Source organism: Panthera uncia (assembly GCF_023721935.1).
Source record: "Panthera uncia isolate 11264 chromosome C1 unlocalized genomic scaffold, Puncia_PCG_1.0 HiC_scaffold_4, whole genome shotgun sequence".
Classification (NCBI taxonomy): Eukaryota; Metazoa; Chordata; class Mammalia; order Carnivora; family Felidae; genus Panthera; species Panthera uncia.
The window spans coordinates 24786297-24849807 of NW_026057585.1; the positions used below are offsets into that span (position 1 = coordinate 24786297).

The 63511-nt window shown below is 39.4% G+C and overlaps 2 long non-coding RNA genes across 2 annotated transcripts in view; both read right to left on the reverse strand.

Moving 5' to 3' along the window:
- Positions 1-3020, reverse strand: part of LOC125912375 (uncharacterized) — a 9149-nt gene extending 6129 nt beyond the window's left edge. The window contains exon 1 of the long non-coding RNA XR_007454689.1: positions 2617-3020. This is a non-coding gene — a long non-coding RNA (uncharacterized LOC125912375). The remainder of the gene's footprint in view (positions 1-2616) is intronic.
- A 22019-nt stretch (positions 3021-25039) lies between these two features.
- LOC125912376 (uncharacterized) lies at positions 25040-52025 on the reverse strand. Its single transcript, XR_007454690.1, has 7 exons — positions 51794-52025; positions 48393-48562; positions 40493-40615; positions 36962-37088; positions 33613-33703; positions 32977-33040; positions 25040-25167 (listed from the first exon to the last, which is right to left on the reverse strand). It is a non-coding gene; the product is annotated as an uncharacterized LOC125912376 (long non-coding RNA).
- Positions 52026-63511: the final 11486 nt, after the last annotated feature.

Consider the following 63511-nt stretch of genomic DNA (forward strand, 5'->3'; position numbering starts at 1 on the left):
GTAACATTGCTTCTCCCACCACGGTCCCAGGGACTAGGGCTGGTTCCTCCTGGGTTTCCAAAAGTAGGGGGCCTCTTCTGTTTCTGGGGCCAGAGTTCTCCCAATCCAGTCCCCCAAGGGTGGTACCTCACAAAGTTGAAGGGCAGGGAGGACTGAGATGTGGGAGTGAAGTTGCCTCCACAGTAGGCCCAGAAAATGAGACATCGAGCCAACGGGGATTATTCTCAAGCCATAAGATCCATTGGAATTTGTCTTGCTGGATCTTGGACTTGCTTGGGACCTGTCACCCCTTTCTTCTTTCCAACGTCTCCCTTTGGAACAGCAATATATATTTTCTGCTTATCCCACCGTTGTATTTTGGAAGCACACAACTTGTCTGATTTCACAGGCTCACAGCTGGAGAGGAATTCTGCCTCAGGATGAATCATACCACACGTCTCAGCCATATCTGTCTTAGATGATATTTACACGAGACAGTGGACTTTAGACTTTCAAGTTGATGCTGGATTAAGTTTCAACACTGGGGGCTGTTGGGAGGGAATGAATGTATTTTGTATGTGAGAAGGACAAGGATTTGGCGGCGGGGGGGGGGGGGGGGGGGGCAACCGCACAATGCTATGGACTGAATTGTTAGAAACTAACATAGCTACCATCCCACACCCAAGGCTTCCTGAGCCAACTCATACCCACATCCCAGAGCTTGTGTGAAACCGGGCCAGTCTGTCACATCAAGAGTGTAGCAGAAATTCTGTTGGTGACATTAGGGTTCTAATTTTTTCCAAAGGAGCATTTTCAATTGCAAATCTGTCCATTCACCTCTGAACCCTTGTTTCGTATTGAACTCAACGAAATTTCAGTGTAATAAGATCTTATTTTTAGCCATAATCATTATATTTATTTTTACAACTCAGCTTTTTTTCCCAACATAGGAAATATTCTGGATCATAGATCATCTTCTAGATTTCCAAACTAAAGATAAAAAAAATGAGTTAAAGGAAATTTTATCATAAGTACAACCTTAATGGAATTTGCACTTCTGACCTTTGAAATATGAATCCAAAATTTGACCTATCAGACTACACTATTATTTCGTATTCTCCATAGGCCTGTCTACACACTGAAATCGGTTCTCAGATTGCTCTTTCAGAGAGTTCTCCAAGGTCAACAAAACCTGAGATTACAAATAAAAAATTAATTTAAGAAATCAAATAACAAGTATCACTAGGGTCAGGACAGAGTCTTCCTTCAGTGGTCAGGTCCATACCCAGGGCAAATGGCAGGCAAAGCAGCCTTACTATACTAGTAATACAGTTGTGTGTGTCTTTGTGTGCGTGTTGGTGTGTGTTTGAAAGAAGAGAGAAGGAGAGAAAGAAAGAGCGGGGGCAGAGAAAGAAAAGACTGAAAGAGAGAGGGAAGATTTCAGTTTACCAGAAAATTGCACTATCAATACAGCACTCTTTATTTTTTTATTTTATTTTATTTTTGTTTGAGACAGAGAGAAAGAGAGCAGGGGATAGGGGGACAGACAGAGACAGAGAGAGACAGAGACAGAGAGAGAATCTCAAGCAGGCTTCACACTCACTCCCACGACCCTGGGACTATGACGTGAGCCAAAATCAGGAGTTGGACGCTCAACCGCCTGAGCCACCCAGGAGCCCCAGTAAGGCACTCTTTGGAATAAGATGACATTTGCAAGGTTGCAAGAGCAGAAAATATGGATATGTAATACTGGAGAACAGGATGCCACAGACTTTTATTTCTAGTTGGACAGTACAAATTTTGCAGTTTGGGGATGTGGCTGGGCTCTCTCACTTCAGTAATCTGCCTTCCTTCAAAAAGAACAAGTTAACCCTATTTTTATTGTTCTATATGATGTTTCTATCAGAAAAAAATTCCAAAATTAAAACGTAAATGAAGACCAGGTCAAGCAGAAAGAAACTCTTTAAGAAGGGGAAAAAAATCACCACTAACTGCATGACAGCCTTCACTAACAATGGCTCGCTCCCACTGCTGAGTGTTTGCTGGGTTCTCCTGTTCCCAAACCATAATCTAGCTCACTAGTGCTCATTTTCAGTTAGGAGTGTCTCCTCATTCTTTTTTTTTATGTTTTTTTAATGTTTTATTCATTTTTGAGACAGAGAGAGACAGAGTGTGAGCAGGGGAGGGGCAGAGAGAGAGCGAGACACAGAATCCAAGCAGGCTCTGGGCTCTGAGCTGTCAGCACAGAGCCCAACGCGGAGCTCAAACTCACAAACCGTGAGATCATGACCTGAGCCGAAGTCGGACGCTCAGCCGACTGAGCCACCCAGGCGCTCCTGTCCTCATTCTTATGTATTATTATTCGTGAAAACTAAAATGATAAGTGAAGCTTATGCTTCTCAAATCAGTTTAGGGCTTCACTTATAAACGTGTTCAAATAGGTGAATTAACCCATAAAAACCAGTTTGGTTTTTTGTGGGTTGTTTTGTTTTGTTTTGTTTAAATAAATACATCACTAAAGATCTTCATTCAGTACATAATTGAAGCCCAAATGTGAAATTATTTTTATGACGGTTTTCTATAATGATGGGTCACAGATAGAAAAAAATAAAAAATTAAATTAAATTAAAAACCTACAAATGAGGTGTAGGTGCAGAGAGAAATGATGAACGGGGTCTCCTTGGATCACCTCCAGACACAGGGCCACAGCAGGGACAGCAGGTCACTAACGCTGGTCAGGATCTCCAGCTGACCTCAATGGCTGAAATAAGTTGAATGTCAGCCTACCTTGTGGGAAACATCAGAGAGAAGACATATTTGTTATTAGGGTTTACAGTTTGGTATTGAAGATTTACAGTATCTTGAATCATATGCCAATTTCACTTCCAGTACTTTGACTCAGCATCACATTCTTACCATCCCTGTCTTTCAAAGGTTCAACATTATGCTATTGGTTCTAGTATCACTCAGTTCTTTACTTATATTTTCCTTGTAATTCTAAAGTGGTGATATTTTGAAGATTTAGGGAATAGATAGCACGGTGGCTTTGAGATCAATCACATCAGGCTCTGGGTCCTAGCTCTGCCGTCTACTAGTGATGTGGCCTCAAGGCTAATATTTCCCTCTATAAGTTTCAGTTCACTTACCTGAAAAGATGATGGGTAATAAAAGCCATTGTTATGAGGTTTCAATCCATAACAAAGTGGGAATATGCCAGCAATCTCTCCTCCGAAGGTGGCTGTTTTTCTGCCAGCTCTTTCGATGTTGGTGTTACTCAAGCTTCAGTGTCAGACCTTCTCTTCTTCCTCTGTGTTGACTCCTGATGGGGATGGTGATTACAATGCACTTTATTTTTTTCACCCACTGTCCCTTCAACTTTCCTCTGTGTCACTAGTTCTTTCCCTGCCATTGGTTGACTTTCCAGTTATTCTCTTGTTACTCTTAGCCAACAAAAAGTCCCAAAGTTAATGAAATAGAAAAACTCAGCCATATTGGTAATTAACTTGTCTCATATTGTCTGCTATTGGATGCTTTAAGCTCAGTTTGGACTTTGGGTTTTTCACCTCTCTTCCCTGAGAGTGCAGTCTGAAAGCAAAAAGAAGCCGTGGTCAGCCTCTTCTCTCTTCCTTCAGGTGGTCCTTCTACTTCTCCATTATGTTGCTACCAGGTCCACAGAGAAGCATGCGGAAAGCAGGAGAGCTCCAAACTGGCTGGCATTGTGTGTTGGCATGTAGTGACAGGCTCTCTGTGTAAAGTTTAGTCAGGGGCACCTGGGTGGCTCAGTTGGTTAAGCGTCCAACTCTTGGTTTTAGCTGAAGTCACGATCTCAAGGTTCATGAGATCAAACCCTGCATCAGGCTCTGTGCTGAGCATGGAGACTGCTTGGAATTCTCTCTCTCCCTCTCTCTCTACCCCTCCCCTGCTCATGCTCTCTCTCTCTCAAAATAATAAATAAATAAACATTCAAGTTTAGTTTAGGCAGATGTTTACAGATCCCAACAGACAGCCAGAACCCAACATATCCCAAACCAATCTCATTGCCTTGTCCCCACCAGATGCTCCTTTTAACAGTTGTGGGTTTTTTTTTGTCTGTTTTGTTTTCTTCTTTTGCCTTGTGCCACCAACCATCAGTTGAGTAATCCGATAAATCTAGAGTCATTCATGTCTTCTCTCTGTACCTCATCTCATACCAAATTAGTCACCACTTTTTCTGTTTAGTGTATTTACTGACAGCCTCTCCAATGTATTTCCTCTTCAGCAGCCTCACCACCACTGTCCTGTTTAGGATCTGGGCATCTCTTCTCTGGGTTATCCTCATGGAGTCACAGCTGGTCATCCATCACTTACCAGACATCACAACGATGGCATCTTTTTATTTTGCTTTAATGTCTTTCTTGTTATAAAATGATCTTCATAATGTTATGCTGATCCTGCCATGCTCCTGCTCAAAATCCTGCCATAACTCTCTCTTGCCAAAAGGACCATCCAGATTCATTTATCTGCCTTTTAAGACTCTTTAGTTCACACTCCTACCTACTTTCCCACTTATTTTACCTCATTGTAGCCTGATTCTCAAGAAGCCTCTGATAAACCACATTTCCCCAACCTTGGAAGATTGTTCTCACTTCTGTGTCTTTGTATATGCTGTTCCTGTTGCCTAGGTTACACTTCCCTTGCTTCTACACTTGGAAAATTCATATCATCTCCTCCAAAAAGATACAGCTCACTTCCTCACCAAGCCATGTTAGTTTGTGGCTGTTCTTTGCCCCTACTGCACTTTCTTCCTAATTCTCTGATAGAAACTAGTTAATTTCTGTTGATACCTTTCTCCTCCATTAGACGGTGGGGTTCTTGATTTGGGGAACAACAAAAAAAATCAAGAAAACTTGATAAATTAGTGAATATACCTATGAGCTGAACAGTTGGAAATTAACAAAGCAGAAAGAATGCATAAGGTGAGGAGGCTGGATTTTTAAATATGAATTTTCTCTTAAGATAAACAGAATAAGACTTTGTTCAATCATGAGCTATTTTTTGCAGAAAGGACTTTCTGTTCTCAATTCCTAATCAAAATGTCTTTTTTTTACATACTTCTATGTATGATCCTTGGGCTGGAGAATGGAGTGTTCTGTATAGAACACTATATATCTTTCTGCTAACTTGGGGGGAAAGGGAAGGAAGAATTGTACATATCGATATGCAATTATGCTGTGATGCTGCAGTGTAAGATGTTGGAGGGCAGAAATCGTACTTTATTCATGCTGCACCCCACACAAAGCTCTTGGTTCACTGGAGATGCCTGATATTTTAAGTACAAGCAAATCATTTGTCCCCCCAAATAAACTCATACATGCTACACCCATTTTCAAACTTAGAGTTCAAGGACATGGATCAGATAAATCTAAGAGTTAAAAAAAAAACTTTCTGAAAGAAATGGGTCTTAAGGTGAACAGTGAAACTACATTCACTGGGTGCACGAATCAGAATAGGTTGGCTGTGGCGCTCTCTGTCTCCTGAAGTTTTCTTCCAAGAGAGCATGTAGGGGAGTGTGGAGGAGGATGAGAAGGTTGGGAATGGTGGGGAGGTGGGCAGGCTCATTTTTGCCATGGAATATACAAAGCAGGAAGTAAAATGGATGCCCCTCTGAGTACCAGAATTTCTGGACCACAGAGACTGTCCCCCAACATTATGATATTCCTATCCTTTGGATTTACCCATCTTGTTTTGTAGAATCATATTTCCCACCAAACTCCTAACTCCATGCACACTAAATCCTTTAGCAATGTGGTACTCAAGAGGTTAACATGATGGGCAAAGTGGCCTTCATTCCTCCCAGGAGGGCATCTTGGCTTTGCTCAGCTAATGTTCTACATTCTGCTAATGTGAATGACAACTGCGGAATTTCCGATGCCCAGAAAGGAAAAGAATATCATCAAACATTCCAGCATCTCCCAATTCTCCCTCCTACCTCACTGAGCCTAACGCTGTATAAATGGCCTCATTTTTAACAGAAGTATGACAAACACAACAATAGCATCATTTTACAGCAGCACTAAAGCACATTTTTAAAATGCATTCCATTTCAAAGCTGCTCTAATCTAAGCCTTTTGGAGTCGTTATTCTCGTTTTCTTCAGAAGCAGCCTGTGTTTCTGAACGCCACCAGGAGAGCTGAGGAATGTGGATAGCATCTGCCAGGGACGAGGGGCTGCCTCCCAAGTCTTTAGTGATTCACAGGTTGTAAATGCACTCACTTGATTGTGTGGCTGTACATTTACACCAGGAGTTTATAAATGGGCATTTGCAACTTACAAATGGCTAGCGGTTAATATCACTCCCTAATACAGTCACAAATGCCAACATCAGATTCTCTACCATATCAGTGTTGATAGGTATAATTCAGATTTTTTTTCTTAGTGCTTCCTTTTATCTAGGAGGTACGAAGTAAACATCGTTTTGCTTACTTTTACTTTTCTCAAAATCAATCTTAAATAAATCCTTCAGTTACAAATGTGTATTTTCAGACTATTTTGAATTACCTTGAAACACTTCTCATCTAATGGACATATTTACTTTACAGAACATGCAGTTTGCTATCGATTTTGTATGCGATTTGGTCAAGCTGACAGCTACAAGCAAAATGCTACAGAGGAGTTGCTTATGGTTGTCCTTATGACCAAATATCTACTCTGTACAGCCTGAAGTATCATGAGGATTATAGCCCTAACTGCCAGTTTCTGTTTTTAAAATATCTCAGGGCAAAAGGACAAGCTGACCTAATCAGGAGGTCATTTGAATAGATTTTATAGTGCAAAGCACAGCTAATGCCTGGTTGACATTCCAACCCAGAAAATTTTTTTCATCTGTGATTAATGGACTTGACATCCATTTTCCCTTTGCTTTTGCTAACCATGTAGTCCAGGATTTATTGTTAAATACCACTGAGATCACAGGAATCTAAACTCTTATGGCTGTGAAAATATTGTGCCAGAGGCCACAGTTTCTCCAAAGAGTTTGTTTGGATCATACTAAGAAATATAAAATGTTTCATGGTCTTGGTCCATTGACTGTCACAATTTCTCCAGTGTAAGATACTTTTTTTTTTTAATGGAAAATGGATTGCATGAGTTAGTAAACCCATAGGTGGTGAGATTTTTAACTAACTTTTAAAAGGGTAGCAAAACAAAGAGGGAATGAAATGGAGGAAGAGGATATCCATCTGGTCCCATAAATGGTTGACCCTTCCATTTGCTCTGCTTGTACAAAACATTCCGGTAGTTGGAAATGAGAAGGGTAAGAATTGGAAAACCCAAAGCATCTTTCTCTCATTTCACTGATTTAAATGATTCAGAATTTTGCTTGCATAGACATGAGACATATCCTCCTAGTTAATCCACTATCAGGACATAACGTTAAACTCTTAAAGGATTCTCCTCTCCTTTCTAATCATTAAATAGTCTTCTGGTGCACAAACTAAGAGCATCTGCCATTCGTATCTCTGAAGAGGACACAAGGTACTGCCATCAAGCCTTCGTGGTTAAGCTATTAGGTGAGAAACCCTGGCCTACGTGACCTTGGGCAGGTTATTCAACCCAATCTCAGATTCCCCACATGTAAAACAGGAATAGTTATAATACTTCCTTCATAGGGTTATTGAAAATATTTTTAAAATTTTTTTAAGTTTATTCATGTTTGAGAGAGAGAGAGACAGAAAGAGTGTGAGCAGGGGAAGGGCAGAGAGACAGAGACACAGAATCCAAAGGAGGCTCCAGGCTTCGAGCTGTCAGGACAGAGCCCGACGTGGGGCTCGAACTCACTAACTGCGAGATCATGACCTGAGCTGAAGTCGGATGCTCAACCAACTGAACCACTGAGGCGCCCCGAAAATATTTTTAAAAAGCAATGCACAAAAGGTCTGAGCACCTGATTAAAAATAGAATCTCAACAAGTATTAGCTATTATTTTAATCAAGTAACTGAAATAGTTAATTGCTTTTAAAAAGTGAGTAACATATTTTTGTTCACAAGCCACATTAGACCTAAATTGGATTTACCAAATCTGTCCTTTAATACAAGCCACAAATGATCATGTGATGTGCATATAAAAACAAATTCCCAGTGAGTGGAGAAAAATGGCAACCCTCGTATCCTCGGTTCTTAGAGGATAATGACAATTTCAACATTTTTGCTCATTTGCTATACTTTATAAGTGGAGTAGATGTCCTGGGTGAAGCCTAAATACACGTTAATGGTGACAGCAAGGAAGAACAATGGACCAATACATGTAGCAGGGTTCAGGTGATTGTTTTATTATGAAAGGAAATCAACTGTTACTCAATTAAACCACCATGTGTGAGTTACAGGTGTCACTACATGAATGTGTTGACTGACTAGGGCTCTGCTGTGAAATGAAACATTTGAAATTTAAGCATACTTTTGGAACAATACACACATTTTCATTCACTTGTGAATTTTAATGCTTTTGTGAAAGCATAACATCTTACTTAGAGCATATAAATGATTGGTTTCAAAATGAGACCTGTAAACACAATGTGGGTTCATTAATTGTTCATTATTCCTGCCTGCTGCAAACATTAGCCCTGTGACTGGGCTCTGGCTGCCGCATACATAACACACACGCTGCATTTTAGTCCTTCTCTCTTCTGTCCTGGGCTAAGACAGTGCAGAATGAGCACCACTAGCGATTCCTAATGGAGGCTCTAATTCCTACGTAGAAGCAAACAGTCAGAAATTAAATCAATTCAGTCTAAAAACATACAGTGGCAATGCCATTTCACAAGGGATGCTGTTTAAACAGTTAACTCTGAGTGAACTCTTCCTGTTCTTTGATTGGGAAGCGTTTCAGCCCTTAATTACTGTGTTCTGTGAGTCTGTGACAGATCGTCCCTTTTTTACAGGCTTCTTGCCAGGATAAAGCAGGCTTTTTTTTTTTTTTTTAGAAGACTACACTTAATTAGAGCTAGAACAATTAACTCTTTGTGGACTTGATCTTGTTTCACCACGAAATTTTGATTCTGGCTGGAATCATCTTCTCCCGTTGTCTTTGCAGAAATTGTTTAAGTAAAAACAATTTGGAGCAAAAATTTACTATCTGTATCAGACGTAAAACTTTGAGTTTTTTTTTAACGTTTATTTATTTTTGAGACAGAGACAGACAGAGCATTTACAGGGGAGGGTCAGAGAGAGGAGGAGGCACAGAATCTGAAACAGGCTCCAAGCTCTGAGCTGTCACCACAGAGCCCAACGCGGGGCTCCAACTCACGGACAGTGAGATCATGACCTGAGCTGAAGTCGGACGCTTAACCGACTGAGCCATCCAGGAGCCCCAAAACTTTGAGACTTTTTTAAGTGTAGTAAACAAAATTATAGGGGCACCTGGGTGGCTCAGTCGGTTGAGCGTCTGACTTCGGCTCAGGTCATAATCTCACCTGAGTTTGTGAGTTCGAGCCCCGCATCGGGCTCTGTGCTGTCAGCTTGGAGCCTGGAGCCTGCTTCGTTTCTGTGCTTCTGTCTCTCTCTCTGCCCCTCCCCCACTTGTGCTCTGTCTCTCAAAAATAAATAAATGTATAAAAAAAGATTAAACAAAATTGTAAAACTTTTAAAAAGCAAATGGGAGCATTTCCACCACAGCAATAGAAAGAGAATGAAGGGCACGGTGGAACACAGGTTTTCTCTGATAGCTACGTGACCACAGGCAATTCATCTAGCCTCCCCAACTTTGTTTCTTCCTGTATACAAGGAGACTGGGAACACCTAACTCACAGGCTTACTCTGGCCATCCCAGCACACATCAGGTGCTCAATAATTGTGAGCCAATCTTTCCTGTCCTCTTCATCCTTGATCCTAAAATAGGACACTCTGCATTTTAATTTTTTGACTCTATCGTAGAACACAGCAGAACGACCGTCAATCTGACGAGCTTTCAAACCAGTAGCACCCCACCGCCATCCTGCTCCTCAGAGAGTGTCCTTTTGGGTGACGCTGTCTATTCATAGATCTAAGAAGAGATGACAGACTTGACTTAAAACAGGGAAGACTGGGATATGAAAGGTTATCCTGAATGATAGAGAATGATAGGAATGGCAGAGAAAAGGGATTCACTCTTCATTAGTGATACCCAAATAAAAATTGATCGCATTAGGTCCACCATAACAAAGAATAATTCACTCTGTAGTGTCTTTTAAGATAAAATATGAAGTTTCTTCCTAAAAGTAATTTAGAAAAAGGTGGGAAAAATTCATCTAGCTAAAGATGGCTCTATTGCTATTTCCCTTTAGTTTTTTTTAGAAAAATGACTTTATAGATTTTGTAAAAATGGTACATGTTCATTACATAAAAAGGAAAAATCAAGTGATAAGGTAAAGAATGATGAAAAAAAATTAAATCATCAAAAACATACCATCCCCAAATGGTAGCATCAGATTGACACACTTAAACTTCTTCCCCCTTCTGATCATTTTGTTTGTATGTTGTTCAGGTTTATAGCATTCACATTCCATTAAATGAAGTAGATTTCAAATTTTAGTTCTGTATTTCGATGGATTAAATGCTAATCACTAGTATTTTTTAATTATATTTTCATCATTTCAAAACTTAAATTTTTGGATTATGTCAAACCAGTTACATTTGGGTTATTTGTTTTGCAAATTCTGGATTCCTACAGTCCATGAACACAAAAATGTTTGTTCATTATGCTTCAAACAAAGGACAACTTGCTCATATGAAAATTTTGGGAGTACGCATTCCCCAAGAATGCAACATACTGTTTTCTAGCATTGATTATAAAGGGGAAAAAATCTAATATAAATCTGCTATTTCCTCCTTTGTACATGACTTGAATTTTGTCTTGATGCCAATGCCCAATTTATTATTTTCTTTAGCCTTCAGGTTCAATAACTTCACTAGGATATATACTAGTATTAATTACTCTAACAATGTCTTCCTAGTACATGGGACCAGTTGATCTGATTCAAATCTTTACATTAGAAAGAATTTAAAAAATTTTATTTCTGTACAGTTACTTCTGGAATCAGACATATGGCCAAGAGAATGTGAGGCCATGCACAAGGAGTGCCCAATATACCAAGCAAACACTAAGCAAAGAAAGCTACCATAGTGAAACTAATACCAGACACAGTAGATTTAAGGTAAGAAGGATTACTAAGTATAAAGAGGGACATTTGGTAATGTTAAAAAGGTCAAACCCCAAGGAAATAATATAATTCTATAATTGTACATACTTAATCATCTCAAAAAGCTAAAACTGACAGGATGACAAGAACTAGATAAATATGTTTTCATAGTAGATTTTAACACACCTCTTTCAATATCTGAATAAGTAGATGTTGAAATATTATAGAGACACAGACTATTTGAACAACATGATTAACAAGCTAGCCCTTTTTGACATATATAGAACACTGTTCATAATAACTATAAAATGCATATCTTTTGGATGTAAAATAAACATTCACCAATAATAAGTCAAGCCAATAAGTTTGGCTACAAAGCGTATCCCAACACATTTCAAAGAACTGAAATCAAAGAGAATCTATGCTCTGACTACAGTGGAATTAATTTAGAAATCAATAACAAAAGTGTCTAACTCTTGATTTTGGCTCAGGTCATCATCTCAAGGTTTGTGAGATAAAGCCCCATGTTGGGCTCCATGCTAACAGGACAGAGCCTGCTTGGGATTCTCCCTCTACCTCTCTCTGCCCTTCCGCCACTCACATGCACACTCTCTCTCTCCCTCAAAATACACTTAAAAAAAAAAATAAATCAATTAACAAATGATAACTAGAAATTTATCAAATACTTGAAAATTAACTGTTTTACTTCTAATTGATCCATGGGTGAAAGAAGTCAGTAAGGAAATTAGAAAAATTTTTAACTGAGTGAAACAAAAATATCAAAACTTGTGATTTGCAGCAGATGTGATTAGACGGAGATGTTTAGCATTAAAATTCATATATATTAGATAATAAGTAAAGACTAAAATACTAAGTGATTTAAGTAAACTTTAAAAAACAGCAAGTTAAATGCAGAAAAATTAGAATAAAGGAAATATTAAAGATAAGACAGAAATTTAAAAAATAGAAAATTCACATACAGCAGAGAAAATCGACAAAGCCAAAAGTTTATCCTCCTAAAAAGTTAAAATTAATAAATTCCTACCAAGACTTATCAAGACAAGAGAGAGAGAGAGAGAGAGGGAGAGAAGGCAAGCACTACCAAGTTAAAGAATGAAAAGGGGGCATCAGTACAGATCCTACAAACATTTAAAAAAGAAGATATTATGAACAACTTCATGCAAGTAAATTTGAAAATTTAGAAGAGATTTTCCTTGAATCAAAGCTGAAATAAGAAGAAAATAGAAAATATGAATCATCTTATATCTACCAACCATATAGAATCCTTTAATTAAAAAATCTTGCCAGAAAGAAAACTCCAGTCTCCTATGGCTTCATTGATTAGTTCCACCATTTAAGAAATACAGAACAGTGATCTTACACTTATTCTATGAGAGAATGAGAAAAGAGAGACCACATCTTAAAGTGATTTTAATTTTGCCAGGAAAACCTTGTTACCAAAACTTGATGAGGACATTGCAAGAAAAGAAAATTATGTGACTCTCTCTTAAAAACATAGGTAAGAAATACTAAACAAACCAAAGCACTCATATACATAATATATCAATAACCTCTACAAATCAACGACAGACCCAACAGAAATATAGGCAAAAGACTTCAACACATGATTTAATTTTCTACTTATGCTGTAACAAATTGACACAAAATTAGTGGATAAAAATAATACAATTTATTATCTTACAGTTATATAGTTTGGAAGTAAGAAACGGGTCTCACCATGCTAAAATAAAGGTGTTAGCAGGACTGCATTCTTTCTGAATGATCTAGGACAGAATCCATTTCCTTGCTTTTTCCAGCTTCTAAAGGGGGCCTGATTCTTGGGTCCATGGCCCCATTCCCACATCTTCAAAGCCAGTAACATTGAGGCCAGTCCTTCTTACAGTGCTATCTCCGGTTCTCTCTTTTGATTCCATCTTCCACTTTTAAGGGTTCTTGTGATTACACTGGGCTAATCTAGATGTTCCAGGGTAATCTTCCTGATTTAAGACCAGCTGATTAGCAAACTTCATTCTATCTGCAGCCTTAAGTCCCTCTTACCATGCAACCTATTTACAGGTTCCAGGAATTAGGATATAGACATATACACATACCCTAATTACAGGATATAGATCTTTAGGGAGACATTTTCTACCTACTACAAAACACATACAAAAAAGAACATAGAAATAGCCGACAGAAATGTGAAAAGGTGTTCAACTTCGTTAGTCATTCAGAAAACGGAGATTAAAGTCACGATAATATACCACTATACCCCTCAAGAATGGCTAATATTAAAAAGTCTGTAGAGATGTAGAACAATAGAAATTCTTGTATATTGCTGGTAAGATTTTTTTTTAATGTTGATTTAATTTTGAGAGAGAGAGGGAGACAGAGGATCCAAAGCAGGCTCTGTGCCAACAGCAGAGAGCTCAGTTCAGGGATCGAACCCACAAACGGCAAGATCATGTCCAGAGTGAAGTCAGACGCTTAAGGGACTGAGCCACCCAGGTGCCCCACTGGTGAAATTTTTTAAATTAATGCAACCACTTTGGAAAACTAGAACATAAAATATTAATACTCTAATACCCAGCAATTTTATTTCTATGTCTATGCTCTTGAGAAGTAAATACATATATGCAGCAAATGACATATAGATGCATATTCAAAGCAGCAGTAATTTTACTAGTCACCAACTAGAAACTACTAAAATGTCTACATATAGAGAAATAAGTTATAGTGTATTCACACAATAGACTGCTATTCAGCAGGAAACCTGAACAAACTTCTACTGCATAGAACAATATGGATGAATCCTACAAAATATGTTGAGTGAGTGAAATCAGAGACAAAAAGGTATATATTATAGGATTCTACTGTCCTTCACATACAGTTGAAAAACAGAAACGACTAATCTCCTGTAATAGAAATCAGAATAGTGGTTACCTTGGGGCAAACTGTACTTGAAAGATGGCATGCATTTGGCTTTTGAGGTACTCGTAATGTTCTATTTTGTAAAAATACAATTACAATTTTTGTAATTTTCTATGTATGTTGTATTTCAATTAAAGTTTCAATATAGCTATTGAAATAGCATATGTACTTTGTGTCAGAAGGCTTGGGACCTTATTTAGCTTTCAAGGATATATAAAAACAGACTCCTGGTTAAGGCAGGCTATCGTACTGAGACAAACTTCACAGTAGACAGATGCTTCCTGTCAGAAGAGCCAAATACCAAAAGGCAAGAGGTTAAAATGAATTAAAATTTATCTACTCTAGAATCAAATGAAAATGTTACAGACCCCAGAGATAATTCTTATATTTAGACTTTTTCAGTGACCTAAAAGTAGTCATTTGAAATTAGTTAAGTAACATTATATTCAACCTTTTGAAATGAGAGTTTTGCCTTTTTATGAGAAATTGGCATTTTCATCATCAAGGAGGTACACAACCTTCTTGACACAGTGATTCTCCAGCAAAACTATTCAATTTTTTAAAAATACCATGCTTACCAAAAGCCCTGCCATGATCTGTTGACAGAAAAAGGAACGGCAGCAATGTGTGCCCACAGGGGCAAAAAGAATGGAAATTTGCAACTGTAAAACCAGGAATTGAAAGCATTATAATGAGAATTCCCATAGTAACATGACTAAATGACTTCCTGTTCTGGTTTTGATGAATCACACAAGGGTATGAGTAACAATAAAGTAAATAATATTTCTTTTTATATGGTGCTTTGTTTGTAAAGACCTTTCTTACTGATAGGCTTTATTCGAAAATCAGGATCACTTGAATGAGATCCACCTTGGTTCAAATCCCAGTCAGACTCCTTATGGGTATCCAACTTTGGACAAATTTCTCAAGTGAGTGTCGGTTACCTCCCGTGTAAACAGGGGAAGAACTACTGGCAAAGGTTTAAGCGAGGATGACAGCTAAGTCCCTGGAAGGTGGTACAATAGAGATAATAATATAAGGCCACGGCCCTTGATGAATGGTAGCACCTGCTACTATTATCACATTTGACTTTTATAACAACCTGTGAGGACAGGGACTGTGAGTGTTTACCTACCAAAATGCCTGCCTCATAGTAGGCATTCAGTAAATGTTGGTTTCATGAGTAATAAATTCATAAGTGAACAAATAAAAGGAAGTAAGGCAAGATCCACTGTCCTAATCTTGTATGAGAAAAGTGAGTTTTATCTGAGGTCCCACTGCTACTAATGAGAAAAGCTGAGTAGCAAACCCAGTTTTTCTTACTCCAAGCTCAGTGCTCTTTCCTCTATTCAAGCAGTGTTCGTGACAATATTTACTCGCCTTGCTCTGGATGTTGGCATTTTATCTTCATTTTGTATGTGTGATTTGTTCTAAGTTAAGGAGTGTCTGGACTCAGCTCAGGAAGAAATTCAGTAAACAAGTTTCACGCTTATGCTGATAGCATGTGATATTTTAAATATACCTAAACTATGATAAAACGTGGAAGCACTGAATTTATATAGTGCGTATGTTTAATACAAAATAAAAATATCACCACAGAAAGAATTGCACAAATAAATCCTCCCTGGGTTGTTGTTTTTTTTTACTTGAAGCTGTTGCCTTAGAAAATTAAACATAGCCAGATAAATGTCTTTCCCAAAGGCATCATGGTAATTCCAAAGTGGCATGTTAGGTCATTTAACTAAGGTTTAGAGAGTTTCTTCAACTAGCTGACATCTGGGCTGTCCACGCACCTTGCCTTTACTGTTGGAAATGTGTTCGTTGAGGCCAGCATGCCGGGAAACTTATGTGCATGTCCATAGAATCATAAAATTGCATTTTAAAATGTCAGTATGTTAGCCAACATAGTACGTGCAGAATGGAAATGATCCAGGAGCGCAGGGAAGCAATAGAGGCTTTAAGTCGGGGGAGAACTGTAAAAAGTAAGAGTGAGAGCAGGTAGAAGAAGGCGCTGGAAAGGAAGCCAGTGAGATTCAGGACAGGGCATTAGGACAGGACCCAGGCCCTAACCCGAGGAACTGCGCTCAGAGATGCTGCTGACCGCATGTCACGGGGCTGCCTCTAGGCAGGGGCAGAGCTAAATGCCTGTGCCCCTACAGTAAATGGAAGGAGGGTGGACTGAGAAGTCATCTGGGAGAGAAAACTTTCCAATGCAGATATGAATTACACAGTGAAGTTGCTAGAAACAGTGTAGTGCAGTGAAGGGCACTGGAGTAGGAGATTTATATTCTGTAGAGTGTTTCACAGTAGACGCTTTGGCACCAGTCATACCAGTAATTGGATTTCATATGTATTTGCTATTACTATCAATATTATTGTTGACATTTTTATTCTCAATTACATTTTTAAATGATTATTGCTAATATATAGGATATCTATTGATTTCTTCAAATGTATATCCAGTTATTTTATTGAATGCTCCAAATGTTTCTTGCCAATGCCTCTAGGATATATCCAAACTCAACACGCTTTCAAACCAGTTATTCTTTAGAATAACTTTAGAAATGCTTTAGAAATTCTCCCACGTCTTCAGAAAAGGCATGTTCTGCCTTTTCTGTTCTGCTTCCTTTGAGTTCTTTACACTGGCTCTTCCCTCTGCTTAGAACACTGCTACCTCCATCTTCTCTCCCTCACTCCCTTTTTTTTTTTTTTTAATATATGAAATTTATTGTCAAATTGGTTTCCATACAACACCCAGTGCTCATCCCAAAAGGTGCCCTCCTCAATGCCCATCAACTACCCTCCCCTCCCTCCCATCAACCCTCAGTTTGTTCTCAGTTTTTAAGAGTCTCTTATGCTTTGGCTCTCTCCCACTCTAACCTTTTTTTTTTTTTTCCCCTTCCCCTCCCCCATGGGTTCCTGTTAAGTTTCTCAGGATCCACCTAAGAGTGAAAATATATGGTATCTGTCTTTCTCTGTATGGCTTATTTCACTCAGCATCACACTCTCCAGTTCCATCCACGTTGCTACAAAGGGCCATATTTCATTCTTTCTCATTGCCACGTAGTACTCCATTGTGTATATAAACCACAATTTCTTTATCCACTCATCAGTTGATGGACATTTAGGCTCTTTCCACAATTTGGCTATTGTTGAGAGTGCTGCTATAAACATTGGGGTACAAGTGCCCCTGTGCATCAGTACTCCTGTATCCCTTTCTCCCTCACTCCTAATAATTCTTTAGGTTTTAGGTTAAACATCATTTCTCCTGGAACATCTTTATCTCCCCTGCCACCACCCCCCACCACCACATCCACCAACAAAATCAGATTGAGCGCCTCTGCTGCGTGTTTGCATGGCAACCCTACATGTGAACATAGTTGCCTCATCGTAGAACTATTCATGCCTGATTGAAATTACTTTTTTTCAGTATTTCCCTGATAGACTATTAGGTTCTGTGAGTGTAGAAGACATGTTTACCTTTACATTTTCCCAAGCCCCTAGCATATAGGTCCCATGAGAGTAACTAAAAACTACTTAGTTACTATTCAGTTAGATGAATGAATGAATGAATGGGTCAAATCTAAATTCCTCAATATGACGTATAAGGACCTGAAGCCTGCTTACCTTTCCGGTATCTCATCTTGCCACTTAGTACAAAACCATGTACCTACCAGTCATTTTGAGTTATTTCATTTATAACATATGCTAACTCCCCAATTACCTTTCTCCAGAACACCTCCCACTCATCCTTGAGAGCTCAATTTTGTTGGCTTCCTCTCCCCACCTTTCCCTGCCCTCCCTTCTTTCCCACCTCAATTAGGTGCTCCTCTGAGGTTCTTTGCCAAGACACTCACTTAAGGACACTTCTTAAGGTTTTCTGGAGCTTTCTGCTTACTAGTTAGTATCTTCCTCTAGATTACAAACCCCCAGAGGACGTAGAACATGTTTAATCCAGTTTCTCATTATCTTCTGGCACATAATGGGCATTTAATAGTTGTTGAATGCATAAATGAACTAAAAGTTAACTCATCTTTAAAAATATAAACAAAATGTATGGCATTGTCCAGGCCTTTCCTTCCTATTCTTTCCCACCAGGGAACTGATGAATCTTTACAGAAAATGTTAATGTTCCGATTCTGTTTGGATCCTTTACCTTTCATTATTTTTCCAAATTATCCACAGATCCTCTTCTGCATCCTATACTATCCAAAACTGGAATTGCTGTTTTCTTTCATGAGAGCTTTTATTACAACTGTAAAGACTTCTGAGCCTCTCTGTCAGCAATTGCTCAACGTTTACACTTGAAGTGTCAGGTCTTTAATAACTGTATCTCTGTAGATTTGGCACATCCTGTTCCTACCAGCTATTGTTCAGACCCACACAAGTGCTGAAATATGAGACTTCCTCTCTTTCTGTCTCTCTTCAGATGCCTGTTACCTCTTCAGCTACAAATGGAGTTTGTCCATTTCCCTGAGCCACACCTCTCTGTTGAGTCTATGTGGCCTGTATCTTAAAGGAATAGATATGCTTGTTAGTCAGTGGATTTTTCAGTATTCACAGCATTGGGATGCAAAGAGTATTATCTAGAATGAGCATAATACTTGGCATCTCACACTTTTACACTTTGTTACACACTTCAGTGGATTTTTCAGTATTCACAGCATTGGGATGCAAAGAGTATTATCTAGAATGAGCATAATACTTGGCATCTCACACTTTTACACTTTGTTACACACTTGGCTACAGCCACATGGGTTTAAACTATTTAATTATGTCATGCCCATTATGGATGGGTTTTGTTGCACCTTTACAAAATAAGGAGTGAGGAAGGAGTAATCAGTGCAAATCAGCCACCATTCTGGAGATGCTCTCCAAGATGCAAGGCGATGATAGGCCTGCTGTCTCATCTCTGGTACCAAAAAGGTCACATAGCTTCATGTATCAGACAACATCTACCTTGGTTCCCATTGTCCCGGCCATTAGCCTGTATGTTCTGAGATAAATTCACCACTGTGCTCCTGCTCTGCTCTGAATCCCAATAAATCGTATTTCCCAGATTCCTTTGAATGGTGTCAGGGATAAGTCCTCCCTGTAGCTCCAGAGAAACTAGATTTGACCAGAGAGTCCTTTTTTTCTGCTGCTGGGAGTTCCATTTCCCACCACACAGCCCACCTTCTAAATTTTGACAACATCAACCTCTTTGATTATTTCAGCCCTAGGGATGGTAGTAGTTTCCTGTTCTTCTTACTGTCTGGGATGCTACACCAACCCCTAGGTGGCTTTTGTGGAAAGCCATCATCTGTGGAAGCAATTTTCAATATTAAACTCTCTCTGTTGAAACAGTTAGAGAGCCTTATGTTTCCCTGACTGGACCCTACTTATTCATATCTGGAAAAATCCAAAATGTTCAACAAATAAATATTTTAAAGTAAATAATATTTTAAATATCTTAAATCCTTGATGTAAAGTAACTATAAATCATTGATAATATTTGTCTTCTACCCCCTCAACCTGCGGTATTTATTTGGAATTCCATTTTGTGCTTTTTTAGTTAAAAATGTGAAAGAGTAATAGTTCTGGTTCATATTTTAATAAAAATCCCATTACAAATTGAAATCTTAAAATGGAAGTCACAGGATAAGTAGGAAGGAGAGTCTGAGGGCAAACTGGAAAGCCCAGACCTAAGACTATCACATCTTGTATTGGAGAACCTAAGACATTATTTCAGGTAGAAAGTTACTAGACGTTGACCAAATGGTCCTGAGCAAATTTCAAATAACTTGGACTCGGTGAAGTGGCAAAAAACTTTCATCTTTCCAAAATTTTCTGAATATTTAAGCATCTAGATGTTTTACAAGGCAAATGAATAAACAAACAAAAAGCAGAATCAGACCAGGGCACCCGGGTGGCTCAGTCAGTTAAGCATCCGACTTTGGCTCAGGTCATGATCTCAGGTTCGTGGGTTTGAGCCCGGTAACGGGCTATGTGCTGACAGTTTAGAGCCTGGAGCCTGTTTCAGATTCTGTGTCTCCCTCTCTCTCTGCCCCTCCCCCACTCACACTCTGTCTCTCTCTCTCTCTCTTAAAAATAAATAAATATTAAAAAAATGTTTTTAAAAAAGCAGAATCAGACCTATAAATACAGAGAACAAACGGATGATGGCTGTGGAGGTGGGGGGGGAGGGCAAGGGTGGGTGAATGGGCAAAATGGGTAAAGGGGAGTGGGAGATACAGGTTTTCAGTTATGGAGTATATAAGTCATGGAGATGAAAGGTACAGTGGAGGGAATATAGTCAGGGGTATTACAGTAGTGTTGTATGGTGACAGATGGTAGCTACACTTATGGTGAGCATAACATAATCTGTAAAAGATGTCAAATCACGATGTTGAACACCTGAAACTAATGTAACCTTGTGTGTCAACTATTCTAAAACAATTTAAAGAATCTAGATGTTTTAAAGAAAATTCCTGTATGCTTCAAATTTTTATGTTAAAAAATTTAATCTAAATATATAAAAATATTGAATCACTATGTTGTACACCTAGAACTAATACACCATATGTATGTTAATGATGCCTTAGTAAGAAAAAATTCAATCCCTTCTGTAGATAACTTGAGGTCTTAAGTTCCTTGACAGTCTTTAAAGCATCATCATTTAAAAGGAAGTTATATTTTATATAAATTGATGTTAAAAACAGAAAGAACATTGCTGCTGACATGAAGCCAACAGCCCAATAGCTTTACAGTCCAGGGGATGCAGAACCCTAAAATTAGCAAAACATTGCTCTTTAAAATTCAGTAAAACTGCCACTTTTTACCCCACATCATATAAAAACACTCAAAAGTCATCAAAGATGGAATTATCTTAAGCTCCCTATAAGAAGGCTATGACTGGGGGGGGTCCCTGGGAGGCTCAGTCGGTTGAGCGTCTGACTCAGGTCGTGATCTCGAGGTTGGTGAGTTGAAGCCTCACATCAGGCTCACTGCTGTCAGCGTGGAACCCGCTTCAGATCCTCTGTCCCCACCTCTCTCTGTGCCCCTCCCTCTCTTGTGCTAGCTCTCTCAAAAATAAATAAAAACACTAAAAAAAAGAAGGCTATGACTGGAAGTCCCTTGGACACTTCAAGAGCAGAAGTATCTCATAGGAGCTCACAGTGACATAAGCATTGGAAGTTAATACTCATTCTCGCTAAAGCTTTCTCTCAGCCCTTCTGGAATAACCACCCACTTCACCATGTGCTTCCTGGGCTCTATGGCTAAATGACCACATAGTCCTTAGAGATTTCCTTTCTGAAAGTCCTTTACTAGACCTCTGACAGCAGAGGTAATCCTAGGGATAGACTTGAAGAAGGCAGGACGCTGTGGGGACAAAATGGAAGTAAGCCATCCAGGTTCCTGATCTTCTGTTCTCCGCTTCCTCCTAATATAGCCCGGACAGATGGGACACAAAATGCAATTTTACGAAGAGCAGTGCTTGTCTGGTCTCCCCACTGGGAAACAGGCTCTTGTCTGCTGAGTCTACCAACTTCATACATTTACACTGAGAACTATCAGAAAGTGTTTCTTTTAATTCCAGTGTTTTTATTAAAAGAACTTCAAGTAAGAATGACCAAACTCTTAATATGGTTTACTAAACAACAGAAATCTACATTGCATAGACATTTCCTTTATTACATCCCAGAAAGATAATCATCCAGCCTTGTTTTCAGTGCCTCCAATGATGTGGAGCTTGCCAGCTCCCAAGCCAGCCATTTCATTGCTAGACAGTGTTAATATTTGAAAGCACTTTCTTAGGCTGAACTACATTCTCTCTCTTACTTTTAATAGCTATCATTTATAGAGTCATCGTGATGTGCCAAAGATTGTTATTTCATGCAGTACTTCTAACTAAACCTCACAGAAACCCTACAAGGTAGACATTATCCCACTTCTAGTTGTGAAAAATAAAGCTCAGAAAATTTCATTTACCTGCCTAAGATCACAACAAAGCAAGTGTTTGCACCCACTGTGGTTTTCCCTAATATTCCACACCGCCTCCAACAACAAAGAAATTAAATTCTTGGAAATGAAAACATTAACTATTAAATAAAGCGTCATCCTTTAAAGTGTCATACCTTTGGGATATTTACATATGCCCTTTCTCCACACAGCTGGAACAGTTGCTTTCAGGCAACAGAATGATGATCTATTTTTTTACTCCCAGTAAATCTGAAGGGTTTTGGAGAAACAGACAAATGTCTGGGTATTAAAATCTGTCTGTATGCAAAGATATATGAATATGAATAGGACCGCCATGTGTCTCTCTTCTCATCTAGGTACAAACATAAACACACACACCCACACACATATACACATAAACACCTATGCACACAACAAGAATCAAGACCTGATTTTTCATCCTTACAAGAATGACTGAGGTTTCCCCCACCCACTTACCATGGGCGAGAGCCAAAGTGAACCGCAATGGCGGTGATAGGTGGGAAATGACGAAGCAGAGGGGCAAGGGGAGGGGGAAGCACTTCAAATGTGAGGCTCTTATAAACCAACCCACTGCCAGGTGCAGCTTCCTGAAGAACCCAACAGTGCCCCACCCCACAGAGCTCACAAGGTCTGGGGGGAGTACGTAAGGCTGAATAAGGCCAGATCCTTGCCACTAAGGAAGTCATGATCTAGTGGGAAAACACCAATAAATAACTCTACCGGAAGCATGCACTCTACAATTAACATCTTTAGTCCCTGTTAACCACAGAGTGCCCGCAGCAGTGTGGTTGGAAGCAAGGAGGTTGGGTTTGAAAGCCGGCTCTACCAGTGGGGACTACTGCTGACCCCACTCTGCTACCAAGCTATGGTTCCTACACTTGGTACTCCTTGTAAACTGACTCTTAATACAATTAGGGGGTCTGAATGGCGGTCAAGATGATCATGGTGAGGGGATCTGAATGGAGGTCAAGAAGATCATCAGGTGGGTGATTTCTAGCTACATGGCTGTTATTTTACATATTATCAGTAGCAAAATCATAATATGTATCACAGTCTTTCTCAGTCTTCAAACCCATGTAACTTCCAAAAGTTCAGCATTTACCCAAAACCCTGAACAACATAAAGGTCATAAACTTATAAGGCTAGTGTGACCAACCGTCTCTTTCTGCCTGGGACCAAGAGGCTTCCCAGGATGTGGGAACATCAGTGCTAAAACTGGGACCCTCTTGGGGCGCCTGGGTGGCTCAGTTGGTTAAGCGTCCGACTTCGGCTCAGGTCATGATCTCGCGGTCCGTGAGTTCGAGCCCCGTGTTGGGCTCTGTGCTGACAGCTCAGAGTCTGGAGCCTGTTTCAGATTCTGTGTCTCCCTCTCTCTCTGACCCTCCCCCATTCATGCTCTGTCTCTCTCTATCTCAAAAATAAATAAATAAACGTTAAAAAAAAATTTTTTTAATAAAAAAAATAAAAAAATAAAAAACTGGGACCCTCTTGGGCAAAACCAAACAGTTGGTTAACCTGACACGGCCGTCTCTAAATTTCACAGCGGACCCAGGTCTTCTGGGGGCACTGATCCACACCTCCCATTCAATAGGCTTAGGAAAGGCGACAGGGGACCCTACTCAGGCACACTCAGAAACAAACCAACCAATCAAATAAGAGGGAAATGGAAGAGGCGGGTAATCTGGGTGCCAGGGGACACCTCAGAAGGAACATTTATTGCCAGTGCCCTCCCACACACAGAAGAGAGAGCCCTGTCATGGGAACTGATTGATGTGCTGACATTCCCTGAGCTTCAATATACAGCAGCAATACATTTTTACGAAGCTACAACCTTCTCCTCGAGAAGGAAAATACAATAGTAAATTACTGAACATTTAAGCGTATATATCATTCTAGGGCTCAGTTTTGTGTCCAGAGTACACTGCAAAGGCAAATTCAATAACTGTCAAAGACGAATATATACATATTCATTCCTTCAGCAACGTCTGCTGAGGGCCTACTACACACAAGTCTCCTCGCGGGCTCTGGGGACCCACAGGGATGCGAAGGACTCCGCTCTTTTCTGTCAGGCATCTTATTGAAATCCTCCACCGTGTTCATAATCTCCACTTCCTAGTTTGGGGCTATTCTAACCTATATAGACTTGTTCTCCAGGGCTTGGGCCATGCACAGAAAACATTCAGTAATTCAATTGCCTCACTTACCATGGCTCCCCTAAGAAGAGCCATAGCCAACGAATTTTTAATGCATCCAGCTTACGTTTTCTTCTTTGGGAGCTTATTTCTGTCCACCAGCATAGCTTGGGCATCAGGTTACCGCAGAGACGTATTAAAGACAAATGAAGAGGGAAAGCCCGACAGGAAGAAAATTATTGTTGTAGCCATTACCTACCTACCATTTCTTGTACTGCATCAGTACGGGAACCACCCCGCCCCCCTCCTGATTCATTATCATTACCTCAGCCCTAAGGTCTTCACGCCTTTCTTCTGCACCCGGTAGAGCAACCACCCTCTGCGAAATCAGACAGGGAAACACAGGCGGACCCAACCCCACTGATCAGAATAACACATTCCTGTCTGTAATCTGACATCGCCCTCTTTTCAGCTAAACTCAGACACCACTCCATTGTTTTAGCTGATGATGCCTGACAGGGCAGATGACTGAGGCAGGTGACAGACAGGGTTTCAATAGAGAGAGAAGCCTGTGTAAGCCCCGGCCTGTCTGCTCCAGTAAATCTCAGGTTTTATCAGCTGGGTGCAACTGGCTCATTTCGCCCAGATCGGTGGCAGTCCATCTCTGTACAGCCCCTTGTCAGGGACAGCCTTCAGGTGCCTCGGCCCGCCAGGTCTGACGGGAGTCCAACCTGGTGTGAACAAGGATTAGCCCGGAGGGCTGCGCCAGACTCCCTTTCCGCGCGCCGCGGGGCGGAGACACGAGGAACTGAAACCGGGTAAACTTGCCCGCGCGTCCCTCCGCCGCCGCCGCCGCCGCCGCCGCCGCCGCCGCCGGCTCATTTGCATCTGAATAAACACGAGCGCTGACCCGGCGGCTCTGGCGCCAAGAACTTGGCCCGCGCCCCCGCCAGGAGGGAGGTTTCAACGTCGTCCTGGCAAAACCGGACGGCCTGTCAGAAACATGAAAACGGCTTTTGAAATCTGCATGTCTGGGGGAAGGCATAAAATATTCATGCCTCAGATTAAAATATTTTATTGAATTAATATTGATTTACGATTAATTTTTAAATAGATTCATATTTCATGAGGCGCTCACGATGAGCCCACCAATTGGGCCTCAGTGAGTGAAACCAATTACACAAATCGTTAAGGAAGCGACCAAGAAAGCAACACTTCGATGCCTGGGAGGAGACAAAAAGAACGTGAAAGTCTGGCTTTATGATAAAATACACAGAGTATCTATACAGTGACTGGAAAAGAAATCTCATCTCCCTGCTCGCTTTGATACAGCTTTTTCTTTTTAATGCATGCCAGCGGGGCATCCCCCTGTCAATTTTTTTTTTTTTTTTTTAGAAAGATATCTATGTTTGGCCTCACATTTGAAAACTTCACCGCAGTGACATTTTTTTTTTCAAAATTGCAATTAATTCTCCCCTTCCGAGAGGAAACTGTAATAATAATAGCAACCAAAAAGGGAAGCTTCGTTAAGAGCTTCCTCTCTCCACCATTGGGCAAAGCCTTTCAGAAAAGTGCTGACAGCTGAAAACAAAAGACATTGATTGCTGCACCCAATTAGCATCTTCAGACACAAAGCAATGGCGGGTAAGATGAGGGTCCCCGAGCGCTTTTGAACGTGTTCTATTTCAATCGGAGCCCGGGGAAATTAACTTTTCCCCCTCAGCTCTCCCACCAGGCTTCCCAGAATCATACCTGTATTTTTGTCTGAACATTCAGATAGCCATCGTTTCAGCGAGACCCCTTTTGGTAAAGAAAATGTTTTTTAATTTATACAAGATATTTTTACAGCCTAAGTAACAGACCCAGTTCATCTTTATTCATCCTTCTTTTCTTTTTATGTCTCATTCATGTCTTCCTTTTCTTATTCAACCATTCTAAATTGGGCCATCCTTGTTTGGCTTATTATAGTCAGGCCCTTTCGCACAAAGCACCAGTATGTAAAGTTATAGGACAAAATAAGGATTATTCTTCACTTTGTGATGAAGGGTTTTAATGTGAGCGTGAGGATTTGAAAAGGCATGGGGAATCTGCAGGAGATGCTAGACTGGGTTAGAATAGCCACATGGGGCTAAGATGATGCCCAGGGTCTCCTAATTAGATAAAGCCATTGTTTAGATTCAGACAATACCTGTTTACAGTTCAATAAACAACTTGTCACAGTTGCTTGCTCAAAGCAGACCTAGATGTCAGTGCAAACAGTTAGTACAGAGGTAGTGGAATAAATTGGTCTCCTGAGTAAATAAATTGAGCAGCAATGTGAAACAGCCTCATCAGTACTGAGGAAGATAATCATTTATAAAGGTTTAAAATGGCGTTTCATAAGTATTGACATTTAGAGAAATGTCTTTCCCCATCTAAATGCCTACCCCCACCTTTTCCTATTTTCAGCAGCCACTAAAAAAGAAAAACAGTAATAAAATAAAAAGAGAGAATAAAGTATGTCTGGGGTCATTCCATCAAAGTTGTATAATGCTTTGTATATAAAATTTAATAAGTACTCAAAAGATGCCTGGTTTTGATTCTAAATTAAGGGAAAGTATGGCACCTGCCTTCAAGGATTTTCCATTCTGTCATCGCAAAGTGGAACCAGACAAAAACCGGTAAGACAGTGGAAAGGTCATTTGGCCAAACATGCAGGTTTGTTGTTACTGTTGTTGTTTCTTGCTGATGAGCAACTGAGTGATGAAGGGAAATGCAGTAAAAGAAAGAACAGAGCCGAGGTACGTGCTTAGAAACTGTCGTCAGGGAGATGAAGCAAGGGAAGCAGGAAGAAGAAATGAGGTGACACCATTTGGTGACTTCTTTTATGAGGATAATGACTGCACATAGTGGCATTCCCTTTCCCAAAGATCTTTGAAAAAAGTGTCTGTACTGGGAGATGTAACTAAAGAACTGAATGTAAGGCTTTGCAACAAATTGCTATACATACAAAAAGAGAAATCACAGAGACCCTGCTGGAGACCCCCATGCACACATAAACACTAGGAAGCAGAATGGCAAATTCCAATTCTTTAGAAGTTGTAAGAAAACAAGGCATTAACATTTACTGGCTGCCATCTTTAAACTCTTCCTGTAATATACAATGTACACCAGCCCACAATAGGACCAGAAGGGGAACAAGAAGCCTTGCTCCCACCACATTCTCCCTTCCCTTCCTTTCTTCCTTCCTTCCTGCCTTCCTTCTTTTTTTAAATCTGACCATTAGGCACCACCCCACAGAGCCTAAGTGAAAGAGCTCTTGCCCTAAAAATGGTAGAGGGCATGTCCCCTTTTAGACTAATTTAACCATCTCAGCATTTCATTTAAGTGTCCTCAGTTCTGCCACCACCAATAATGTTTATTTGCCTTTAACACAGAATTTTTAAATCTTGCACTTGGAGTCTACAGCAACAGAAGCCTTTTTCTGAACCAAGAAGAAAAAACTAGAATGCAGTCAATACTATTATAAACCTCAATGATCCTTTCTGGAGATGAATATTTAACATCTGCCCTGTAACTCACACTCCCTGTATTCCTGGCTCTTTACAACCACACCTGCTCTTTCAAATGGAGTCCCCAAACTGACTGTAAGACTTCTTTCCCTAGCATTATGTTGTGGTCACAGGCCTGAGAGCACATCATGCCAGGATTACTGCTGACCTGCCCTCTGTGGAAATCTGAGCTCAGTGGTGCCTTTATAACATGTTAGCTTTCAAGGCTACTCTAGACAAAATTGGCAGTGGATGTAGTGTTTCACCTCTATTCCCAGCGTCCATGTTCTGAGACAAAATCTCATTTACCCCATACTTCTCTGAAGGGCCCAGTGCTCTTTTAAAACCTCTCCTTGGGCAGGCACAGCAATGCAGAGAGCAAAGGGAAGGAGTTGGGATGAGAACACCCAGGTTCGGGTCCCATCTCTCTCTGGCTGCATAACCTTGTCCAAGCCACTTAACCTCTTCAGAGCCATTCCTCGGTTGTAAAATAGGGATAATAAAATCACTTACTTCCCAAGGAGGGTATACATGCTGCAGCTACAAACAAACAAATTGAAGTATGTTGAAACTTCAGGGGCCAATCAGGTGCTATTTCCACAAAATGTTGTTCATTCACTCAAAAATATAACTGAATACCTACTATATTTAAGACTGGATACAGTGATGAATATGGTGGGTCCCCTGTGCTTGGAGACAGAGTCTAACAGAGAATGTCATGGAAAGCATACTTTGAATAGCATAAGATTAGAACCATAATAGAGTATTAAGAAGTGTTGTGGAGCCACAGGTATGGAAGCAACTAAATATTTTGGAGGCAAGTCATGGAAACTTTGTTATTATTTATTTAATGTTTATTTTTGAGAGAGAGAGAGAGAGAGAAAACACAAGAAGGGGAGGAGCAGAGAGAGGTGACAAAGGATTCAAAGCAGGCTCTGTGCTGACAGCAGGTGGCCTGATGTGAGTCTCAAACTCAGAAACTGCAAGATCATGACCTGAGCTGAAGTCAGTCGCTTAACCGACTGAGCTACCCAAGCGCCCCAAAACTTTATTATTATAGTGCATATATATAATAGGCAAATGTTAAGCCCTACCACTTAACAGGGCAGAATAGATTTTAACTCTAGTTAGTCTGAAACTCAAGAAATAGAATTCTAATACTTCAATATTGAGTCTTAACCCGCAATCAGAGGAGGTGGAAAAGGACCACCAGGGCCTAGTCAGCTCCTGCTCAGGGCCTCCAAGTCACATGGACATGATCACTGCAGTTAAGGTAGACTCCCTGCTTGTAACCATGGAAGTGAATGGTTAGAACCACCTTAAGTCATTTTATACCATTTATTCAGCTGCATTTTTTGGATCTTGATTCAAATACATTAACTGAAAAAAGTCTACTTTAGATGATGAGCCTATTTCTGGTTTAGAGGTTTGGGAAGTCCTGCGGGGACAGTGTTGAGCAGACTCTTCCCCAGCCCACCCTCGTGTTGCTACCGATCCCCAAACTTGTCTCCTCTACAAACACCTTCTGAATGAGATTACCAGTGCCCACTGGCGGATGCTATGTATGGATCTCTAGCTGGACCACACAGACAACTCCAAAACCAGACTTCCTGTCAAGACTGACAACTGCTCTCCTCCTAAGTTTCTTGTCTCTGTAGAAGATACCACCACTTTCTCCTTTACTCAAGCAAGAAAGCAAGAATTTCTTCTTTTCTTCTCTCTTCATCTCACCTCCCTCCGCTAACTGTGTCAACCCTGTGTCCTTACCATTTTTCATACCTATACCATCCTCTCCTTCCCCCTTTGATTGCCAGAGTTCAGCTGCATCACCCTTTATCTCAGTTTGGAAATAGCCCCCTAACTGTCTCCCCATGTCTAACCTCACTTCCTGTAATTCATTCTCCAAATGCTACCAAAGTGATAGTGATCTTTAAAAGCTAAGAAAGACCATGTATCCCTCTTTCTTAAAATCCTTCAAAGGCTCTCCATAGTTTACAGAACAAAGAGCAAAATTCTTAAAATGACATAGAAGACCCTAAATTATCTGTCCTCACAGTTGTCTTGACCTCACAATTCTTACAACTCTGACTCTTCTATGTGGTTTCATAACTCCCTGCCTTTGCTCTTACTGAATCCCTTTGCCTGAGAAGTCTGCCTCCTGTCTTCAACCTCCTGTCCAAACACCTACTCATTTGCCAAGACTCATTCAGTCACCCTCTTCTCTAGGAATTCTTTATTTATCTTACCAGAACTTTGAGATAGAATTGACCACCCCTTCCTTTAGGCCCTCCCCCTGCACTTTGCCCAGATATCAAAAACATGTCTCCCTCCTCCTGGAAATAAAACTCCCAGCGACAAGGTCCATAATCAGTTAATTTTGTATAGCCAGTACCTGGCACAGTATCTGACATGTTTGGCACTCAACTGATGTTGTGTGAATGAACGAATAAAATGTGCAACCCGTTCTGTGAAAAAGGTCACAAAAGCCTAAAAAAGTGACTTGCATATAGTAAGCAGTCAATAAATATTTGTTGAATGAATGAATGAACAAATCCTTTCATATTTTGCCATTGAACTGGAGATCTTGTCACTGTCTTTTATGTAGTCCTTCTCCATATATATTTTTTGTCTAAAATAACGATGTGCAAAGTAGGCTAAAGCAGGGCGTATTATGCCACTATCAAATGCCGACATAGATTGGAGATGACCTTGCTGGCTAATTATTTCATTACTGAGAGCTCCTTGAGGGCTTCCTTCTTAGTGTCAACCTCCTCAAATATATTCCTAAGGACTCAAAAAAAAAACAAACAAAAAACCCCCCCAAAAAACAAAAACCCACCCAACTGCTTTGTTTTTCCACTCAACTGCTAAACAACAACCAAACCAGAGCAGGAAAAATTATACTACCCCAGGGAGAAAACATCATACAAATTCTACTTCTAGTATGTTTAGATCTCTGAGATTTATATAAAAATTCAGGGTTAACCTTATGAGTGTACAGAAAAGACATACTTTCTAGAGGTGTGATGAATTGTCAAATATTTACTACTACTGGCACACTAGAATGCTGAAATTTCTATTACAAAATGATAACCTTTGGCTTCTCGATCTTTAACAGAACCTTTTTAAAATGTAGATACTCCTGGGTAGAAGCAGGGTTGGTAGGTAGCCTGTGTACATGATCAATAAGGAGAGGGTGGTTGTTTGTGAATGGCAATGGTTTTTATTATTCAGTGCTAGTAAATTACCAGATGTTAAATATATTGCCTATACTGCAGCCAGGAAGGAATCCCACCCTGAGCCTCATTTTCCTAGATTTAGATTGAAAGGGCTTTATAGATCATCTAGTCTCCCCCATATTATGTTTAAGAGATTGATTTTTTCATGCATGTACTTATACATTTTTTCATTCAGCCAATCTTTGCCAAAGGCCTACTATGTGCCAAGCACTTCTCAAGGAACTCGAGACACAGGAATGAACAAAACAGACAAAAATCCAAGACCTCATATAGCTTACATTATATTGGGGAGAGATAGACAATCAACAGTATATCAGTAAAATGTATTTTTTCTTGGCTTCTCGGGTTTGCCAAATAGTGATTAATGAATAAAAATAAAATTGGGAAGAGGGAGAGAACATGTGAGGCAGAAAGTGAAGGTGGCTTCCAATTTAATTTCAGCGATCAGGAGGTCATCACCGAGAGGATAACATTTGAGAGAAGACTGGTGGTGGGTCGGAGCAAAGATTGCAAATACCAGAGCAAGAGGGGTTTTCCAGGTAGAGGGAAAAGCTAATCCAAATATCATGAGAGAGGAATTCATATGATTTATTAAAAGAAAAGAACAAAGAGAACAGTGTGTTTCGTCTCGAGAGAACAAAGGGAAGAGAAGTAGAAGATGAGATCAGAGGACGAGTGAGGGAGTCCAGTCATCACAGAACCCTGGGGGACATTTTCAAGATAGGTTTAGGCTGGGGCTCCTGGGTGGCTCAGTCGGGTAAGCGTCCAACTTCGGCTCAAGTCATGATCTCACGGTTTGTGGGTTTGAGCCCTGCATCAGGCTCAGTGTTGACAGCTCAGAGCCTGGAGCCTGCTTTGGATTCTGTCACCCTCTCTGTCTGCTCTTCCCTCACTTGTGCTCCATCTCTCTCTCTCTCTCTCCCTCTTAAAAATAAATAAACATTAAGAAAAATAGGCTGAGTGAGATGAGAAGCAATTGGAGGGTTTGAGCAGAAGAGTGCCATGCTTGGACTGACTGTACATGTAAAGGACCATGCTGCTGCTATGTTGAGAAGAGACTGAACTGGGCAAAGACAGAAGCAGATAAACCATGCAGGAGTCTGTTGCACTGATTAAGGTGAGAGGAGACAGCAGTGTGGATGAGTGGTAGTGGTAGTGGATGGTGAGACGTAGACAGATTCTGGATACATTTTGATAGCGGAGCCAATAGGATTGGCTAACATATTGATTATGAGGATTGCAAGAAAGAAAAGAGACAAGAATAGCTCTGATTTAGGGGCACCTGGGTGGCTCAGCTGGTTAAGTGTCTGACTTCAGCTCAGGTCCTGATCTCACGGCTCATGAGTTGGAGCCCTGTGTCGGGTTCTGTGCTAACAGCTCAGAGCTGGGAGATTCTGGGTCTCCATTTCTCTTTGTCCCTTCCCCTCCCCCCCACTCTCAAAAACAAACATTAGAAAAAACGAAAAGCTCAGGTTTCTGGCCTGAGCAACTGGGAAGATGGTGTTTTCATGAAGTGAAGTGGAAAGATTGAGGGTAGTGTGTATTTTGGGGAAGGGAGTGCAATGATCAGGAGCTAGTCAAGGCATTTTAAGTGAGAAGTACCTAGTGGACATCCAAAGAGAGGAGTTGATTATTTAAATGAGAAAATGTATAAACAGGGAAGCTGTGAATTATATCAGGTCATCCAATCACAAAGGCACCATCAGAGTGGGACATAAAATCGCACCCTGGAGGGAAGAAATAGAACTCTAAAGGGAAAAGAAAGACTGAGACAATGACAGATTCTGCCTTCCTCATTGTTTGGCCAGGAAGTGAGTGGCCAGACCAAACTGAAGTCTCATAAACCACGAGCGAAACTGCAAAATGTCATTCAATTGCTAGTTTCTACTGTGCATTTTTCCATTAAGTTCCTGATAGTGTCTACTAAATTTATTTTAACATGGAACATTCTTTAAGGGTTGTGCGATGAGAATGTAAAGGGAGAATGGTATAAGCGAAGATGGCAGAAATCTATTTGAACTCTTTTACTCACATGGACTGCAGACACTCCTTGCATATCAAATGCCAGAGCAACTTAGCGTCCCTGGTGGCAGCTCCTAGAATTTAGATTGGGAACAAAAACTGTTCAGGATATGAAACAACTGGGATATGATATGGTGTTGGGCAAAGTGAACGGGAAGAACTTTCACATTTCGGGTTAATTGTTCAAAAAATATTTGGGAAGGGGCAAGATTCTGAACTACTCATGCAATGACAATATTCTTTTGCAGAGATCTAAAACAGTGCCCAATTCATAATCTTATCTAGAGCTGTGAACTTTCAAGGGGTCATTTGGTTCAGCTCTGGCCTGGAAAAAACCTTACAGGACAACTATAAATTGGGAAATATTTACCATATTTGCCAGCAGAACACACAAAAGGGGAAGAAAGACAAGTTGGACCATTATTGGTGACATGATGGAGACGTCTAGATATCCAACCTATGTATACCATCAATTTGCAAATGGCTACTGGGGTTCTGAAATTGATGACGTTCTCAAATGATTTCCACTTTTCAAGCTTTTATCCTATTAAAAGCCATCTACCACAAATCTGCTTAAGTACTTTTAAAATACAGAGTATCAAAAAAAATACAGAGTACCCAATTCATACAGCCACCAGCCACTTACTGGGAAGAGGTTATGCAGGGATCTGGACCAGATATGATGGTTTTCATAGTTAATTGTGAAGAATTAAGAAGGGCGATTTGAGACATAGTACCTGCAAGAAAAACATAAGCCAAAATCAGGCTATGCCAGTTAGTTACCTGTTATCTCTCAGTGCCAAGTCAACCCATCCTCTCTGCTTCTTTGCACTATATTTTCAATATACCCTTGCCAGATGGATTCCTGTTAGTTTCTGTCAGTGAAAGAGACTAGTGTGAAACTGAAAGACAGGAGGAGGGAAGAATGAACTCTTTTTCTATTTACAGTTCCTATAAGTTTTCCTCTAGCAGCAGAAAACAAATACCATACCAACATTGCTTCAGCCCCTCAGGGCTGGCTGTGCCCCTTCAGCGACAGAGTACCAGCGACACCGTGCACTTTTCAGAAAGCATGAGTCTCTCCCCCAGAGAGCTGAACAATAGTCACAGGGTAGCCTCCTTAGAGATCCACACAGCAGCCACATGGTATTCATCACTCAAAGCGCCAGCCACACAGACCAGTCCTCTGAGCCACTACATATACCAGCGCCCTTTTGTTCCTTCAACACCAAGAGTAGTAGCTACTTTCACACATACTAATATTGGACTTAACCTTCACATTCCTTTTCTGCTCTTTAAGGAATTAGAGGTATTAGAAAGGTATTAGAAAATACTGGTGAGTGGTGGTTTTAAAATATGTCACAAATTTTTCAACACTGTTATCTCTAAAGGGTGGATCCTAATTCCCCTCCCCTTGATTGTGGGCTGGACTTAGCGACTTGCTTCAGATGAGTACACTATGACAGACACGATGGTGTATGGCTAGGTCATCAAAGGTATCACAGCTTCATCCTGCTCTCTCTCTTAGATCACTGCCTGAGAGAAGCCAACTGCTCTGTCATGAGGACACTCAAACAGCCTTGTGGGGAGGCCCACGTGGTGAGAAACTGACACTTTTTGCCAACTGCCAGCAAGAAGCGGAGGTCTTCCTGCCAATAGCTACATGAGTGCGCCATCTTGGAAGCGGATCCTCCACCTTCAGCCAAGCCTTCAGATAACTGCAATGCCATCTCACAGTTCGACTGCAATCTCGTAAGGGATCCTAGGTTTCTCCTGGATTCCTGAACCTCAGAAGTTCTGTGAGATAATAACTGTATTATTGCTGTTTCAAGTTATTAAATTTTGAGGTAACTGGTTTATTGGTTACAACACATAATTAAAATACCAAGTAACCAATTCCTTATATTAAAGTTCTCCATGTGAAATATCTGTTGTTGGCTCTTGGTCTTCTTGATAGAAGACTTGGTAGCATGAGTGGACCCAGGAAGCTGACCCTCAAAGATAGGATTCTATAATTGGGTTATTTACCTCTTTAGCTTTACAATTTAGCGTGAAATCTCGTTGCCAATGACAAATGGGATGCTGGTAATCTGTAACAGGCAACAATAGCAAAATGACTTAAATTATGGCTGTGGCTTCTTGGGATGAATTTCCTATGGAAGGCAAGGCTTTGAGTAACAAAGTAGCTGAAGTCCTTGACAGTTACAGTAGTAAATGTAATTATAAGAACTGGGAACGAGCTTTCTCTCTGCCATCAAGTCACAGAAGACCAGGAAGTATCTTTAGTAGCCATGAAAGAACCTCTTATTTCTTGGATTCATAAGGCAGGTATGACTAATCAAAATATAATTTTGCGAGTTACATAATTACAATATGAGATGAATTTACAGACAGAGTTTCTTATGTAAAAATTTAGGAATTGTTTAGAAGGAATGAATGCCTGAACTTGGAGGGAGGAAATTTTTTTCAACTTAGAGTTGAGTATTTTTAATCTGATATCTCTGAGCCTCACTTGCCATCAGAAGCAGCTCCTTAGGTTCTGAGGTGCATAGCCTTACCTTTCCTGAAGACTCTATAAGCTCCTCTATGGCTGATGCCTTCAAAGAGGATGTGTATTCTCCTCATCATCTCTCACTGCCTCAAGACCTGCAACTAGAGTTGTGTCTCAACACAGTCCATGGAGGCAAGTGCCAAGTCACATGTGGGAGAAGAGAGTTCATATTCCAAAATAATAGCAAGATTTTTGCAAAGAGACATTGGCAGAAACTTAGAGGATGACCATGGGAGTAGATTCTATACATATTAGACCAAGGAGGGTAACACATAATATTGGATGAAGTCAAGTATATTATTATGGTTTAACTTAACAGAGAATGAGGTAAATGTGAGGAGTTTCAACAGTTGGCTTGGATGATTACTGAAACATGGACCTAATTCAATCAGGATGAGATGCCAGAACTTCCTTGGCATAAAATAGAAGAAAAGACCAAAAGGCTTAGAAAGATAGGAACCCTGGAGTAAACCTGAATATCCACACAAACATGTCCCTTGAGAGTCCAGAGTACTCCCTCTTCCCTTAAGTGTTGAGAAATGCATTAATGATGTGGCCACTATATGCTTAGAAGAGCTTTATGGTGGATGGCTGTCTTTCATAAGCTAGGGATAATGGTGAGAAAAGCCACAACTGAAATGGGCTTTCTGATTTTAAAGTGGATAGTGAAATTCTGGAATGTTAGGGGCCAACTTAACCTCTAAAGGCAAGGTTTGCATAATTACCATAATAAACAATTATATTTGACCTGCAGGTATCTGCAGTAAGGCTTATTGATCACAGTGTTTCAATAAGACAAATAGGTAGCCCACTAAATAATTATATATATATATACATATATATATATATTTATGTATATTATATATTATACATATATATGTATATATATGTATATGTATATACATATATATACATATAGTATATATATACATATATATTATATGTATATTAATATATCTATAGTAAGTATAGATTATATCATAATTATAATTAAAAATTCTAGCCCATCGCTTCTCGGCCTTTTGGCTAGGATCAAGTATAAAAATTCTAGTCCAAGTGAGCAGAAATCTATCTGGGATCACCACAATGGTGAAGCACCTCTTCTCCCCCAGTGCAGCCCTAACCAGGTTCATAAACTCAGAGTACAGGGGCTTTATCCAGAATCACCATAATTATATTCTGAAATATTTTCTAAGCCTTCCAAAAGGTGCTTATATATAGGGTGATCACGCTCAGGGAAAAGGAAAACATCCGGTCCTATCTCAAGATTACTAGATTCTAGCTCTCTTGATTTATACTGCCACTGTGGTCCACTGGTCAATGTGGGGCTTATGGAGGTCAACTGATAAAGTGGATTTGGGGGCCTATATTTATATCCCCAGACCTTGCATATATAAATTGAATAGTCATGTTTATAACAGAATCACCATGTGACCTCTCTTACCTCTGGAGGTAGGGCTGTTATGGTATGATGATGAGGTAGCGGGCTCTGAAACATTCTCTCTCAACCAGAGCAGTAAGCCACATCTGAACACGATGGAATTACAGAGAGCATGGAGTTCACCAAAAATCTGAAAGGTGAAAGGATGATAACTCATATCACATTCCAATGTAATTCTCCTTTTTTTCCTATGCAAAATGCAGGTGGATAGTGGGTTGTTATAATGTCAGGCAGGTCATTATTCCAACTGCGGCAGCTACTTCAGATACAGTATTTCATTTTTCAAGGGGTAAATAAATACAACCTCTGGATCCTGGTAAGCAGCTATTGATCCAGAAAATGACTTTTTGTCTATACCAAATTGCAGGTCTCACCAGAAACAGTTTGTTCTCACTTAGCAAGGACAGCAACTCACCTTCACACTCTTGCATCACAACTATACCAACTTTCCCATTGTCTGACATAATCTAGCACTCAAAGATGTTGATCATCTTGGAATTTTACACAATATCACGTTAACTACCTTGATGACATCATGTTATTGAGCCTTATGAACAGGAACTAGCAGGCACTTTAAATGCCTTAGTAGCATGCATTCCAGAAAGTGGGAAATAAATCCCTCAAGTTTTCAGGAATCTGAAACTTAATGAGTCTTTCAGATACCCAGCCCACTTGCTAATACCATTGACCATAGATAGTCTACCAAACAGAAAGTCTGAAATAGATGATCCCAAGTGATATCAACTATTAAAGGCTTCATCCCATTAAAAATCATATATGACAAATTTGCATATCTTGAGTATATTCTGTATCCAAAGTGAGCAAGTAGTTCCTTCCAAATATCGAACATTTGCTGAGATATGGTAGTTCAAGGACCTGAACTGTGCATGACATGACCTCATGCTGCAGTCTGTAGGATTAGGTTTGGGGGGCGCCTGGGTAGATCAGTTGGTTAAGTGTCCGACTCTTGATTTTGGCTCAGGTCATGATCTCATTGTTGTGAGATTGAGCCTGCATTGGGCTCCATGATGAGTGTGGAGCCTGCTTGGGACTCTCTCTCCCCACCCTCTGCCCCTCCCCCAGTTGTGTTCTCTCTCTCTCTCTCTCAAAATAAATAAACCATAAAAACAAGAAGAATGGTAGGCTTGGTCCAAGGGGATTACACCATCCGTGCAAGCCAACAGTACAGACAGTGAGGTCCTGCAACAACTACTATTTCCTGACGCTCTCTCATTACTAATTAATCCCAACACTCTCTCCTCCTGAACCTGGACTCAGTCACAGAATCCTTCCAAACACAGTGTAGCAAATAATATTCACCAATGCACTGTGAGAAATAAAACTTTCTTTCAAAATAGAGGGAATCCAGGTGCAAGCATATTGGATGGAAATCACAAAAACCAAATGAGAGGAAGAGGGAGAAAAGTGAAGGGTAAAATCTATATAAACCTTAGTAAAAGAAAAAGGAAAAGATCCACAGTATCCAGTGTAGTCAGGGAAAGAACTATCACAGATATGTTAGCTCTGACAATGGATACACAGAAAATTCTTTCTGAAGAAAACTCATCTGTTTAACACTGAAGTACTTCTGGGATAGAGGAACCATGTTCTGAAGAGGAGCCATGTTCTGAAGTTATGTGTGATGCAAAACAATGGGCATCGGTTTGCCCATTTCTGCAGGTGCAAAGTGGACGCCTAGAAGCATCTGCACCAGACACAGAATAACAAGGATCTCACAGGCATCTGAGGACAAACATTGGAAATCTTTCTACTATTCTGAAAAAAAATGAGAGTAGTATTTAATATCTACTTCACTGAGGCATAATAAATTTCTGTATTAAGAAAACACAGCTTGCAAGCAAATTAAGCAAGACACTCAGACCAAAGCAACAGATAAATGGGACAGTATTATTAGAACAAATTATTAGGTTCTTCTGTTAAAGAGCCCTGAGAAGGTTGGAACTGAGAAAGTTGTAGTCCATGGCTCTTTGCTAACCATATCCCCCAAAGGAACAAGCAGCTAACTTGTTACATAAGAGGATCTCAATGAAATGTGTGTTGAATTAAATTGGAGTTGGCAAAATGTCAATTAATTTTTTTCAGTTTTGCTTTTTAAATTTTTACATATTTCAATTAATTTAACAAAGACATTAGAGCTTTTCATTTCCCCAAGTCCTTTCTTTGATCAAAGCAAGGAATAGACTGACAAATTAATTCTATTCTAATTCATGTCAGAAACAACACTTCTCTTAGAAATGAAAAGTAAGTAAGCAACACCAAACGCTGGCAAGGATGTGGAGCCATAGGAACTCTCATACGTTGCTGGTGGAATTGTAAAATGGTACAGCCACTTTGGAAGACAGTTTGGCGGGTTCTTAGAAAACTAAACATATTCTTACATTATGATCCAGCAATCACACTCTTTGGTATTTACCCACAAGAGTTGAAGATTTATGTTCACACAAAAACCTGCACAAGGATGTTTATAGCAGCTTTCCTCATAATTGCCAAAACGTGGAAACAACCAAGATGTCCTTCAGTAGGTGAGTGGATAAATAAACTGTGGTACATCCAGACAAGGGAATATTATTCAGCACTAAAAATAAATGAGCTATCTAGACATAAAAGGACATGGAGGAACCTTAAATGCATGTTAGTAAGTGAAAGAAGCCAGTCTAAAAAGGCTAAATGCTGTTTGATTCTGCCTGTATGACATCTAGGAAAAGGAAAAACTGAGGAGGTAGTAAATAAATCAATGTGTGCAGTACAGAAGATGGGACAAATAAATGGAGCACAGAAGATTTTTAGGGCAGTGAAAATACTCTGTATGATATTGCAATGATGGATATAGGTTACTACACATTGGTCTAAACTCATAGAATATACAATACCAAGAAAGAACCCTAAGGTATATATGGAATTTGAGTGTTTATGACGTGTCAATGTAGGTTCATCCTTGGTTAAAAAACTTAATAAAATCCGTTCTGGTGCATGATGTTGATAACAGAGGAAGCTATGCAGGGATGGGGTAAATGAAAAATCCCTCAACTTCCCTTGTAATGATATTTTAAACCTAAAACTAATCTAAAACATTAAGTCTTTAAAAAAATAAAAACATAGAAAGTAAGCACTGGCCTGAAATAGGCCATTGTTTTCAGTTGACATAGATCTGGAACCACTAATGAATAGTAGGAAAAGAGTACCTGTTAGACTATCCGTATTCTTACAGTTATACAGGCAGAGAAGAGTATCAGTGGCTTCACTGACACAATCACTCTTTTCCAGTCATGCTGACCTCCTTTTGTCCACATCCCAAACCTGTTCCCACCTAAGATTTTTACATTTGCTGTTTCCTTGCCATGAACACTCTTTCCCCAGATACATGCTCTCTAACTCCTTCAAGTATTTCAAGTCACTTTCCCAGTGAAGCCCTCCCTGGGCAGCCTAACTAAAAGTTCAACCCACTTCCCTCCTTTATTCATCTTATAACCTCAGTACATATTGCCATCTAACGTATCCTACATTTTTTTTTACCTTTTTATTCCATTGTATATCTCCCCTGCCGCACTAAGAACTCTGTGAGGACAGGAATATTTTTTCATTACTATATCTTCATCCTTTAGAATGGTGCCAAGCAAATAACAGATCAATAAATATCTGTTGAATGAATAAATGGACATGCAATCAAGTTAAAAATGTGAAATGAAAAATGTCAGGAAGATACAGTGTATAGCCTTCAAATCTTTTCTCTTTCCTCCTTATCCCAGGAAACCTTTTATCCAGATCTTGAATACACTCTTTTATAATTTTATTTCAAAAATACCAAGGTGTTTGGGGAGAAGACAGCCAGCACTGATAAATTATGAATGCTCTAGGAAATTTCAAAAATTCTATTCTCTGCATTGTTCATAACACATTATACTTTGACATTTATAAAAATTAAAAACAAATAGAAATTAATCCCATCTTTAAAATATGAATTCCATATTCCTATACTCCTATTGGAGTATATTTACATCACACATTTTAAAAGTTCATATAAGTTTTAGCTTTAAAATCCATTACTGCTTCCCACTGTAGAATTTTTATATCAATGGATATTTACTTTTGATAGTCATTAATATTTCTGACCAATATATTTGCTAATCTAATAATACTCTTTCTCATTCTTTGCCAGTACTATTAAAAAATTTTAATACTCAATTTTTAACTTTCCTCCAAGGGCTACTTTCTGAAAGTAAACCATATACTCTACAAAATACAGGCAAGCTGTTGAATAGCGAAGCCTGACAATATTTATACAATGTGAATGACCCAAAATATGCAATTGTGTAAACACTGCCGCTGGACCAAAACTTTTAGCTATAAACCTACTGTTGACATGCCTGTTAAGGGTTCTTAATGGACAGAGGTCCCGAGAAGAGATTGAGATAGAATTCCACAAGGAAGTTCACTCATGTGATCCACTCTGAGTGGATTTTTGGAAAAGAAGACAGTAAGAGGATTATTTTGAGATTTTAGATTTAGGGGATTTAGGAGAGAATGGCCTAGGGATACAGAAAGCAATGACTGCAACCAACATGCCCCAAGCAATTCAAGGTACAAACCTTCTCTCCTGATGATGTGTTGATTTAGAGTCAGGAATGAAATTTCAACTTTGGCAGTGTTCAGAGTTACATTAAATCAACTTTTGTGGCTCACAATGAAGCAGAGATTATTCGGATCACGTTAGAAGACCATACTCATTGTTTGCAAACTACTCCCCATTGAAGCAAATGCAATAATATTTTTCCCTTTTTGACCCCACATAGTTATTTTTATTGTTTTAAAATAGAACAGAGAAGCATTTTTTGAGGTTTATTTTTTAATTAAATTATTTATTATTTTTAAAAATTTACACCCAAGTTAGTTAGCATATAGTGCAATGACGATTTCAGGAGTAGAATCCAGTGATTCATTCCCTACATATAACACCAAGTATTCATACCAACAAGTGTCTTCCTTAAATCCCCTTAGCCCATTTAGCCATCCCCAACCCACAACCTCTCCAGCTCAGTTTGTTCTCTATATTTAAGGCTCTTATGTTCTGTCCCCCTGCCTGTTTGTATGTTATTTTTGCTTCCTCTCCCTTATGTTCATCTGTTTTATATCTTAAATTCCACATGAGTGAGGTCGTATGATATTTGTCTTTCTCTGACTAATTTCACTTAGCATTATACCCTCCAGTTCCATCCACGTTGTTGCAAATGGCAAGATATTATTCTTTTTGATTGCCAAGTGGTATTCCATTGTATGTATATACCACAACTTTATCCATTCATCTGTCAATGGACATTTGGGTTCTTCCCATACTTTGGCTATTGTCAATAGTGCTGCTTATAAACATCAGGATGCATGTGTCCTTTCGAAACAGCACATCTGTATCCTTTGGATAAATACCTAGTAGTGCAATTGCTGGGTTGTAGGGTAGTTCTATTTTTAATTTTTTGAGGAACCTCCATACTGTTTTCCAGAGTGGCTGCACCAGCTTGCATTCCCACCAACAATGCAAAAGAGATCCTCTTTCTCCGCATCCTTGCCATCATCTGTTTTTGTCTGAGTTGTTCATGTTACCCATTCTGACAGGGGTGAGGTGGTATCTCAGTGTGGTTTTGATTTGTATTTCCCTGATGATGAGTGATGTTGAGCATCTTTTCATGTGTCGGTTGGCCATCTGGATGTCTTCGTTGGAGAAGTGTCTATTCATGTCTTTTGTTCTTTGCTTCACTGGATTATTTGTTTTTTGGGTGTTGAGTTTGATAAGTTCTTATATATTTTGGATACTAACCCTTTATCTGATATGTCATTTGCAAATATCATCTCCCATTCCATCAGTTGCCTTTTAGTTTTACTGATTGTTTCCTTCACTGTGCAGAAGGTGTTTGTTTGTTTGTTTGTTTGTTTTATCTCGATGAGGTCCCAATAGTTCATTTTTGCTTTTGTTTCTCTTGCCTCTGGAGACATGTTGAGTAAAAAGTTGCTGTGGCTGAGGTCACAAAGGTTTTTGCCTGCTTTCTCCTCGAGGATTTTGATGGCTTCCTGTCCTCTGTTTAGGTCTTGCATCCATTTTGAGTTTATTTTTGTGTATGGTGTAAGAAAGTGGTCTAGGTTCATTCTTCTACACGTCGCTGTCCAATTTTCCCAGCACCACTTGCTGAAGAGATTGTCTTAATTCCATAGGATATTCTTTCCTGCTTTGTCAATGATTAGTTTGCCATACATTTGTGGGTCCATTTCTGGGTTCTCTATTCTGTTCAATTGATCTGTGTTTTTGTGCCAGTACCATACTGTCTTGATGATTACAGCTTTGTAATACAGCTTGAAGTCTGGGCTTGTGATGCCTACTGCTTTGGTTTTCTTTTTCAAGATTGCTTTGGTTATCAGGGTCTTTTCTGGTTCCATACAAATTTTAGGATTGCTTGTTCTAGCTCTGTGAAGAATGGTGGTGTTATTTTGATAGGTATTGCATTCAATATCGAAATTGCTCTGGGTAGTATCAGCATTTTAACAATATTTATTCTTCCAATTAATAATTAATAATTAATAAGCTTTCTATAGTTTTCAGTGTACAGATTTTTCACCTCTTTTGTTAGGTTTATTCCTAGGTATTTTATGGCTTTTGGTGCAATCATAAATGGTGCAATTCCTTGATTTTTCTTTCTGTTGCTTCATTATTGGTGTATGAAGTGCAACTTATTTCTCTGCATTGATTTTATATCCTGCCACGTTGCTGAATTCATGGATCAGTTCTAGCAGTTTTTTGGTGGAATTGTTTGGGTTTTCCATATAGGGTATCATGTCGTCTGCAAAGAGTGAAAGTTTGACTTCCTCCTTGCCGATTTGGATGCCTTTTATTCCTTTGTGTTGTCTGATTGCTGAGCTTAGGACTTCCAGTACTATGTTGAAAACAGTGGCAAGAGTGGAAATCCCTGTAGTGTTCCTGACCTTAGGGGGAAAGCTCTCAGTTTTTCCCAGTTGAGGATGATATTAGCAGTGGGTCTCTCGTTTATGGCTTTTATGATCTTGTATGATCCTTCTATCCCTACTTTCTTGAGGGTTTTTATCAAGAAGGATGCTATATTTTGTCAAATGCTTACTCTGCATCTATTGAGAGGATCATGTGGTTCTTGTCCTTTCTTTCATTGATGTGATGTATCACATTGATTGTTTCGTGGGTATTGAACCAGCCCTGCATCCCAGGTATAAATTCCACTTGGTCGTGGTGAAGGATTCTTTTAATATATTGTTGGATCTGGTTGGCTAGTATCTTATTGAGAATTGTTGCATTCATGTTCATCAGGGATACTCGTCTGTAGTTCTCCTTTTTAGTGGGTTCTTTGTCTGGTTTTGGAATCAAGGTAATGCTGGCCTCATAAAATGAGTTGGAAGTTTTCCTTCAATTTCTATTTTTTGAAACAGCTTCAAAACAGTAAGTGTTAACTCTTCTTTAAATGTTTGGTAGAATTACCCTGGAAAGCATCTGGTCTTGGATTCTTGGTTTTTTGGGAGATTTTTGAGTACTAATTCGATTTCTTTACTGATTATGGGTCTGTTCACATTTTCTATTTCTTCCTGTTTCAGTTTTGGTAGCGTATATGTTTCTAGGAATTTCTTCCCAATTTATTAGCATATAATTGCTCATAATATTCTCTTATTATTGTTTGTATTTCTGCAGTGTTGGTTGTCATCTCTCTTCTTTCATTCTTGATTTTATTTATTTTGGTCCTTTCCTTTTTCTTTTTGATCAAACTGGCTAGGGATTTATCAATTTTGTTAGTTCTTTCAAAGAACCAGTTCCTGGTTTCATTAATTTGTTCTACTGTTTTTGTTTTTGTTTTTGTTTTTTCATTTCAATAGCACTGATTTCTGCTCTAATCTTTATTATTTCCCATCTTCTGCTGTTTTGGGGTTTTATTTGCTGTTCTTTTTCCAGCACCTCTTTGAGTTGTAAGGTCAGGTTGTGTATCTGAGACTTTTCTTCCTTCATTAGGAAGGCCTGGATTGCTATATACCTCCATCTTATGACTGCCTTTGCTGTATCCCAGAGGTTTGGGGCTGTGGTGTTATCATTTTCATTGGCTTCTATGTACTTTTTAATTTCCTCTTTAACTTCTTGGTTCACCCATTAATTCTTTAGTAGGATGGTCTTTAGTCTCCAAGTATTTGTTACCTTTCCAAATTTTTTCTTGTGGTGTATTTCGAGTTTCATACCATTGTGGTCTGAAAATATGCACAGTATGATCTTGATCTTTTTGTACTTGTCGAGGGCTGATTTGTGTCCCAGTATGTGATCCATTCTGGACAATTTTCCATGTGCACTCAAGAAGAATGTGTATTCCGCTGCTTTAGGATGAAATGTTCTGAATATATCTGTTAAGTCTATCCAGTCTGGTGTGTCGTTCAAAGCCATTGTTGCCTTGATTTTCTGCTTAGATAATCTGTCCATTGTTGTAAGTGGGGTGTTGAAGTCCCCTACCTTTATGGCACTATTATCAATGAGTTTCTTTATGTTTGAGATTAATTGATTTATATATTTGGGTTTCTCCACATTTGGAGCATAAATGTTTTCAACTGTTAGAACTTCTTGGTGGAAAGACCCCTTAATTATGATGTAATGTCCTTCTTCATCTCTTGTTTCAGTCTTCATTTAAAGTCTAGATTTTCTGATATAAGTATGGCTACTCCAGCTTTCTTTTGGTGACCATTAGCATGATAGATGGTTTTCCATCCCCTTACTTTCAATCTGAAGGTGTCTTTAGGTCTAAAATGGGTCTCTTGTAAACAACATATAGAATGGATATTGTTTTCTTATCAATTCTGTTACCTTATGTCTTTTGATTGGAGCATTTAATCCATTGACATTTACAGTGAGTACTGAAAGATAAGAACTTATTGCCATTGTGTTGCCTGTAGAGTTGGAGGTTCTGGTGGTGTTCTCTCATCCTTTCTAGTCTTTGTGCTTTTGGTCTTTTTTGTTTTGTTTTATCTATCTCCCCTCAGAGTGTCCCCCTTAAAATTTCTTGCAGGGCTGGTTTAGTGGTTACAAAATTTTTTAGTTTTTATTTGTCTGGGAAACTATCTCTCCTTCTATTTTGAATGACAGCTTTGCTGGATAAAGTTTTGGCTGCATATTTTTCCGTTTCATCATGTTGTATATATCCTGCCACTCCTTTCTGTATATATCCTGCCTCTCCTTTCTGGCCTGCCAAGTTTCTGTGGATAGGACTGCTGCAAACCTGATCTGTCTCCCTTATAGGTTAAGGACCTGTTTTCCTTTGCTCTTTTCATAATTCTTTCCTTGTCTGTGTATTTTGTGACTTTGACTATGATATGCCTTGTTGATGGTCAGTTTTGTTGAATCTAGTGAGAGTTCTTTATACTTCCTGGATTTTGATGTCTGTGTCTTTCCCCAGGTCAGGAGTTTTCTGCTATGATTTGCTCATATAAATCTTCTATCCCTTTTGCTCTCTCTTCATCCTCTGGTACCCCTATGATTCAGATGTTATTCCTTTTTAATGAGTCACTGAGTTCTCTAATTCTTCTTTGTGCTCTTTTGCCTTATTTTCCCTCTTTTTTTCTTCTTCATTATTCTCCATATACTTGTCCTCTATATTTGCTGCTCTGCTTCATCCATCTTTGCCACCATGGCATCCATCTGAGATTTCATCTCAGTTATAGCATTTTTAATTTCATCCTGACTAGATTTTATTTCTTTTATCTCCACAGAAAGAGATTCTATGCTTTTTTTGACCCCCACTAGTATTCTTATTATCGTGATTCTAAATTCTAGTTCAGCCATCTTGCTTATATCTGCATTGAATAATTCCCTGGCTATTATCTCTTCCTGCTCTTTCTTTTGGGGTGAGTTGCTTCATTTCATCATTTTGTAGGAAGAAAATAATAAAATTAAAAATAAAATTTTAAAAATTTAAAGCAACACACAAAAAATCAAATAAAGAAAGCTATATTCTAAGTGTGTTTTGGTCTGATTGTTGAAGGAAGCTTGATAGAGTAGAGAAATAAGGGAAAACAAATGAAAATTTTAAAAAGGAAAAACAGTAGGAAAAATTTTAAAATTTGAAAAAGATGTATACAATCAAATAGAATAAAATGAGATGAAGAAGGTAAAATAGACTAAAAATTTTTATTAAAAAATTTAAAATATAGTAGAAAAATTTAAAGAAAAAATTTTTTCTCTTTCTGTGTCAAAGCATAAGAAACTAAACAAAAAAATGAATAGATGGACCAGCGAACAGAATGAAATCTGCATGAAATTACATCCAGTTTCCTTTAGAAGTAAAACTATGAAGCACTTTATAGTCGGTAAAGTAAGCAGGTAGAGAGACTTGTGGTGATCCTCTAGGGCTTGGTTGGCGCAGTTGGACAAGGCTTGGTATAACTGCTCCATTCTCCACGAGGTGGCGCTGCTTAGCTTACTGTGGTGGATCAGTGAGGGTCACAGGTACATGTGTAAGGATGCATGGGAGAGGTGAAAACGGCATCACACAGCTTCCCAGTCTCTAGCATTAGAACTCTGTGCTCTTACCAACCAGCCATCATGCACCCCTCCTTTGTCTCAGGCTTCTATCCATTCCCTGCTTCTATACTGTCCATGTCCAAGCAGTCAGCCTGCCAAGCAGTACCTCCCTCCATAATTTTATCTCAGATGGGGCTGTTTCCAAACCCCTCAATTCTGAGGGCCCTGAGGCTTTGACCTGCTCTGACTCTCTGGGGGAGGGTCTCATCAAAAAATGGCTGGGTGCCAGCCTTCCCCAGGAACATTCACGTGACTATGCCACTGTAGAGGCCCAGAAACTGTGGCTGAGTGCCAGCCCACTCCAGAAAAATTTCGCATGATCCTATAGCAGCAGTGGTTTAGGGACTATGGTAAATCACAGCACACATCTGGCACCAGTCTTCACCACACCCTAGCATCCTTGTTCCAACACCAGAAAATGTGGCTGTAATCTGGGGTTCGCTGGGACCTTTGTGGGGAGACTTCATGGCTTCTACCAAATGTCCTCCCAGCAGAGGAGCCACCTCTCCCCGTGTGGCCCAAGGACCCTGAGGACCCCGCTGTCTGCTCCTGGGGATTTGCCCTTACCACCAGAGCTCCGCCAGATAGTGAGTTGCAGAGTTTCTGACTCTGTGCTCCCCTGTTTATAGAGTCTTAATAGTATTGAAACCCTTTCCTTTCTCCTTTGTCCCTTTCTTGTTAAGTTCCTTGTGGGCGTTTCTACTCTTTAATTCTAGCTGCTTTCACGGAGAGTACTTTTCCTGTACTCTCCCCCCCCCACCCCACCCCCCCCCCATCTCCATACTCTCTTCGCAAACAAAAACAGCTCTGCACCCTCTGCAGCTTTTCTCCCCCAGTTCACCTCTTTGTGCTGTGTACCTGTCAAGTTCTGTGGCCCAATGTAGATTGTTGTGTGAGTCCTCAGATCAATTTTCTATTTGTGCAAAATGGTCTGGTGCTGACCTGGATGCATTTCAGGGATCAGAGAAGCAGCAAATGTCCATGTTGCTCTGCCTTCTTTGCCCCTCCTCAAACCAGAGACTCCATTTCTAAATAGAAGATAAGGTTAAATGTCTTTTATAAGCTGTTGAAGGCCTGATGATTACATTTTAATTCAATTATTGAGTTCCTTTTCTCCCTCAAATTTGAAGATCCTATTTTATATATGGCTACTTAACATGTAATGTATTTTTTTTATTAAATTGTCTTTGCTGTCAACCCAAAACACATAGGTTCAAAAAGTTCAGAGATTTTTTGTCTCTATTGCTGTTTTATTGACTTATGTATCCTCAAAATATAAAGCACTACCTGGCACATAAAAAACACTGAATAAATATTTATGGAATGAATAGATGGATGGATGGATGATACTGTTAGTAGTCTTCTATGTAATCTATAATCCTCATATATCTACATAAATATGAGCACCATAAATTTGCTTAAAAGCTAATATACAGACCAACACTTCTTAGCAGATATAAAAGGGGATTCTGGCTATGAGGAGCTTATAGTTCTGTCAGGGAGACAAAACTAACCCATGACATAATTAGAGAATAAAGAAATATAAAGAAACCATGAAATAGTTACTTAGACCATCTATACAGTCAATGTTCACAGGAGGAAGAAAGCAATGTTATCCTCATGGAAAACTTCGTGGAGAAGACTTGAACCAGGCCTTGAAGGATGAGTATAATTTCAGTACAGAAAAAGAAAAGCAAAGAGCATATACAAGTTTTGAAATCATGATTCATGGTAAAATCCAGTAAGAGTATAAGCTTGAGGAGATCCAGAGATTCACATTAAAGAAATTAAGGGACACCAGATTATGATATATTTTTACTGTCAGGATGAGGATTCATGCATCTCTGATTCATCAGAAATATCTATGCAGTGTTTACTATATGCCAAGAACAGTGCTAAGTGCTGGGATCAGAAAGTGAACACAATAGGAGCACCTGAGTGGCTCAGTCTGCTAAGTGTCCAACTTTGGCTCAGGTTGTGATCTTGCTGCTCATGTGTTCGAACCCCGCATCAGGCTATGTCTGTCTCTCTCTCAAAAATAAATATGCATTTTTTTAATTAAAAAAAAGAGAAAGAAAGTGAATGCGATAAATTCCCTGCCTTCATGAAGCTCACATTCTGGTAGGAGAGATAGATAAGAAACACATGAACAAATAAAACCCTCTCAAGAGGGACACCTGGGTGGCTCAGTTGGTTAAACATCCAGCGTCAGCTCAGGTCATGATCTTGTGGTTCATGGGTTTGAGTCCCATGTCAGGCTCTGTGCTAATAGCTCAGAGCCTCGAGCCTGCTTCGGATTCTCTCTCTCTACCCCTCCCCTGCTTGCACTCTGTCTCTCTCTCTCTCTCTTTCTCAAAAATAAATAAATATTTAAAAAAAATTTTTTAAACATCGTATCAACAGTTAACACGGATCTTAAGAGATGTAAAACATGTCAATGACTAGGAAAGTTTAATAAAGGCTAGGGTAGTCAGAGAAGGCTATTTGAGTTCCGTCTTTCATGAGCATGGGAAAGGAACTGTTGATAGCCAAAATATTTCAACTAATTCCTGGCTATCAATATGGAAAGAGTACAGAGAAGTGATTACTGAGAAAAAAGGACCAAGGAAGTCACATTACAGTGTAGGCACAGAGGGAATTACAGGTAGGTGGGGACCTGACCTACCCTGCCGAGGTCTAGAGAGGCCTAATGCATAAACATGGCATGTATGAGGAAGGTTGAGTGTAAAACATGGAGATTAAATGGGGATTAAGTCAAACTCTGGGGACAGCATAATAAATGCCAACAACCCCATAAGAAAATAATACCCAGAATTTATTACTCCTAGGTATTTACCCAAAAGAAATGAAAACAAATACTCACACAAAGACCCATACACAAAGATTTGTAACAAGTTTATTCATAACAGCCCAAAACTGAAAACAACCTTACTAATCTATCAACTGATGAATTGCTACAAAAATTTTGGCATAGCCATGTAAGTAATGCTGCTCGTAAAAGAAAAAAAAAAATCTATGGATGTTTTCAATAAAATGGATGAATCTCAAAAACATTATGCTAAATGCAAAAGGCTAGACACAGAAGACTATGTATTATATGATTCCCTTTACATAAAGTTCTAGAAAAAATCAAAACTCTTGTGAGAAAAAACTGAATAGTGATTGCCATGGAAATAGGGTAGATGGGGTAGATTGACTATAAGGAGGAACTAGAGACTTTGGGGTGATAAAAAATGTGACTAATGTCATGATTGTACAGTTACGCAGCTGTATACATTGTTAACTTCTATTGTACACTTAAAATTGGTGAATTCATGTATGGGGACAGATGGGAGCTACACTTATGGTGAGAATAGCATAACGTATAAACTTGTTAAATCACTATGTTGTACTCCTGAAAATAATGTAATATTAGTATCAACTATACTCAAATTTAAAAAAAGGCAAATTTCATCTTATGCAAATTATACTTCAAAAATTACAAAAATGTGATTCATATGTCTCCTACCCAGCATTGTGAACCTCGATTGCCAGAACTATGTATCACTAAAGCCTGTCACAGTCTCCAAAACATAATAAAAAATTTAATAAATGAAGAAATAAGTGAACAAGTGAAAGTGTAATTGGTACAGAACTCAGTGTCCAATAAGAAATCATAAAAGAATGCTTTACAGACCTTAAATCCTGAAAATACTCTATATTAAAGTTTTTGAGGTTCTTGGAGGACACTTGAAACTTCTTCCTACAGGTCTTGATTTCTTGTCAGTCAGTCCTTTATAAGACTGCCTGATATCAGGGTTCTTTCTTAGCTTTGGCTTCTGTCCAGTGAAAGTTCCTGGTGAGATTTTATACAACCTGAAGTATATTGATATCCTTATTACTGCTCTAAACTCCTGACATTTCATTTCATTTATTGGTCACCTTGCCAAATGACATTCTCCAAGAACTTGTATTATCGTGTTCCTTTGGCAGTTTTAGAGAGTTGTTTGGATGACCTGGGAATAAAGTTTGATTCCAAGGTTAATCAGCTCATATATAATTTAATTTTTAATAATCACAAATAGAGTCTTTTAGCTACTTTGTCCTTAAAAAAATAATTTTACTTGTCAACAAAGTCTGAGCCAGCAACATAGATTTAGAAATCAGATTTTACTGTTACCTTAAAAAAAAACTTTTAAGGGTTATTTCTTCACAAGAACAATAGATGTGTTGCACAAATACAAGTCAAACTTCCAAGTGAGCAGATTGCTTCGATTTACCTTCTGAGAGTGAGATACATCCCAGGAGACACTGGGGCTCCTTCAACCTACATCAAAGCGATCATTAATGAAAAACAAAGCCGCTGCCAGAAGACCAAGCATTAGCAGTCATCATATCTGCCAGGCTTACTCTCTCCCCATGGGCTGTGGCTCAGCATGGCCCATCTCAATCCTGTAGGGAAACAGAGGATGTGCTTCCTATAGTCACACCTTGGTGGATGAACCACCAACATGCAGGTGTCAGTTAAATGTCAGTTATAATGTCAGTTATATTGTCAGTTATAATGTCAGTTACATTGACAGAAATAGTTGTGACTAGGAAACATCACACTAGGAAACAGTAGAAAGTTGGTCACAGATGTGGGAGGTCCACTCTGGCATAAATTCATATATGGTTGTCACAAACAACTGCTTTCTGGACCCCCTGAGATAGGGGGAGGTCGGCCATTTGGGCTGATACTTTCTTAGAGGAATCATTGACCTGTTTCCCACCCCAGGGTTCACATGGAGAACCACGAGAACAGACCTCCCTAGTAAGTCCAAATTGGGTAGCAAGTTCATATAGTTTATAGGTTTGTAACTAAGTTTGGGAAGAAATTGGAATCACTAAATTACACAATAAACACTCTATAAAAACCTTAATTGAAATAAATGTGAGAGCCACTGTAAAATGTCCTCCCCCCTGTGGCTGCTCAAGCAGTTGTGATTTGCACATTTCACTTCCGGGTCACAGGTGCTGCACAGTCTTATTATGACATTCATCATAGGCTGTCACATACTTGCGTGCTATCCAAAGAAATTAGCTGGGCATATAATGAAAATCTGAATGCCCAGAAACCAAAGAGAACACAGTAACTATTGTATTCTTTAGAAAATTTTTTAAATAAAAATTAGAGGTTTTTATTTATTGACTGGTGTGGACATAGAGCGAGACTAGACAGCCAAGTACAATGCAAGCCCAACATTTGAAAGAGCCATGCTGAACACCTTCAATTCCTAATCCAAGAATGTGGAAATGGGTACTCAGGTTCCTGGAGTTTTTCCAGATCACACTGCCAATAGAGAATTCCAGGTTTCCTGTGTACTTCCTCAAACTGCCTTTTTGACTTTTACTACATTTTGGAGCAGTTTGTATCAGCTTGAATACTTGCCCAAACTGCATCATGAATCGCCGTTTTCATCTTCTAAGATGGCTCAGAGATCAAGCTACCACCAACTTCAACATTCCATGCACTAACTCATTTACATCTTACATTTTCTGGCTAATTGCTAATACTTTTTCAGATCCTTTTATTTTGTATTTGCTTCCAACATAAGTTTCTATTTCATGATGATTACTCTGTATGTAATGATGTTAGATAAATAGGTAAGAGAAGGCTTGCATTCTCAAGAATAAAACATTGCATGTCATGTTCCACATTGTGAGAAGCATCCTAGGAATAAAGGCTGCTGGCATCTGAATAGCTGACCATATTTACTTACAAGTTCAGTGTCCACTTAATCATTTTTTGATGTAAAACTACACAGAGGGACATTGGCCATTTTCCCATAGCTATCACATTAATTTACTGTAGAATCAAAAGTACCCCCTTAAAATGTCTTTCAGTTTATGATAGCCATTCCTTCTATCAAATGCTTAGTACAAATGTGAAAGTATGCTAAAAAGGAAATCATCATTCAATTGCATTGAATGTTTTACATTAAATTTTTCAAAACCTCTCATAGAATATGTAACTTTTGAAGAAAGCAATGCTAATTTTTAAAATAGCTGAGATTTTCATAAATAAAATAATTATTGGATCACATTAAATCCACTGACTCCTGGCACGCCTGGGTGGCTTTTAAGCATCCAACTCTTGACTTCGGCTCAAGTCATGATCTCATGGTTCAAGGGTTTGAGCCCTGCATCAGGCTTGGGATTTTGTCTCCCTCTCTCTCAGCCCCTCCCCTGTGTGCTCTAAATACATAAACAAACAAACAAACAAACAAATAAATCCACTGACTCCTGATTCTATAGAATTTACTCAGCTATCCCTCCGCTGAGGAAAGTACAATGTCACTGCTTTAGAGCTATTTATGATAAAGAAAACCTCGAGATTAAACCAATTTAGATCGATGAGCTCCTTCAGAAAGTTGGTAATACTGTTGTAAGCTCTGAAGCAACACACCAGCAAATCTGACAAATAGATGCTCTTCCTAATGTGTGTTTCTATGATGTGGGGGTGGAGCAAGGAAGGGAGGCTATTTAGAAATTAGTCTCCATTTGTCTTTATTATCTAAACGATTAATTTTCCATGGTACGATTTATATGTTAAACCTCTACTCTCATAAAAAGTCCTACTAACATCTATTGCTGAGATACTCTACTATTTGTTTCAGCTGAATAATTGGTGAAGCTTCTATCAAATGTTTGAGATCTTGGATTTACCTTGCAAAACAGGCACATGGATGCAAAGTAGCATGATACACTCACATGTTAGGTATTAGAAGGTTGTGATATGGGTTCAGTGAAAGTAGATAGATAGATATAGACATTGACATAGACAGACATAGACATAGACATAGACATAGACATAGACTTATAGGGAGAGAGAGAGAGAGAGAGAGAGAGAGAGAATATTCCTGAGCTTTCAGCCACTTATGATCCCTCAAAAAGGAAATTTAGCTCATTTCATAATGATGATATTCATAAAGAACAGTTCTTGCATGGGGCTGGAGGGGTTCGGTATCATCAACCAGGTCCACGTCTTTCTTCCTTCACAGAGGAAGAACAGTGCTAAGCTGTATCTGAGCATCTGATCACTGATGAGCATGAAATTGTAAGAACCTGTTTCATGGAAGGTAATAAGCAGCAGACTTCCAGACTGGGAGAGGCATGCAATAGAAACAGCGTTGTTAAGACCATTGATATTGGAGTCTGTTACACTGAAGTTTTAAAGCATCAACACTTTTTACGCTACATATTAACGCTACAAAAAGCTCCCAAGCCTCAGTTTCCTCATCTATAATATAGGAATGATGAGCTCTTCTTTGAAAGGTTGTTGAAAAACTAAAAATGATTTATGGAACAACTTACAACAATGTCACTTCTATAGATACCTTTCAATAAGTGATAACAAGCATTTCCATATTATTCAGTATTTTGGAACTTGGGCCAACTTTTCCAAATAACTGCTTAAGCCCAGTCCAAAAAAAAAAAAAAAAAAAAAAGGAAGAAAAAAAGGATTAATTTCTAGAAATTTGGGTAGAAAATTGTATTTTGTGATAAAATCTAAACAGGAATGATTAAGAGGATCCTGGGTCTATAAAATAAATGAGCTGGGGAGAATCCAGTTCTTGGGGTTGGACTTAGCTACCGGTGATGGGAGATAAGAGGAAACCAGTCCATGGAGGTCAGAGATGATGAATAGGCTGTAGGCTGATGGCAACATCACAGAGATCTGGAAAGAGGTACCAGATAGCTGACTCAATATTTTTCTATAATCTTGTACTCCATGAAATGAAAGAAAAGATATGTTAAATGAAAAAAAACCAAACAAACAAACCAAAGACCAGAGATTTTTAATACATTCTGGATTGAACTATAGAAAGCCAATTCATTTGTGGAATCAACAAATATTTATTGAACATCTACTAAGTACCAACCTCTATTGTAGGATGTGAGATTTGAGCAGTATAAAACAGAGAACAACCTTGTGCTCATAAAGGTTATAATTAGTGAAGGCGGTAGGAATTAAATAAAGAAGTAAATAGGTGAATAAGATCATAGGTGATTAATTGCCCTGAAGACAGTAAAACAAGTAAAATTAAGCTATAGATGCTGTACTGCACACCCCAGATCACCCTGTATCTGAATGGACTACATTCAGTATGCTAGAATAAAATTCTACAGACTAGATAGCTTATAAGCAACGGAATTTTATTCTCATAGTTCTGGAGCTTGAAGTCCAAGATCAATGTGCCAGGATGGTCAGATAAGGGCCTCTCCAAGCATGCAAACTTCTCATATTCTCACATGGCATAAGGACCAAGGGAGCTCTCTTGGACCTTTTCTATAAGGGCATTAATTTTATTTAATGCCAGGGCACCTGGGTATCTCAGTCGGTTAAGCATATGACTTCAGCTCAGGTCATGATCTCGTGGTTTGTGAGTTTGAGCCCCACCTTGGGCTCTATGCTGACAGCTCAGAGGCTGGAGCCTACTTCATATCCTGTCTCCCTCTCTCTCTGCCCCTCCCCTGCTTGCAGTCTGTCTCTCTGTCTCAAAAATAAATAAACATTAAAAAAAATTTTTTTTAATTTTGTTTAATGCCTTCATGACCTAATCACCTCCCAAAGGCCCCACTTCCTAAAACTATCACATTGGGCTTGAGGATTTCAACATATAAACTTTGAGGGCCACATTCAGACCATAGCACCCTATTAGGACTGAAACCTTATTCCCCCAGCTGTTGTGAAGGTTGTAGACTCCACTCTCAACTTACAAGGTCAGCTCTCAGGACAGCTTGTATCCAATGACTAGCCAAGGACAGGGTATAAAAACACAGCCTCTCCCCCAACTCAGTACAAATCTAAAGGGCCATCCCAGCTTCTGAAGCTCCCATGCTGTTGGCCAAGGCCTTATGACAATAACATAGCTAACTTCTCAGGTCACTCAGCGCTACTCCACAACTGGTCATCTTTGAAGCACTCAGAAGTGAACTTCCTACATGGAAATGTCTGTCCCAGAGTCTACTCTGTAAGGATCTGTGGTAGGCAGAATTCTAAGATGTCCTCCCTAGGATTTCTGCCACCTGGCATACATACCTGGTATAACCCCCTCCCACTGAATGCTGAAAGAACTTGTGAAATGTGATGGGATGTCACTGTCCCGAGTAGGTTATACTATATGGCAACAGTAAAGGAGTTTTTCAGATGTAATTAGACCACTAATCAATTCACTCTAAATTAATAAGAAGGGAGATTACCTCAGGTGGGTCTGACCTAATCAGGTGAGTCCTTGATAGAGATGTCCTCATGCTGGCTTTGAAGAAGACAGCTGCCATGCTGTGGCAGAGCCATGTGGCTAAGATCTGAGGGCAGCCTCAAGCCAAGAGCAACTCTCAGTCAACAGCAGGGAGAAACAGGTTTCTTTGTCCTTTAGCCACTAGGAATTGAATTCTGCTAACAACCTAAATGAGCTCAGCAATAGATTCCTCCTGGGGCACCTGGGTGGCTCAGTCAGTTAAGAATCTGACTCAGGGGGGCGCCTGGGTGGCGCAGTCGGTTAAGCGTCCGACTTCAGCCAGGTCACGATCTCGCGGTCCGTGAGTTCGAGCCCCGCGTCAGGCTCTGGGCTGATGGCTCGGAGCCTGTTTCCGATTCTGTGTCTCCCTCTCTCTCTGCCCCTCCCCCGTTCATGCTCTGTCTCTCTCTGTCCCAACAATAAATAAAAAAAAAAAAAACGTTGAAAAAAAAAAAAAAAGAATCTGACTCAGGCTCAGGTCATAATCTCACAGTCAGTGAGTTCGAGCCCCATGTTGGGCTCTGTGCTGAAAGCTCAGAGTCTGGAGCCTGCTTAGGATTCTGTGTCTTCCTCTCTCTGTGCCCCTCCCCCCAGATTTATTACTCAAAAGTAAATAATCATTAAAAAAAAAAAAAGAAATAGACTCCTCCTTAATCACACTTCCAGGGTGAATACAACCCAAATAAGACCATACTTTACTCTTGATTTTATTTTTTATTTATTTATTTTGAGAGAGAGTGTGCAAGCAGGGTAGGGACAGAAAGAGGGGGGAGAAAGAAAATCCCAAGCAAGCTCTACACTGTCAGTGCTGAGCCTGATGTGGGGCTCAAACTCACAAACCATGAGATCATGACCTGAGCTGAAACCAAGAGTCAGACACTTAACTTGACCGAGTCACCTGGGCACCCCTACTCTTGATTTTAGTCCAGAGTCCAGACTTTGGATCCACAAAAACTGACATATTAAGTGGATGTTATTTTAACATGTTAACATTGTGGTAATTTGCCATGTGGCAACAGAAAACTAATACAAGAACACAGCCTGGGGCAGATGATATTGATAAAAAAAAAATGAATAATGCAGCCAAGACCCAGAACAAGCACTGAAGATGGCTGTAAAGAGACAGGAAATGGTGGCTTTGGAAAAGTCTCAAAGAGGCTCCAAATTTGCAATCAATAGATAATATAGAACAGGAGAGAGCTGTGGGGCTGCAATCAGGAGCGATGATAGAGAGATGGCCGTGGAAACGCTGGGCCAGGGATTCCCTCCCCTTCCTTGGTATACATAAGACAGCTAGTAGCAGCATTTTGCCCAGCTAAACTCTCAGAAATAGTTTTTTAATAAAGTGGGATTTTGTTTAGAAAGGACCCAAGATGATGTGCTAGAAATAGGGAAAGATACACAGCAGCAGAACCTGTGATAACTCCAGATTCCACCAGAGACTTGGAACAGGAAAAAAGACCATTCCACTTAAGGAGAGGGTGACTGTGTAAGCTATCACCCGAATCAGTCTTCTTTAGAAGGGGGGCACTATGAGTAATTATGATATAACAATGGGCATAAATTGAGAAGTATGGCCACACTACACAGGAGTGAAATGCATGAAAGCACTTCATCCCAGAATGAAGTCTTCCTTTAGCTAACTTTCAACATATTCTGCATCCACTACAATCTTGTGACTCACTCCACCCACCTATACAGAGTCTGCAGGCAGTCCTTCCACTCACAAAAGAGGACTTTAATCTAACGGACTAAAACCGAGCACAGGAAGCACATGTCAAATACCTTTATTAAAGTCAGGACAGCCCTTTATACATATAACAAGGGAACCGAAAATGCTAGTTTTTGTAGAAAACAAAGAGCATGAAAAAAAAATTCAAGCCAAATAAACATAATGACTGGCCCTTATGAAACAAAAATGATATAATAACAGGAGAAAATTTTAGGATCATTTTAATTTCAGAGACATTCAAGTGGATCTGGCATTAATAAAACAAGAATAGGCTACTATGAAAAAGAAGCAATCCAAAGACAAGAAAAAGGGTTTAGACATTAGTTAGGTTTGCTGAAATTAAAAACTAAAATAGAAAGGCTTAATAGATAGAATCATTATGAATGACAGCAGATAAAGACAAGAAGATCTCCCAGAACATTAAGCAAAAAGAAAAGATGAAAAAATATGGTAAGAAATACTCAGGTTCCTGGGTGGCTCAGTAGGTTGTGCATCCACCTCTTGATTTCAGCTAGTCATGATCCCAGGAATGTGGGATCAAGACCGGCATTGGGCTCTGCACTGAGCGTGGAACCTGCTTAAGATTCTCATTCTCTCTCTCTCTCTCTCTCTCTCTCTCTCTCTCTCTCTCTCTCTCCCTCTCCTCTACTCTCACCACTCTCAAATAAATAAAATGAAAAAAACATTTTTAAAGAAATATAGACAACAAACCCAGAAAAATCCAAGAACTATTTAAGAGCAATTACAAAAAGAGGAAACCAAAGCAATAAATGACCAGGGAGGAAAAAAAGCATTGAAATGAGTTCATTTCCCTGAGCTTAAACACACGCATGTGCATGCGTGCACTCTCTCTCTCTCTCTCTCTCTCTGTCTCTCTATCTAAGTTTCCATATTGAAATGTCATCTGAGTGCCAAGCACAGAGTAAAGATACATACTTAGAAATACTCTGATAAGGTTTCATAAATCCAAATATAAAAAGAAAATCTAAAATTTGGAAATCAGGGTGGAATCAGCTTTCTTCACATATGAACTCTGAATGTTTAAAACAGTGTCACAATTCCCTTGAGGTTCCTAGGGAAAATTATTTTGAACCTATATTTCTATAACTAGTTAATTATCAATAAAGTATAATGGCAAAACCAAGACATTTTCTGACAGGCAAGAAGTTAAAAAGCTTACCACCCACATATACTCTTTAAAAACAAATTATTTGCACATGTATTTCTGTAAAGATATGCCATGCTAAAAGCATATGCCTCTTCTGTCAATAACCAAAAAAAAAAAAAAAAAGGGAGAAAGTTAGGAACTCAGAAAGGGAAACAAAATGCTTTATCTAAAAGTCATTCAAGTATGAATAAAATTATAATGTGGCATGATTTTGAGTTCAAGACAAGAGATGCCACTTTTCCTTGATGCTTGGAGCATGTGCCATTAAATGCACATATATAATGACATAGGATTACATTTCCTTCTTTTGGGATACAATCAAACTACTTAGCTCTTCAGTGAATAATACGTATATCATAATACAATTGCAAATGCTATTTAAAGGGTATTCAGCTTTTCAAATCGACTTACATATGGCACACAAAAAATTTAATTATAGTTATAGACCAGAAGTTAAATGTTTTGAAATTTTATAATATTTAAGTAATATCACTAATATAAAAGTAATACAGGAGTCCAAATATCACAACTGGGAAATAGAGTCAGCTGGGGCCTGGCAATGACATTTATTTAATTAAGCATCCTTTGAATTATTGATTTAAAGGTTTTAAAGCTCATTAATTCCACCCTCTCTTGCAATGAATAAGGACAGCCAAGAGTATATCCAAGCCACCAGGGAGCCCCAGCTATGGGTATTTGAACATACAGAAACATCATTACAGAAATAATTTACTACACCTCTAATGTTCCCATTCGCTCCTTACTTTTCTGTGACTTCACTGTTTTCCTTTTTCTCATAGTCTCTAGCACACAATAACAAATAATCTATGATTCCTAGATTTCATGAGTGTCTTCAATTGTACAACCGAGTCCATACTTAGCTTCCATAATGATGTATCTCAAATATATTATGAGCCTCATTTTCTCACAAGATAAAAGTATACTCTTGACTCTGATGAGCAGGATCACCTCTTTAAGTTCCTTAGCATATTAGTTATTGTACCCTAGAATATACAATACATAAATCCTATAATCTCATCAGCCTAACACATATGGATTTATCGCTTGCTCAGCAGGGAGTGGTGGTGTAGAAAGTTCAGCTTCATTTAGGGACCTACGCTAACAGGTTCTACTATCTTCATTCAATACTTGACTTTCAGGTAGTGGCAGGTGTGGACATCCGGCCAGCAGATGGCATAAGAGAGAATAAAGGGTTGTATGGGGGTCTTATGGGACAGATAAAAAAAGTGGGATTCATCACTTCTTTTTTTTTTTTTTTAATTTATTTTAGAGAGACAGAAAGAGAGTGCAAGCAGGGGAGAGGTGGAGAGGGAGAAAATCTCAAGCAGGCTCCACGCTCAGCACCAACCACAATGCGGGGGCTCTATCCCATAACCCCACAACCCTGGGATCATGATCTGAGCCAAAATCGAGAGTGTGCTGCTCAACCAACTGAGCAACCCAGCTGCCCCTCATCACTTCTATCTACATTCCATTGGCCTTCACATAGTCATATGTTCACATTTATTATAAGGGGAATCTGGAAAATACAGTCTAGCAAATTGCCAAGGAGGGTAGGGAAAACTGGTTTGGTGGACAGCTAGCCAGTTTGCCACAATTTAGAGTGTTATTTAAAGGGTTTTTAGTAAATGTTTATTTTCAGAGAGAGAGAGAGAGAGGGAGGGGCAGAGAGAGAGAGAGAAGGAGAGAGAGGGAATCCCAAGCAGGCTCCACACTGTCAGCGCAGAGTCCCACGTGGGGCCTGATCTCACAAACCACGAGATCATGACCCGAGCTGAAATCGAGAGTAGGACACTTAAATGACTGAGCCACCCAGCTGCCCCGAGAGTGCTATTTAAAGTTTTTTTAAGGACAAAAATGTGAAACACTTGCAATGTGGTCAACCACTGGCTCAGCTCTATCTCATCATTTAGCCCGCAAGTAGCTGTGGGACAGGAAACATGGCTTAAATATCTTTGCTTTCTTAGTTCCTTCACTTGCACACGAGGTGTTGGAGAAAAAACTTGAAGGAATTAATTTACTTAATTATATTCTAGTCGCAAAGGCAAATTAATGCAGCTACCAGAGTGAAAAATAACCTCTTTCCTCAATGAAAAGATCAAGCCAAGTATTTTTGAACTGATTATATTTTTATTAAAATAACTACAATACAATGAACCCATAATTGGTTACTCCGAATAATAGCTGAGTTAGTGAATTTCAATATTTGTTTTATTATTGAATGCAAAAGCAATGGTAAAGACTGCAAAACATAAGCATTCTCTCATTTTTCTTAAGAGAATAGAAACATGCAGGAAATGTTTAATGATACAATGAATTGGTAATTTCCTAATTTGCCTCAAAAGAAGCAGCATTTATCAGGTGAGGTTTATGCACGTATGCTGCAGCAAACCATTAATGTAATAAATCCAAATCCCATAAATCAACCAAACAGATAAATCTTCCAACATAGCAACTGCTACAGGGGCACCTCAATCTCCAATTTAGGAGGTGAAACTTCAGATATATGGATAAAAAATTATACGAGGGTCACGGTTTGTGAATCCGCAAACCAAACGGGCAGTGGTCTGGAGAAAGAATGAAAAAGAGATTCCAAACATCGTTCATTGCCTTCTGTAGTTTAAATATGAGATATTATACCTGTTAAACACAACCAAAGAGCAAGAGAAAATGATTGATTGTGGGTAGAGGTACATAAGTACAAAAAATGATGTTTGAGAGCTATGTGAAGCAAACACCCTTTATCAAACTGTGATTAACAGCAGTATCATGAGGCAGATAGAAAAAGTGCGAATCCGCGAGTGGGCTGTTTAAAACCGTGATGGTGGAAACTTGCTGAGAGAGCAGATCTCAAGTGTTCTCACCACATGCACCAAAAACAAACAAAACAAAACAAAACAAGGCAACTGTGTGAGGTGATTGACGTGTTAACAAATTGACTGTGGTAATCATTTCACAAAGTATACGTACATCAAACTGTCTCACCGCGCACTTCAAATATACACAATTTCTGCATGTCAGTTATGTGTCAGTAAAGCTGAGGTGAGGGGTCTGATGGAAGGTCACAGCAAAGACAAGGTCCAGGATGTGGTCATGGGGTGAGTGGCCAGGACAGCACCGAGGACCAGATGGTTGGAGAAGAGCAGGCCAACAACTAAGAGGCCAGTTGACTGGGAAGACTATATTGCAAATAATCCACTCGTGAGGAAGGAAGGCAGAGCTGGTGCTGGCTAACTGACAGGGAGTCAGGAACTAAAGACACAGGAACCCAGGGCTCAGGAGATAACCAGCCACGGAGACGTGGGGGTAGTGGGTAGAGTCTGAGGACATGAGATTCAAAGCTTGCTTTTCCTAGAGGGCTAAGAATGGTTTGCAAACATCAATGAAAATACAAGGAGGGAGGAAACGTGTGTGAGAGAAAACAGACACCAAATGATAGAGCTGCAGAGGGAGCAGCATCTTCAGGGGAAAACCAGGAAAATATGGCAGATTTTGTTAATGACGGACTATTGTGTTCTCTCTGCGTGAATAGCCTTTCAGGAGTTGGCGGGATGCCTTTGCTAAATGGTGCTTCACGATGCTTTCCATGACTAAGCAGTGCATTCAAACGTGCTAAAAGACTGCAAAACCATTTGAGACTCCTTTTCTCACACTCTTCATACTCTGAGAAAGAGGAGCCAAGGAAAATTTGAGGCCTGAATGTCCAGTCTTGCAAGGCTAGTGAACGATCTTGGCAATTCAGGGGCCATTCTGATACATCACCTTTTTTTTTTTTTTTTTTTTTTTTTTTTTT